The sequence below is a fragment of the Oncorhynchus gorbuscha genome, linkage group LG17 (assembly GCF_021184085.1).
Source record: "Oncorhynchus gorbuscha isolate QuinsamMale2020 ecotype Even-year linkage group LG17, OgorEven_v1.0, whole genome shotgun sequence".
Classification (NCBI taxonomy): Eukaryota; Metazoa; Chordata; class Actinopteri; order Salmoniformes; family Salmonidae; genus Oncorhynchus; species Oncorhynchus gorbuscha.
In genome coordinates, this window is record NC_060189.1 from 14,782,575 (window position 1) to 14,843,522 (window position 60,948).

At 43.5% G+C, this 60,948-nt stretch overlaps 2 protein-coding genes across 3 annotated transcripts in view; both read left to right on the forward strand.

Moving 5' to 3' along the window:
* Positions 1-4,920, forward strand: part of LOC124001843 (saccharopine dehydrogenase-like oxidoreductase) — a 9,407-nt gene extending 4,487 nt beyond the window's left edge. The window contains exons 3-12 of the mRNA XM_046308964.1: positions 705-785; positions 1,165-1,294; positions 1,378-1,427; positions 1,566-1,696; positions 1,778-1,895; positions 2,923-3,042; positions 3,140-3,196; positions 3,367-3,478; positions 3,684-3,765; positions 3,860-4,920. Coding sequence (XP_046164920.1) covers positions 705-785; positions 1,165-1,294; positions 1,378-1,427; positions 1,566-1,696; positions 1,778-1,895; positions 2,923-3,042; positions 3,140-3,196; positions 3,367-3,478; positions 3,684-3,765; positions 3,860-3,950 — 972 coding nt within the window. The 3' untranslated portion in view covers positions 3,951-4,920. The remainder of the gene's footprint in view (positions 1-704; positions 786-1,164; positions 1,295-1,377; positions 1,428-1,565; positions 1,697-1,777; positions 1,896-2,922; positions 3,043-3,139; positions 3,197-3,366; positions 3,479-3,683; positions 3,766-3,859) is intronic.
* An 8,013-nt stretch (positions 4,921-12,933) lies between these two features.
* On the forward strand, positions 12,934-57,744 carry LOC124001205 (protein ELYS-like). 2 transcript variants are annotated; one of them, XM_046307828.1, is made up of 36 exons: positions 12,934-12,988; positions 24,865-24,990; positions 25,295-25,548; positions 25,645-25,825; positions 25,961-26,168; positions 26,258-26,374; positions 28,461-28,545; positions 28,936-29,086; positions 32,052-32,184; positions 32,409-32,590; positions 32,726-32,787; positions 34,243-34,371; positions 34,514-34,604; positions 34,840-34,929; positions 35,194-35,334; positions 40,216-40,320; positions 40,523-40,619; positions 43,169-43,292; positions 43,472-43,528; positions 43,925-44,071; positions 45,212-45,402; positions 45,523-45,667; positions 45,806-45,937; positions 46,115-46,262; positions 46,375-46,525; positions 46,663-46,755; positions 46,969-47,125; positions 47,371-47,586; positions 47,711-48,518; positions 48,975-49,080; positions 49,172-49,293; positions 50,860-51,134; positions 51,315-53,415; positions 53,530-53,630; positions 53,965-54,044; positions 57,008-57,744. In XM_046307828.1, the coding sequence occupies exons 1-36, from the start codon at positions 12,979-12,981 to the stop codon at positions 57,201-57,203; spliced, it is 7,512 nt and encodes a 2,503-aa protein (XP_046163784.1). In that variant the 5' UTR covers positions 12,934-12,978; the 3' UTR covers positions 57,204-57,744. The 2 variants fall into 2 exon arrangements, with proteins under 2 accessions (XP_046163784.1, XP_046163785.1); XM_046307829.1 differs by lacking the exon at positions 12,934-12,988 and adding an exon at positions 22,467-22,733.
* The last annotated feature ends 3,204 nt before the right edge of the window (positions 57,745-60,948 follow it).

The following is a 60,948-nucleotide window of genomic DNA, read 5'->3' on the forward strand; positions in this document are numbered from 1 at the left end:
TGAGGGGAGGATGGATGGGGCCATGTATCACGAGATCTTGGCCAACAACCTCCTTCCCTCGGTAAGAACATTGAAGATGGGTTGTGGCTGGGTCTTCCAGCATGACAACGACCCAAAACACACAGCCAGGGCAACTAAGGAGTGGCTCCGTAAGAAGCATCACAAGGTCCTGGAGTGGCCTAGCCAGTCTCCAGACCTGAACCCAATAGAATATCTTTGGAGGGAACTGAAAGTCTGTATTGCCCCGCGACAGCCCCGAAACCTGAATTATTTGGAGAAGGTCTGTATGGAGGAGTGGGCCAAAATCCCTGCTGCAGTGTGTGCAAACCTGGTCAAGAACTACAGGAAACATATGATCTCTGTAATTGCAAACAAAGGTTTCTGTACCAAATATTAAGTTCTGCTTTTCTAATGTATCAAATACTTATGTAATGCAATAAAATGCTAATTAATTACTTAAAAATCATACAATGTGATTTTCTGGATTTTTGTATTAGATTCCATCTATGATTAAAAAAATTAGACCTCTACATGCTTTGTAAGTAGGAAAACCTGCAAAATCGGGAGTTTATCAAATACTTGTTCTCCCACTGTATATGTGTGTGTGTGTGTGTGTGTATATATATAATGATGGAGTTTTTGCTGTAGTAACATAAGCACCTTAGTGAGGTGTCATATTTTAGATGATAATGCTGTTTGTGTAGTACAGGTTCTGGGGTGAGCCTGTGGTGAAGGCATGCGTGGAGAACAGCGCACACTGTATTGACATCTGTGGAGAACCCCAGGTAAGACGATGCAACAACAAAGTCACCAGGCCTCAACCCCCTAATCAACCCTCTACACCCTATCACTCCCATAGACCGGACAGGACTTGATAGGTAGAATCAATATCTCACACACACCACTAAGTTAAATGGGAAGGCTGCTGGACACCATGCTGTCCTCTTAAATATTTCAGCTTACCCTGCCTGTTTTCTCCCCAACATCAATAAAATCACATGCTCTACCACCACAACAGTCCAATGCGTGTGTACGTGTGTACGTGTGTACGTGTGTACGTGTGTACGTGTGTACGTGTGTACGTGTGTGCGTGTGTACGTGTGTGCGTGTGTGCGTGTGTGCGTGTGTGCGTGTGTACGTGTGTACGTGTGTGTGCGTGTGTAGTTCCTAGAGAGTATGCAGTTGAATTACAACAGCCAGGCAGCTGATAAGGGAGTGTACATCGTGGGGGCTTGTGGCTTTGACTCCATACCTGCAGACATGGGAGTCCTCTACACCAGGGAACAATTCAAAGGTGTGTTTGTGTCCCTGAGGTTAGTTTACTTTATCTGTTTGTTTATGTGTAGTTGTGTCACATTTGTGTGTCTCTTGCTACAGGGACACTTACAGCTGTGGAGAGCTTCCTGACAGCCAGCACAGGACCTGAGGTTAGACTCCATTACCCATAAACCCTCACACTGCCCCGGCCTCATCCTTGTCATCCCTGCTTCATCCTTGTGTAACATTGTACCTAATAATCTTGATTAAAGAATGTTTGTTGATATTCGGTTGTCTCTCTGTCTCAGGGTGGATCTATCAATGACGGGACATGGAAGTCGGCCATCTATGGTTTTGCTGACAGCGGGAAGCTGCGGAGCCTCAGGAAGAAGTTTGGACACAAACCTCTCCCTGTGGTGGGCTCAAAGATCAAACGCAGGTACAGGGGTGTTTGTGTGTTTGCACGTGTGTGTGTGTATGTTTGATAACGTTACTTTCTCTCGTTTGTTTGTGTGAATAGGAGTGCCCTGTTCTATAGTAATGAGGTTCAGCAGTATGCAGTCCCGTTCATGGGAGCCGACCCCTCGGTGGTGAAGAGATCTCAACGCTTTCTACTGGAGGAACACCAGGAAACACCTGTAGGTCACAAATACAGTACATCCACGCAGACACCGATCAATGTGTATTCTCCTTGTCATGGGCCCAGTGCCATTTTGTGTTGTGGTTCTAATGTTCAAACTTAGTTTTGAAATGGAATGTATCCTAATAAATGCTCGTGTGGATAGGATATCAGAGTAATGACCTGAATACTGTGTGCTACAAACTTTGTTACAAGGGATAATTGAGAACATTTTGTTTATGTAAGCCTTATTTATTTGTAAGATTTGTAAGGCTAAGACATGGGGCCTGTTGAGGAAAAGTCCATGTTTAAGAACCTCACCTAAATACCAAATCACCCCCTTCCCCTCACCCATCCATTTGCACGTTCCCGCGAGCCTCCGTACTGTGCATAACCATGCCAAAGCTTAAGGAGTAAAATTTGAGGGTGTAGAGCACGTGTCAAACTCATTCCACAGAGGGCCGGGTGTCTGCGTGTTTTCTCCTCCCATGTACTTCATTGATGAATTAAGGTCACTAATTAGTAAGGAACTCCCCTCACCTGGTTGTCTAGGTCTTAATTGAAAGGAAAAACTAAAACACACACACACTCAACCCTCCGTGAAATGAGTTTGACACACATGGTGTGTAGGAGCTCATTTAAGCTTCCGATAGTCACTTCAGCCAGCCATCAAGGTTGTGGAAAGTGCACCATGATATGTTTGGAGTTTGTGCAATTTAATACAAAAGAATGGAGAGGTGTGCCTAATTATTTCACGTTTGTTTGTCTGATTTCAAGGGTTGACACAAGTAACAAATCAAATATCTCCCAAATTAAATGTTTAACTGTTTTATATCTTGTAAAACAACAGGGAATTTCATGCTGTTTTATCTTTTAAATAAAGGATTGTGTCCAGTCGTTGGTTTATTGATCCCCTCGCCACTCTGGATGTCACCCTCTGAGTATCCTTAGCAACATGTGACAATGGAGGGCCCTTCCGGGCGAGTTGGTAGGGGCAAGTGGTTGGTTTGGGAGAGACTTCTGTTTGACCCTTTGTCTGACCCCAGGTCCAGTATGGTGCATATGCAGGAGTAGGAGGTGTGGCCAACATCGCCAAGATGCTATTTGCCGGGATGATGTTCTGGTTCCTGGTCAAATTCGACTTTGGACGAAACCTGCTGATTAAGGTGAACTAGGACACACTGACAGACACATTGTTATAGACACACATGAAAGGAAAACCTAAAACCTTCCATTCTCTCTGTCTTTCTCTTGTGTATTTAGTTTCCAGAGTTTTTCTCCTTTGGTTTCTTCTCCAAGGATGGACCAACCAGAAAGCAGGTACAGTTTTATCCATCTCTTGAGATATGTTACTCATACATTTTAACAATATACATCTACTGGTATGTTGAACTTTAATTTGTTTGTGAAATTGACATTGATTGGTGTGTTTGTCACTCAACTGGAGGCTGGTGCTCCTAGTCAGTGATTGGTGTGTTTGTGTCTCTCAGATGGAGGGTTCATCCTTCCAGTTTGCGTTCTATGGAGAGGGCTACACTGAGGGACAGGACCCCAGCCAGGGACGACCCAACGCTAAGATCCGCACACTAGTCCAAGGACCAGGTACTTAAATACACAAACACGCTAGTCCAAGGACAAGGTACTTAAATACACAAACACGTTAGTCCAAGGACCAGGTACTTAAATACACAAACACGCTAGTCCAAGGACCAGGTACTTAAATACACAAACACGCTAGTCCAAGGACCACTTATTAACCCCTACTCCACCTAACCTGCGGCCGCTGCTGGGTCTCTCCCTGTTTCAGAGGCAGGCTACGTGGCCACGCCCATCGCCATGGTACAGGCTGCCATCACCATCCTGAACGAACCCACAGCCCTCCCCAAGAAGTGAGTTACACACACACACACAACCAGGGTACTGTATTACATCTGATGCATTTTCTTTCCCTCTCTCCTGTTCTGTCTCTCTGTCTCTCTTTAGGGGTGGTGTTTACACCCCAGGAGCAGCTTTTTCCAGAACCACGCTGGTGGAGCGCCTCAACAAACATGGCATCCAGTTCTCTGTTATATAATGTGTGACCTCCTCTGACCCGACCCCTTACCCCAGGTCATCAGTATTGGCACTCCACTGGTGTTCTCACTAATGGTCATGCTGCAAAGAGAAAATTGGCTATGTCAGCAACATCTTAATTAGGCTGAAGGTTAGATTTGTCCTACCTTCTACCTTTGCAGCATGGCCCGATAAGGACCACCCTCTGTCTGACTGGGACTGTAGAGTCTTTTAAGAGACCGTTACTTTATTGTCAAATAATGTCGCCTCGGCTTTAATAAACTCGCCAGCGATTGTGCAGTTTGTGTAGAGTAGGACACAAATGCCTCTTCTCCCCTGTGTGTGGTGGGTGTTCCATGCCTGTGTGTGGGTGTTCCATGCCTGTGTGTTGGGTGTTCCATGCCTGTGTGTTGGGTGTTCCATGCCTGTGTGTGGTGGGTGTTCCATGCCTGTGTGTGTGTGGTGGGTGTTCCATGCCTGTGTGTGTGTGCGTTCCATGCCCGTGCGTTGTGTGTTCCATGCCCGTATGCGTGCTGGTGTGTACCTGTGTTTTTCTTTCTCAATAAAAAGCCTGACTGCATTGTTATGGATGTTCCGGTAAGTTCTGTGTCCTTTCTCTGTTTAGTTTTCAAGCACATCATCAGAAACCTTGTTTCAAGAGAATCAGCACTTATGAACGGTTTCAGAAATTCTTCATTTGTGAACCATAATGTGCAGTATTCCAGTATTCCAGTAATCCAGTATTCCAGTAATCCAACCGTTTTGCTGGATCTGTTTTTAAGGAATGTGCAGCAACATTACTTACCTGAGATTGACAAAGCAGTGCTTGTTTGAGTTCAAAACACACAAAGATGGAGTGACGTGGCTTCTCTGTGTTTCACTGATTTATGCGTGTGTGTTGGGGCAGGTTTTGTCCTTGTTGTGTTTGCCTGCTGGGGCTATAGTTCTTCTCTACCTGACCGAATAAAACCAAGACTACTGAAGTCAACCAACCTTGTGTCTGAGTCCTCACTTTACCAGCAAGGCTTTATTTACACATAAAATATCAAAAGGCCTGGTCTGACAATGACTCTTGTCCAGGAGGAGGGGCAGTATACCTACCTATTCTGTCTACAATTGTTTCAAGTCTACTGTGCATGTAGTACCTTGGCACTAAGGGCAAAACGTTGTTTTCAGACCTGTGTCCAGTTGTAACCTTCTCCCATGTATTATTCATTTAGCTGGTTTTCTGATGAGTCAGCCAAATAAACATGTGCTTCCTGTGCAAACTTAGACGGCTGAATGATCATCTGTTCTCCAGATGTTTTATTGAGCCTGTCTTAACATTAATAGAAGTTGCCTGGTTTGGCTCCCTCGTGGGCAAGTCAGAATACCCTAGCCTACAGAGTTGTGTAGGTCAGTGGTATGATTGTGGGGAAGGCCCCAAAGGCTTTCGGAGACATTTTACAAAGACCGCACACGGTAGAGAGTAAAAACAATCATTTTTGATCAAACACACTGGACAATGAATATGCGGTACTGCCATCAGGGTGCAGACTCTAAACACTGGAGTGTTTACGTCTTAACCAAGAGAGCCACTAACAGTATGGCTTTTATATGAAAATGTACTTGTGACTTATATGTATGTTGTCTATACTATGCAGTAAAAATACTTTGAAGTAGTTTGAGGGTTGTAGGTCAGATGACCAGGGAACTATTGAAATTAAACATTAAACTAATGTGAAATAACATGAGATAAATGAACAAGCAAAAGTTTGTAACATACTCAGTGGATATACTGAAAGTAGTTTGAGTGTAAGGACAGATGCTGGGAGACGAGAAGCAAGTACAGGGATAAACATTTAATAAATAACAGACATGAAACAAAACACCGACAGCGTTTGGACGGGAAACAAAACAACGTTAATGCTGACATCGGGATCAAACTGAAGAACAGACAGATATATATATATAGGGGGAAATCAACAAAGTGAAGGTGTCCAATTTTTTTTAACCTTTATTTAACTAGGCAAGACAGTTATGAACAAATTCTTATTTACAATGACCGCCTACACCAGCCAAACTTGGACGACACTGGGCCAATTGTGCACCACCCTATGGGACTCCCAATCACGGCCGGTTGTGATAGTCTTGATTTGAACCAGGTTGTCTGTAGTGACACCTCTAGTGCTGAGATGCAGTGTCTTAGACCACTGCACCACTTGGGAGTCCAAGAAGTGCTGCTGCATTTATTGATGGGCAGCTTGGTGACCTCGAGTGCCAGAGGGGGAGAGGGAGAAAGTGTGACATTGAGGGTTGTAGGTCATATGACTAAGGAGCTATTGAAATTTTAAACTTAAAAATGATTGTAAAATCTCATGACATACAAATTGACAAACAAAAGGGTGTGCAATGTGTAGACCCACTGAGTGTACTTTATGAACCAAGGCACTATTGAATTTTTAAAAATTACAATAAATAATCAAAAACAGTGCAAGATGTAAATCGACAAAAAGTGTGTGTAATGTGTGTCTCTGCCATCGGGTTAACTAGAACCCGTTTTGAAAGTTTTAGGTGTAATGGTTAAAAAATTAGATTTGTCACTATGTTGACAGTCCCGTAAGGAAAACTACAGGCAAATATCCAACCTGAAACTGTTTTTACCTCTTGTCAGGCAGAAATGAGCGATCAGGAAGGTTTCCTCTCACGACCTCTACAAGCCAGAATGCTGAATAAAATGATACTTTACCGGTTGTCCGTCTGGTTGGTCCTGGTGCAGGTAAGAATATGACATATCCACAGGAAAGTATAATCAAACTATTCAAAGTGCTAGAAGAGCATTAAGATTCATATCACTGAGGTAAAATGTGTTTTATATTTGTCTTGTCAGAAGCTATTGAACCAAGCATGCTATGTAGTTGATATATTCTGAATCAGAGATGAGTTGGAGAAAAATTCACATTTATTTTATAGTAATATTTCCAATTATTACATCTCTTACACAAAGCGTGCCATGACTATGAAAATGCCATGTTCAGAATCACGGGAGGGTGGCCAACAATCCACAGCTTTTTATTTTTCAATATCTCTAACAAAGCGTGCCATGGTCCAGAGAATTATTACACCATCTCAACCACTGACTTGTCTAATTCAATAAAAGGTCAATTAAAATATATATATTTTTTAATGTACAGCTTTTTAAAACTAGTGTACAAAACCAAAAGAAGCAAAAAACAAAACCTTAAGTTGTAATATGCCGAAATCGGTCTGAAATCTCCTGGTTGCAATGAATAGTTCCCCTAACTTCAGTTAGACAAAACAAGCGATGCATTGTGTAGAGCAGTGGTTCCAAACTTTTTATAGTCCCGTACCCCTTCAAACATTCAACCTCCAGCTGCATACCCCCTCTAGCACCAGGGTCAGCGCACTCTCAAATATTGTTTTTTTGCCATCATTTTAAGCCTGCCACACACACACAATACGATACATTTATTAAACGTAAGAATGAGTGTGAGTTTTTGTCACAACCCGACATGTGGGAAGTGACAAAGAGCTCTTGTAGAACTAGGGCACAAATAATAATATAATAATAATCAATAATTTTGCTCTTTATTTAACCATCTTTCATATAAAACCTTATTTGTTTAATAGAAAATTGTGAATACCTCGCCACAGTTAATGAGAAGGGTGTGCTTGAAAGGATGCACATAACTCTGCAATGTTGGGTTGTATTGGAGAGTCTCAGTCTTAAATCATTTCACACACACAGTCTGTGCCTGTATTTAGTTTTCATGGTAGTGAGGGCCGAGAATCCACTCTCACATAGGTACTGGTTGCAAAGGGCATCAGTGTCTTAGCGCGATTTGCCAAAGCAGGATACTCTGAGCGCAGCCCAATCTGGAAATCTGGCAGTGGCTTCTGATTAAATTCAATTTTCACAGAACCGCTTGTTGCAATTTCGATGAGGCTCTCTTGTTCAGATATCAGTAAGTGGACAGGAGGCAGGGTAAGAAAGGCATAGCGAATCCAGTTGTTTATGTCATCCATTTTTGGAAAGTACCTGCGTAATTGCACACCCAACTCACTCAGGTGCTTCGCTATATCACATTTGACATTGTCCGTAAGTTCATTTGCACACAAAAAAATCATACAATGATGGAAAGACCTGTGTGTTGTCTTTGTTAATGCTGACAGAGAAGAGCTCCAACTTCTTAATCATAGCCTCAATTTTGTCCCGCACATTGATTATAGTTGCGGAGAGTCCCTGTAATCCTAGATTCAGATCATTCAGGTGAGAAAAAAACATCACCCAGATATGCCAGTCGTGTGAGAAATGCATGCAAGCGGTCAGACAAGTGAAAATTATGGTCAGTAAAGAAAACTTTAAGCTCATCTCTCAATTGAAAATAACTTGTCAATACTTTGCCCCTTGATAACCAGCGCACTTCTGTATGTTGTAAAAGCTTTACAAGGTCGCTACCCAGATCATTGAATAGTGAGGAAAATCCTTGAGAGTTCAGGGGCTTTGCTCTAACAAAGTTAACCATTTTCACTGTAGTGTCCAAAATGTCTTTCAAGCTGTCAGGCATTCCCTTGGCAGCAAGAGCCTCTCAGAGGATGCTGCAGTGTACCCAAGTGGCGTCGGGAGCAACTGCTTGCACTCGCATTACCACTCCACTATGTCTCCCTGTCATGGCGTTTCCACCATCAGAACAGATATCAACATGAGCAGCAGCTACGTTTGGCTACATACCGTTAGAGACTAACGGTCAATGTGATTGGATGTTAGTTGTTTGACTCGGCTACCGGTATTTGACATTGTGTTGTTATTTCACTGAACACTAGATGGTTTCATTTTATTTTTGGCAGTGAAACGGGGCTACTCAGGCGAGAGAAAAACCTCAACCAAATGTATAGCCCCATTGGAAAATATAAATTGACTGTTTGAAAATGTGAATCACATTTTTATTTGCCGTACCCCCGATGGCATTGCGTGTTCCCCAGTTTGGGAATACCTGGTGTAGAGAATCATTGTACCATCTAAACTGCTAGGAAATCTCTTTTCAATAACAACAAATATTCTACTTTCAACTTGTTTGAAGTTGGTTTACAAAACCTAGAGTTAAGACGCAAAAACAAACTTAAGCATAGGGAAGCATAGAAATGTACATAGAACAGATCTACCGTATCTTATACTTGCTTTCAATGAGAAAGATAGACCTTTAACAACCATTTCTACGTGAATTTGGTCAGCTGCACCTGAAAAAAATAACGCACATAGAACAGATTAATGTAGTCAGGTCACCCAAAAAGTTACATCATTTTAAATCAAAATTCTGGCTTGTAGAGCTTGTGACGTGAAATGTGCCAAACAAATGTATGGCATTAATCTTAGATGGTGAACCAGAGGTGTCATAGTCTGATTGCCTGACAATCAGCTTGGGGTGTAGTCAGTAGGTCTTGCAACGGAAACGGTTTACCAGAAAGAACAGGGAGGGATTATCTCACATTAACTCAGCACTAGGATTAAAAACTATCATTTAATACCTACAGAGGGATCTGTTAAAAAAAACGGTAAACACATTTGTTTGCTTTACAGAACACCTTTTTTTGGCTACAGTTTTACAACTATTTTCTTTCACTTCTACACATTTTGCCATGACTTATGCCATGTTAATATGATATCTGAGTGAGAGTGACTAACAAAATGGTCCCCTTGGAGGTCAGTGCCTCTGGACATGTGCCCTGCATGCCTGGTCAGTAATTCGGCCATGATTACTACACATTTAGATAGCTGGTGTCGTAGAAATATTAGTTCAATAATATCTCTCAGATACCGGAGCTTGTGAATTCAGTATAGACTTTATTACAAAGTAACAAGCCGAGCTGGTCCATGGAGCAACTGCCTTCCCAAGTCTTGGCACACTCCTTTTATACAGTTTCATCCTTACATCATATACATAGTCTCTCCTCTTTATGTAAATGATCCACACACTTTGGTATTCAGCCACCATTACCTCTTTGTCTTGCTTCTAACTTGTTTATACCCATCTTTACTTGGTTTCTTATTGGCACAGACTTCAGGGCATAGATTCTGTTGGTGGTGTAACCATAGCAACGATTAAAAAAAATATATAGACATACACTCCTAATGCAGGGCATGTTCAAGGGTACTTACAGGATCATGTAATGGCTTTCCTTAAGCCTATAATGACACGTACATACATGTATAATGCAAATGAAAATGCATGTCTTATTAATGTGCTTCTTCTTGAGCCACTCCTTTGTTGCCTTGGTTGTGTGTTTTGGGTCATTGTCATGCTGGAATACCCATCCACGACCCATTTTCAATGCCCTGGCTGAGGTGAAGGAGGTTCTCACCCAAGATTTGACGGTACATGGCCCTGTCCATCGTCCCTTTGATGCGGTGAAGTTGTCCTGTCCCCTTAGCAGAAAAACACCCCTAAAACATAATGTTTCCACCTCCATGTTTGACGGTGGGGATGGTGTTCTTGGGGTCATAGGCAGCATTCCTCCTCCTCCAAACACGGCGAGTTGAGTTGATGCCAAAGAGCTCCATTTTGGTCTCATCTGACCACAACACTTTCACCCAGTTTGCCAATGAACATCTGAATGATTCAAAGGACAACTTCAGACGGGCATGTATATGTGCTTTCTTGAGCAGGGGACCTTGCGGGCGCTGCAGGATTTCAGTCCTTCACGGCGTAGTGTGTTACCAATTGTTTTCTTGGTGACTATGGTTCCAGCTGCCTTGAGATCATTGACAAGATCCTCCCGTGTAGTTCTGGGCTGATTCCTCACCATTCTCATGATCATTGCAACTCCACGAGGTGAGATCTTGCATGGAGCCCCAGGCCGAGGGAGATAGACAGTTCTTTTGTGTTTCTTCCATTTGCGAATAATTGCACCAACTGTTGTCACCTTCTCACCAAGCTGCTTGGCAATGGTCTTGTAGCCCATTCCAGCCTTGTGTAGGTCTACAATCTTGTCCCTGACATCCTTGGAGAGCTCTTTGGTCTTGCCCATGGTAGAGAGTTTGGAATCTGATTGATTGTTCTGTGGACAGGTGTCTTTCATACAGGTAACAAACTGAGATTAGGAGCACTCCCTTTAAGAGTGTGCTCCTAAGCTCAGCTCGTTACCTATATAAAAGTCACCTGGGAGCCAGAAATCTTTCTGATTGAGAGATAGTCAAATACTTATTTCCCTCATTAAAGTGCAAATCAATTCATAACATTTTTGACATGCGTTTTTCTGGATTGAATAAGGTGAGGACTAAGGTGCAGCGTGGTAAGTGTTCATGATTTTTAATATAATCAAACCTGAACACTAAACAAAATAACAACTAGGAAGAACGAACAAACGAAACAGTCCTGTCTAGTGATAACACATAAAACAGAAAATAAACACCCACGAAACACAGGTGGATGGGTGACTGTTGGTCCGAAAGCAAATCCCGATATAGCCCTTGATCAAAATTATAGCCCACTGCGGCAGTGGCGTGTATTCATGGACGCCAAGGGAGGCCAGGCTTCCCCGAAGAATTGACCAAGACAAAAACATAAAATAATGTATCTTTCGTCTCTCTGAGTTTTTATAATTTTCTCTTCAATTTGCAAGAGGCTGAATGTCTATGGGATTATAATGCTGACAGAACTAAGTGAGTTTATTTTTTATTTCGTGGTCGCACATTGAGATTCGTGGTTGCAAGTACGTTTCGCAAATGCGTAATTTAATTTTGCGAGCTTGTATCATGATGTGTGAAAGATTTAACAACAGTCGCAAACTTGTGACATATGAATACATTCAATAAGATTTGCAAACATCATTTATTTTCAGAATTATTGCAAGTCCATATATGGCTATCAATATTCTGGTTTGAATCAAAAATACACTTGCAGATTTTGAATCTGCACACGCTCCATCACTGTCACATGCTGTAACAAGAGCCTGGATGGTGACACATCTGCTTCAAGTTGCCTGACTGAATACGTGGGCTGTCGTAGAAATGTTCGTCCAATAATATTTCTCAGATACCGGAACTTCAAGGTAGACTTCATTACAAAGTAACAAGCCGAGCTGGTCCAACGGTCTTCCCAGCCTCGGCACACTCCTTGTATACAGTTTTCATCCTTACATCACATACATAGTTACTCCTCTTTATGTTAATGATCAACTATTTTTGGCTTCGCGCCACTGTTGTTTGAGGTGGGCATTTTCCCGCCTCTACAAATAATTTAACACTCTACAAATCATTGAACTGATTATATTGGTGGCGCAACTGTGACAGTTTGGTAAAAAAAATTATAATAGGGGCCTTTACCAGGCTACAGTCACAAGTACATTCATTATATAGATTATATCAGCACCCACCAGGCTACAGTCACAAGTACATTCATTATATAGATTATATCAGCACCCACCAGGCTACAGTCACAAGTACATTCATTATATAGATTATATCAGCACCCACCAGGCTATAGTCATATTAAGTACATTCATTATATAGATTATATCAGCACCCACCAGGCTATAGTCATATTAAGTACATTCATTATGTAGATTATATCAGCACCCACCAGGCTATAGTCATATTAAGTACATTCATTATATTGATTCTGACACTTCTTATCCAGGCATGCATCTGGATTACAATGTGTGTCTATTTATTTTGTATATTGGCTTTTCTTATGCTATACAGGTGTGGTTTCCTTTAAAGCTTTTAATGATTCTGTTTTATTTTGTTAATATTTCACAATATGCTACTGAAAAGAAAAAAAAACATTTCGCCATAGGCCTTCAGTGGTAGCTTCCCCTTTGTTGACAGCAAGAGTATCCTTATCTCTGTCTAAATACCAACTCGTGAAAAAAATATCAGAATTGGGCTGTCAGTCTAAACGCAGCCTATTTGTCCTATTCTTTAGTCTTGTTTGGGATATATATTTCACTTGGCATACCTGTGTGATGTCTTATATACATGAATACAAATATATTCACCCTAGGTATGAGACTGTAACGGTTGACTTCGGTGGAAGGAGAGGAGGACCAAAATGCAGCGTGGTACGTATCCATAATGTCTTTTAATGAGAAATTAATACAAGAGCAAGAGAATCAAAATGAAAACCAAAACAGTCCCGAATGGTGAAAACACTGAAGTGGAAAATAACCACCCATAAAAACACAGGTGGGAAAAGGCTACCTAAGTATGATTCTCAATCAGCGACAACGAACGACACCTGCCTCTGATTGAGAACCATACCAGGCCAAACACATAACCACAACATAGAAAAAAGAACATAGACTACCCACCCCAACTCACGCCCTGACCATACTAAAACAAAGACAAAACAAATATATTTTATATCAACAGCAGTCAATCATTAATTATTCTTTACCTTCTATCAGTCTCATCTGAATGTTGTAAAATTCTTGGTTATCTACACGAACTCTAGCATAAATTATGAATCAGCAATATACAAATTGCCTTAATTTTGTATTTACTAACTAACTAAATAATCACAGAAATACATCAAAACAAACAGTAGATATTGGTTACTAACGATGATGAAAAAGTCCCTAGTATGACGGCTTGGTAGACAAAGGGAAGGGGGTGTGGACTGAGAAAGAGAGGGAAAGGAAACATGGATTCACTACAAAGTTTAGAATTATATTAATTGAAATGCTAATCCTTTGCACATGAACGGGCGCTCATTCGAGAATAATTGCAATGTATATATATTTACGCCTGTATGTCATTGTTGTCTTCACTGTTGGAATCCTCGATCATCCTGTAGGGTTCATCAGAGTCTCTGGTTAACTTTCATTCAAGTCACAAAGTCTTTCTGGTTTTACATGGCTAGAATGTATACTTCAGAGTACCATTCAGAAATGTTCTCATAGATAGGTGCTTTGGCGGTTGTCTGTATTCTCATCCTAGTTTTACATAATTTCCAGCTGCAAACTAGTAATTATACCTCTAAGATTGCACTTACTCTGTAGGGATCAATAGTCTCAAGAGTTTAACCATTTCCAGCCATGTAGCCAATGTGGTGGGAGCCACAATCTACACCCTGAAAGGGCCACATCATGACACAGGTTACCAACGTAATTAGAGCAGTAAAAATGTTTTGTCATACCCCTGGTATACGGTCTGATATACCACGGCTAATCAGTATTCTGGGCTCGAACTGCTGTAGAAAAATCAGCTCTTGTAGTCGACAACTGTTAAGCATTCACCCAGAGTTTATTCAATAGTGACCTGCACAGAGGAGACATTTTCTGGACCCCCGCCAGCATTGGACACTCTGTTAGACATTTTAGCTTATGTAGGCAAGGGACATCTGTTTCAGATCAGCACTCTCCTCTGAGTTTTCTTGGCAAGCTTATCCATAATAAAAGACATACATATTGGCATCCAAGTGATAGCCCCCATTCAATGTATAGGACATGTGGGATTGCCACGTTTCATACTGCCCTTCAACTGGGATAATAGCTTTAAAGCACACAGTACAGTTGTCTAACACAATTGTCATTAAGCTTAATTGTTCCTTCACAGAACCACCCGGTTTATAATATGCTATATGTCGCCTCCTGAGTAGCACAGTTGTCTAAGGCATCACTACAGACCTGGGTTCAATCCCGGGCTGTTTTACAACCGGCCGTGATTGGGAGTCCCATAGGGCGGCGCACAATTGGCCCAGCATCATCTGGGTTAGGGGAGGGTTTGGCCTGGGAGGCTTTAGAAGTAGGCTGTCATTGTAAATAAGAATTTGTTCTTAATGTTGCGATGAGCAATCCCGTATCCGGGATCCTATTTATATCCTCAAGCTCATTATCATAACGCAACGTTAACTATTCATGAAAATCGCAAATGAAATGAAAAAAATATATTTGCTCTCAAGCTTAGCCTTTTGTTAACAACACTGTCATCTCAGATTTCCAAAATATGCTTTTGAACCATAGCTAAACAAGCATTTGTGTAAGAGTATTGATAGCCTAGCATAGCATTAAGCCTAGCATTCAGCATGCAACATTTTCACAAAAACATTCAAATAAAATAATTTACCTTTGAAGAACTTCAGATGTTTTCAACGAGGAGACTCTCAGTTAGATAGCAAATGTTCAGTTTTTCCAAAAATATTATTTGTGTAGGACAAATCGCTCCGTTTTGTTCATCACGTTTGGCTACGAAAAAAACTGTATCCAGGAGTGTAATTATCTCCGAAAGCACATTAGCATAACGCAACGTTAACTATTCATGAAAATCGCAAATGAAATGAAATAAATATATTAGCTCTCAAGCTTAGCCTTTTGTTAACAACATTGTCATCTCAGATTTTCAAAATATGCTTTTGAACCATAGCTAAACAAGCATTTGTGTAAGAGTATTGATAGCCTAGCATAGCATTAAGCCTGGAATTCAGCGCGCAAAACATTTTCACAAAAACAAGAAAAGCATTCAAATAAAATCATTTACCTTTGAAGAACTTCAGATGTTTTCAATGAGGAGACTCTCAGTTAGATAGCAAATGTTCAGTTTTTCCAAAAATATTATTTGTGTAGGACAAATCACTCCGTTTTGTTCATCACGTTTGGGTAAGAAAAAACCCGAAAATTAAGTCATTACAACGCAAACTTTTTTCCAAATTAACTCCATAATATCGACATAAACATGGCAAACATTGTTTAGAATCAATCCTCAAGGTTTTTTTCACATTTTGATAAATAATTTGTCGCACTTTGGTTTCTCCTCTGAAGAAATGGAACGCGCATGGACCTGGAGATTACGCAATAATTTTGATGCAGGACACCGGGCGGACACCTGGTAAATGTAGTCTCTTATGGTCAATCTTCCAATGATATGCCTACAAATACGTCACAATGCTGCAGACACCTTGGGGGAAACGACAGAAAGTGCAGGCTCATTCCTGGCGCATTCACAGCCATATAAGGAGACATTGGAACACAGCGCCTTCAGAATCTGGGGCATTTCCTGTATGAAATTTCATCTTGGTTTCGCCTGTAGCATTAGTTCTGGGGCACTCACAGATAATATCTTTGCAGTTTTGGAAACGTCAGAGTTTTGTCTTTCCAAAGCTGTCAATTTACATGCATAGTCGAGCATCTTTTCGTGACAAAATATCTTGTTTAAAACGGGAACGTTTTTTATCCAAAAATGAAAAGAGCGCCCCCTATCTCGAAGAAGTTAACTGACTTGACTAGTTAAATAAAAATGTAATCAGACAGACCGCCATAGTGAAAGTATATCAGCAGCAGTTCTTACTTTTCTGTGTTCTGGAGAAATTGCAGTTAGTTGCTCTGAAGGCTCTGGAGGTCCTTGGAATATTCTGTCTCCGTAGCACCTGTAGAGAGATGGATAAAGGTACTGAATGCTCTTGAAAGAGAAAGCAAGAGTTAACATTTACATTGTTGATTGACTAATATAAGGGTCCAATCAGACAAATGGATGCATAAAAGACGCAACAACTCAATGGTTTTCAATGGGGGGTGGGGGCTTGTGTTGTGCTGTCTATCAAAAAAGTTTCAAAGACTATCCATCAACCAATTAAAAAACGTAAAACAGCATTTTTCCTCACCAAACAGCCTCGTTGGACATGTGTGGTTTGAAGGTAGTCTTACTCTGTGGTTCAAGTTGTAATGTATCTTCATGTCTGTAACTCCGCTCTCACGCCTTATGACCCCTAAACCCTGACCTCCCATTGGCACAGGGCCTCCTGCAAAAGCTTCTAATCCAGGGTTGTCAACTAGGTTTGGCCTCGGGACAATTTTTTTCGGAGCTAATAGTCAGCGGACCATAAATTAATTAGTATATAATATTAACACAATTAATTGTCCTACACTGTAAATTGAACATCATTTTGAACACATCTGATGAGTACATAATACATTCAGTGACAATAACATAATACTTTCGATCTTATTACGCTCATAAAATCACCATGTCTCCTTTCAATTATTATTTTGTCTATTTTTCTATGTGTTGATTGGTGGGGAAAAAGGTCTACGTAGGCTACTGTAGGCTACACTAGTTGTTTAATGTCAACGTTCGTTCAGAACAGTTAGCTTGATAGAAAGAGTACATGTCGATCTCAAAAAGCATCAAAAGAAAGGTGGATAATGAAAACGTTTCCGGGAAGGATGTACAGAGAGATATGTGTTCGTCTTACCATCTTTTCCCAAAGCCAGTGTCTTATTTGCAATGAACATGTCGCTGTTTGAAAATAATTAAATCTCAGACATCATTATGAATCTAAGCATGGAACTTTCAAAGTGGCCTTCCCGCCCCAGACATAGGCCACGCAGAAACATTGACACGTTAACTGCAAGCTACATACTGCTTTTTTGGCTGACATATTCTGTTACTTAAATGGGTTAAATCTCCAGTTACAATGATGAGGGAAAACAGTGGTGGACATGGTGGGAAAAACGTGAAGCTTTTACTAGGAAGCTTGATTTGTTTGATTTGGACTTGTCATCTGGAAGGCTCCTGCTTCAGCACACCGAAGAAACGACAGGCAGAGGGATGAGGCTGCAGCGTTGTCACAGAGATGATGGAAGACTTCAGCACACCGAAGAAACGACAGGCAGAGGGATGAGGCTGCAGCGTTGTCACAGAGATGATGGAAGACTTCAGCACACCGAAGAAACGACAGGCAGAGGGATGAGGCTGCAGCGTTGTCACAGAGGTGATGGAAGACTTCAGCACACCGAAGAAACGACAGGCAGACGAGGCTGCAGCGTTGTCACAGAGGTGATGGAAGACTTCAGCACACCGAAGAAACGACAGGCAGATGAGGCTGCAGCGTTGTCACAGAGGTGATGGAAGACTTCAGCACACCGAAGAAACGACAGGCAGATGAGGCTGCAGCGTTGTCACAGAGGTGATGGAAGAATTCAGCACACTGAAGAAACGACAGGCAGATGAGGCTGCAGCGTTGTCACAGAGGTGATGGAAGACTTCAGCACACTGAAGAAACGACAGGCAGACGAGGCTGCAGCGTTGTCACAGAGGTGATGGAAGAATTCAGCACACTGAAGAAACGACAGGCAGAGGGACAAGGCTGCAGCGTTGTGACAGAGGTGATGGAAGATTTCATTAAGCAGCTGAGGGACAACTTCTCCACCAGATTTGAAAACTACAGCATGCCTAATGATATCATTGCGTTTGTACGTGATCCTCTCACAAATCCGCCCAGATTGAGAATTATCCTCCCTTGCTAAGAAAACGATACCCTCGATGCATGAGACCGCAATTCAAACTGTGCTGATTGAATTCCAAACATTGAGCCAAATCAAGGATGGGCTCAGGAGTGCGGAATCCTTGTGTGTGTTTTGGGTGGCATGCACAATATACAGCACAATAAAGAAACTTGCATTTTATGTGCTAACAATGTTCTAATTTTCCTCTATGAACGCAATATGGACTCACGACAGGAACAGGAGTTGTGCCAAAAATCTCCCACCAGTGTTGCCAACTCCTCAGTAAGATAGTAGCTATTGGCTGTTCTAAAAGTCGCTAAATGACTTCTTCGCCTAATTTGCATAATTGGCCTTGTGCATGGAATTATGATGGACGCTAACTTCGTGGGAGAGACAAAAAAAGTGAGTAAAAAAAACAAAATATGTTTATAACTACAAATTAACTTTCTTCTGTCTATTCTTGTTTTTTTATGTCACAATTCCAACCCTCCGCCTTTATCCGGGCTTGGGACCGGCAAAAGTGACCCCAAAGAGACACTCTGGCGGAGTTATTTCGTTTTTATTTTTTTTTATTTTGTTTTTTAGTTTAGTTTTCTTAATTTGGTTTGGTTTTTAACCTTTTGGTCCACTTAGGAGCCTACAACAAGTCACAGTAAAACATGAACATTTTTAACCATAACATGTTTTATGTATACAATCTATGTTAACAATCTAAATGGACAAAAAAGAGGCAATAGAAAAAATTGTCAAAGGCAATGTGAGAAAATTATGGTAACTGGTCTGGCTCTATTTGAGGTTAATTGTTTTTTTAATCACGTATCAGCCAGCAGCGGCTTCCCCGCATGCGCGGTTCATTTGCGAGGACAGGGCCGCCTGTGAGTGCTTTGGGACGGGGTGGGGCCCGCCTGTGAGTGCTTTGGGACAGGGTTGGGGCCCGCCTGTGAGTGCTTTGGAATGGGGGTGGGGCCCCCCTGTGAGTGCTTTGGGACTGGGGTGGGGCTCACCTGTGAGTGCTTTGGGACTGGGGTGGGGCCTTCCTGTGAGTGCTCTGGGACGGGGGTGGGGCCCACCTGTGAGTGGTTTGGAATGGGGGTGGGGCCACGGCAGCACCCGCTGCTCGATGAGAAGAGTAAGAACAATACGTGCTTTCACGTCAGTCTCCAAAGGTCTCAAATAACACCAGAAAAAGTCGCTAAATTTGTCACTTGTCGCTTTTTTGAAAATGTGTTGCTAGAGGGGTCTGAATACTTGCTAAATATAGCGACAAAATCGCTAAATTGTCAACACTGGCTCCCACCTGCAAGAAGTATCTCCTCCCCTTCGGGTGAACGCACACGCACTCAATTCTTAATTGATGTGACTTGCTTGCTAGTTGAGATTTCTTCTCTCCGTTGTCAGTTTAGCCTACATTTCACTGATCTCAGTAGCAGAAAGCATTTTCTGTTTGTGTCCTTCAATGCAGCTGTTGATGAATCACTTTAGGTTGCATTTCATTTTTATTTATTTTTTATGGCAGTTTGATTATGGGGGAGGCACTAGTAATGTCTGCAGTTTTAGGTTTGGCTATTTGTTCCAAGTGTATTAGTCTATAAATAAATATCTTTGCCAAAATTTGTCATCTCTCCCATGTCTTATTCGACTAGTAGTTGTTCTGAAATGTTTATTGCTTGCCTATATTTTACTCCCTCCTCTGTTTAATATAACACACATACATTAATTATTCATTTTGGTCAAATCAGTCACACTACGAACTTTGTACAGTACTAATTGCATTACTACTGTACAAAGTTAGAGGTGCACTATTTGATAGATTCCCCTGCTCCCCATACCTTGGGCTTCCAGTGCGGAGACCTGAGGTCAAGCTACCCCAATCCCCCTCCCCATCTCATACTTCTGAGTGGGAGACCTTCCCAGGCTGCCTAGCTCACAAACTAGAATCAGGGCGCCAACTCCGAGGGTAATTGACTCACAGTCACACACAGTGACATTATATACTATATGTGAGGTGCAAATGAGGATAGAAAACGGATTGCTCAAATGTCACCATTCCGATTCTTTTTGTGCTGGCGCCCTGTGCCGCCCCCGGCTGCCCATGTCACCTATACCTAAATCTGCCACTGCCTATATGACTGTATATAGTAAATAATAACATTATTGTGAGTGCTTATCCAAGGATATTTAGGTCTCAAGCTGACAAGAGCAGGCTATCCCGATACAGACATTCAGACACAGACATGACCTTTTTTTGTTTAAATTAGTATTTTTTGAAGAATGCTACATTTTTGGCCAGTTGCAATTGTATGTCCATGTAATGGCCATTTAAAAGAAATCCCACTTCTATTTGTCAAGCCCTGATCTGTTTCACCTGTCCTTATGATTGTCTCCACCCCCTCCAAGTGTTGCTTATTTCCCTTGGTGTATTTATCCCTGTGTTTCCTGTCTTTCTGTGCCAGTTCGTCTTGTCTGTTTCAAATCAACCAGCGTGTTTTTCCCAGTCTCCTGCTTTTGCTATTCTCTCTTTAAATTTTTTTTACAAATATTTTATTTTTGCATTTTCCAATTAAGAACATTCAAAACAAAAGTGAAAAGATATCAGACAACGATAGGACAAAGTGACAGTAACAGACGAACGTAACAAAAATAAATTATAATTATAGTTATATAAACAAACATACAATAATAAAAAATAAAATATATATATATATTTTTTTTAAATAAATAAATAACGAGACATTGGATCACCTGCCGTAGGCTACATAATATACATTACGTGTGAAACATTATGTGAGAATTATATATAGATTCAATCAATGAGGTGTGGGGGGAGATTCTCCATATAGTCAATAAAAGGTTGCCAAATTCTGTAAAATGTCTTTAACTTATTCCTCAAGCAGTAAGTGATTTTCTCCAAAGGGATACAACTATTAACTTCCGAACTGGCAGGGAGGAATCCAATTTCCATTTCAAGGCAATACATTTCTTGGCAATCGCTAGCAATATTTATGTTAGCTTTATAGTATGGCTTTGCTTAAGATTGGTGTTAGTAAAGTTACCCAGTAGACAGACCTCCGGGTCTAAAGGGAATGCAACTCCGTGAATTGAGGATCTGGTATCGCATACCCCCTGCCAGAAACCGGGCTATTCTCTCTTTTGCTAGTCCTCACAGTTTTGACCCTTGCCTGTTTTCTGGACTCTGTACCCGCCTGCCTGACCATTCTGCCTGCCCTGACCTCAAGCCTGCCTGCCACACTGTACCTTCTGAACTCTGAACTGGCTTTGACCTTTTGCCTGTTCACGACCCTTCTCTTGCCTACCCTTTTTGAATGTAATACATGTCAAACACTCAAACCATCTGCGTCCCGTGTCTGCATCTGGGTCTGGCCCTGAGCCCTTATGCTATTAGGCCATACATTTTTGTTATTTTGAAAGATGCTGTTAAGTCTCATCGCCTACATCAGCCAGTTAAATTATAGAAATATACTACAACTACAAGAAATATACTACAACTAAGCCCTCTTGTAAAGTCAAATTAAAATGATTGTTTAAATGAATTACTCGACTGGTGTAGGTGTTCATCTGTTGCTGTGCAACACTTGCATAACAAGTTAGCTATATTTTCAGCACTTCCTATTGATTGCATTGCAGTGTTACGTTTCAGCACCACAAAATGGTCCGCTGCCTGCTTTATTAGTTGTTTTTGTTGTTTTTGACGTTTTGCTTTATCTTGGCCAGGTCGCAGTTGTAAGTGAAAACTGGTTCTCAACTGGCCTACCTGGTTAAATAAAGGTTAAATAAAAAATAACAATAGTCCTGCATTCTCTCCTCATGACGTTAAATGTAACTTTTGCATTATTATTATTAGGTAGGGTAACTTCCTTCTTGGGACATTGCATTTGGGAGATTTTGCATCTCGGGTCATAATTTTGGGGCTTTGGGGGCCAAATACTATTGCTGGTGGGATTTGGCCCACGGGGCATCAGTTGGGGAACCGTATTTCTGACAGGGAGTTACTCCAGTGGCTTCCAAATCACTAAATCCACCCATGCATTTACTGCACTACATACAGAAACTACAGTATGTAACCTAATCCTATGAGGATGATATGTCAAATCCACAAACAAACAAAAAATCCACATAGAGATAAATTCAAAATGATTGAATACATCCAATACAACATAACAAAGAAAGAGAAAATAATTCATATATATTCGAAAGAGTGTAAACTGCCTCACGCAGAAGAAAGAAAAAAAAACAGTTTACTTTCTCGCGATGTTTATTTCTGGCCCTTTGACGTTTGCGTGATTTTGTGAAGCGAGTGATGCGCAGTAGCTAGATCTACATGGAAATGGCGCCTGCGTTGAACTCCAGCAAGCGGGCAGATAACTCGTAGCTAGTGCAACTAATTCAGTAGACACGGTTCTTCATACTGAAACATTTGTGGGTTTTCGACAGTTGTCCTAAAAAAAACAAAAGTGTTTATAAGAAAATCGGATTATTATGACAGGGCCGAGGAAGAGTCCCAACGGAAAATATATCACATTTTATTAGTTACTAACGTCGTTGGTAGTACGACGGTCAACATCAGGTAACGTATAGTAAGCTAAGGTTATAACGTTTGTTGCCTTTAGGTAGTTACTCTAACAATGCTACCAGTTGGAAGAATGGGCGGATTAGCTTCCGTTAAGCACACCGGAGCAGTTGTACCCGAAGTTGGCTAACTATTTAGATACGTTAGCTTGCTAGCGAGGCGGTTAATTGTAGCACAATGCTACCTCATGCGAGGTTTTGATTCACCCGCCTCACACGTTGCTATGATTTAACTATGTCTAACGACAGGATGGTAACGTAAGCATAACACCGGTTATTTACCAATATGTAGCAAGACTTGTAACTAGCGCACAGCATATAGGAGTTAGCTAGCTAACGTACCTAGTTTACTGCAGCAGCTGGTTGCTGCAGTCTAGCTAGCTAGCAAGGCCGATTATATATTAGGTAACTCACGTTAGCTAGCTAGTTAAGTCAACGGATGCAGTTACTTGTAATTACTGTTCGCTACAATCCCCAAAGTCACTGTCAACGAACTATACTAGTTAGTTAACTAAGATGTCAAGTTAGCTGGCTAGTAAGAAAACTGACATCGTGGTGTCAGAATGAACTATATGTCCGAGAGACCGCTAGCTAGTTAACGTTAAGCTAGTAAAGTTCGTTAGCTCAAATCAGAAGTCAAGGGTGTCATTTCCCCTTGCCTTGGTTTAGCTAGCTAGCTTAACGTTACATTGTTACATCACAAATGTTTAGATCGACAGCCATGTATAACGTTACTTCTAAAATGAAGTAATTTACATGGTTCTGCATTTCGGCGTTTAGCCTAGCTAGTTACTGTTAGTAGGACATTGTTTTGAACACGTTAGTGTAGGCAAGGTGTGATAGTGATACCGACACACAGGTAACCAGTTACGTTTTACATTAGCTAGCTAACTATATTTTAAAATCTCGGAGTTGCTCGTTAATCTAGGTAAGAGCATGTTAGTAGATTCCATTTTATATCTACTTTGTTTTGGGGGTATTTAGATGTCAGACGGTACTCGACTAGCTACCCCAATACTCTGCATCTAACCGTACCACGCCTAGTCAATCTGCGCGGGAGTAGTCTCTGTTTCTTTTAAATTAGCTAGGCTAGGCTACTTGCTTGTGAAAGGGGTGGTATTTTGCATGATTCATTGCGGTATGCATGACACTATGGCATGTTAGGTGAAATTCTGAGGCTAGTCAATGTAATCAATTGGTGAAAGAAGTTATGACACTAACTCTATATGGTGTTTTGCTCATACTGGACCAAACTCATACAGTGGCACAGAAAGCTGTAGTCGTGATGTCTGCCTGACAAGTGTTCAATACTTAACGTTACCCTTTAATGTACATCTATACAAGGCTCTCTAAGATGGTGTTATCTTGTGGACCATGCACTCTTCATTGGGAATCAAGTGGGTAAACAGTAACACAGTTTTAACATGGTAAACACACAGAGCAACATGCAACATATGGGCTTTCTGATAATTATATAACTTCTCACGATACTGTTTATTTATGTTATTGTGTCAGTTGTTTAGGCTGCTACTGGTAATATGGTAATGGCCTACTAGATAATCATCTGTCAATGCTTTACACAGCAACAAGAGAAGGACATGCACACAAACACGCCTGCAGCTTTTATTTCAGCAGGCCCAGAGCCCAAACTGCTGACAACTGGGATCCATAACACAGCATAAATACCTCTTTTGTCTCCTTTGAGTCCCCTCATAGCCCCAAAGGCAAAACCTGGTGGAGGCTTAGAGAGGTACTGTTTTCTTATGGTCTGATTTGAGCTCGGTTGCTGTGCGTGGTGCTGTCATTCTGTTACCAAACTTTGCTTCTGCACTGTTGAAGTAAATGTGTTTTTGTAACATTTTTAGTGGAAGTTTAAAGTAGTCATTGTGCATAATTGTATGGATTGTTTAACTTTAGAATCATTTGTTTTTGTTTGCCATTTTTAAAGTGAAAATCTGAGTCTCAGCAATGTTCTGTGACTATGGAATTGCGAAGCAACAAGGTAACAGTGTAGGTTTTCGCATGCATATGTGCCTCAAACCTGAAGTTTGGAAGAATCACAAGTAATGTAATGTCCGTTTTTGTCTGTTTTGTACATAATGCAGTGCAATGTCATGTTTTGTGTGTAGTGAACATGCGTGACCTGGCTGCCCAGGTCACCAGCAGCCTGCTGCGTTTCCCAGGGGTGACTGTAGATGCTCTGGGGGAGGATGAGATCACCCTGGACTCTGTGCTTCATGGGAAGTTCACTGTTGGTAAGTCAGTGTGTATGCACGGCGGCCATCACTCACAAACAACCCAATGCACTTAGGTTTTTCTTTATTTTCTCATTTCAACTGATACGGGGGGGGGGCAGCTTATGTCTGCCAACTGCCCATACCGTCCCAGCATATGTTGTTTGCAGGAGGGAAGCTTTGCATTCTTCAGTCTTAAAACAACTAAATACATCTCAAACAATCCCTTCTCACAGGAGAGGTTTTACAATAAACCACCATGAACTAGTAGGCCTAACTGCTCCCTTTTCCCTACCTCTTGATGTGCCTCCCTCCCTGGACGAAGGTCGTAGCGGGCTAGCTTGGCTCGCCTGTGGGCCCCAGCTGGAGGTGGTCCATGCGGTGACGGGTGAGCGCCTGTCCGCCTACTGCTTCTGTGGCGACGGAGAGCACCCCCCCAGCGTGCTGGCAGCCAGGGACTTCTGCTGGCTGAAAAGGACCGGGCTGCTGGTGGGCCTTGAGGAGGCCCAGGGCAGCATGCTCTGTCTCTATGACCTGGGTATCTCTCGAGTGGTCAAAGCTGTAGTCATACCGGGCAGGGTGAGTGCGCTCTCACCATCTACTACTGTCGCTTGCATCAACTGGTTGATTTGATTGATTGTGATATGGACTGACTGACAAACTGATGATTGGCAGATCAGGGCCATCGAGCCCCTGGTGAGCTATGGCGGGGCCAGTGCCAGCACACAGCACCTCCACCAGAGCCTGCGCTGGTTCTTTGGTGTGGCAGCGGTGGTCACGGACCTGGGACATGTCCTCCTAATGGACCTGTGTCTGGATGACCTCTCCTGCAGCCAGAGCGAGCTGGAGCCCTCAGGTCAGCGTGTGTGTGTTTTAACCTAACACAGACAACTTTTCTGGCCCACAGTTCCTCTCAAGATTGAGAGTTTGATGTGTGTGTGTGTGTTCCCCCCCCCCCTCTCTAACCCACACCCTCCTCTGTCCTCTCCAGATCTGGAGGTTGTGAGTAAGTCCCTAGCTGAAATCCCCCGGCTACGTGAGCAGGAGACGCGTCAGGGGAGACATCTCTGTCTGCAGCTGAGCAGCCCCACGGGCACAGGGGCCACGGCTCTGCAGTACATCCCCCGCACCAACCAGCTGGCCGTGGGCTTCTCCGACGGATACCTGCAACTCTGGAACATGAAGACGCTCAAGAAGGAGTGAGTTAACGGCCCAGGGATGACATGGTGGCTATGGTAAACCTTCAGTTATAGCTTTTTCTCACTGTCTCTGCTGTGTTCTGCCACAGGTATCACTCCCAGCTGGAGGGTGGCAGGGTGCCAGTGTATGCCTTCACATTCCAGGAGCCAGAGAACGACCCCCGCAACTGCTGTTACCTGTGGGCCATCCAGTCTGCCCAAGACCAGTGAGTTCTCCCTCCCCACCTGTCTGCCTGCTTGAGGCACAAAGTTCAATAACTCTTGGAAGAGGTCACAGTGTGCACACCAGACCAGGATGTGATGTATTTGAAATACTTGAGGTTGTTTTGGTTTGTCCTGGACAATGGAACCAATGGAATAATTGCAGCTCCATGTGGGCTGGGATCTCTCAGCCCCAAAACCCTCTGGTATTCACATACTGTACCTGTCAAACACACCTACTTATTTAAGGGGTGGCAGCGTAACCTAGTGGTTAGAGTGTTGGACTAGTAACCGAAAGGTTGCAAGATCGAATCCCCGAGCTGACAAGGTACAAATCTGTCGTTCTGCCCCCGAACAAGGCAGTTAACCCACTGTTCCTAGGCCCCCATTGAAAATAAGAATTTGTTCTTAACTGACTTGCCTAGTTAAATAAAACATTCCAGGGTTTTTCTTTTGCTATTTTCTACATTGTAGAATAATAGTGAAGACATGAAATAACACATTCAATCAAAAAGTGTTAAACATATCAAAATGTATTTTATATTTGAGTTTCTTCAAAGTAGTCACCCTTTGCTTTGATGACAGCTTTGTACACTCTTGGCATTCTCTCAATCAGCTTCATGAGGTAGTCACCTGGAATGCATTTAAATTAACAGGTGATGCCTTGTTAAATGTTCATTTGTGGAATTTCTTTCCCTCTTAATGTGTTTCTGTTGTGTTGTGATAAGGTAGGGTTGGTACAGAGAAGATATCCCTATTTGGTAAAAGACCAAGTCCATATTATGGCAAGAACAGCTCAAATAAGCAAAGAGAAATGACAGTCCATTACTTTAAGACATGAAGGTCAGTCAATCGGAAAATGTCAAGAACTTTGAAAGTTTCTTAAAGTGCAGTCGCAAAAACCCTTAAGCGCCATGATGAAACTGGCGCTCATGAGGACCGCCACAGGAAAGGAAGACCCAGAGTTAACTCTGCTGCAGAGGATAAGTTCATTAGATTTAACTGTTCATTGGATTGCAGACCAAATAAAAGCCTCACAGTTAAAGTAACAGACACATCTCAACATCAACTGTTCAGAGGAGACTGCTTGAATCAGGCCTTCATGGTCAAATTGCTGTAAAGAAACAACTACTGAAGGACACTTATAAGAAGAGACTAGCTTGGGCTAAGAAACACAAGCAATGGACATTACACCGGTGGAAATCTGTCCTTTGATGAGAGTCCCAATTGGAGATTTTTGTTTCCATCCGCCATGTATTTGTGAGACACAGAGAAGGTGATGGTGTGGGGGTTGCTTTGCTGTTGCCACTGTCGATTTATTTATAATTCAAGGCACACTTAACCAGCATGGCTGCCACAGCATTCTGCAGAGATACGCCATCCCATCTGGTTTGCGATTAGTGGGACTATCATTTGTTTTTCAACAGGACATTGACCCAAAACACACCTCCAGGCTGTGTAAGGGATATTTGACTAAGGACAGTGATGGAGTGTTGCATCAGATGACCTGGCCTCCACGATCACCTGACCTCAACCCAATTGAGGTGGTTTGGGGTGAGTTGGACTGCAGAGTGAAGGAAAAGCAGCCAACAAGTGATCAGCATATGTGAGAACTCCTTCAAGATTGTTGGGAAAGCATTTCTCATGAAGCTAGTTGAGAGAATTCTAAGAATGTGCAACGCTGTCAAGGCAAAGGGTGGTTACTTTGAAGTATCTCAAATATTTTTTTTACTACATGATTCCATATGTCGTTTCATAGTTTTGATTTCTTCACTATTATTATACAATTGAGAAAATAGTGAAAATAAAGAAAACCCCTTTAATGAGTAGGTGTCCAAACTTTTGACTGATACAGTGGACTGGATCAGTGAAAACAGTATGGCGGAAGCTCCACACTTTACAGCTTGTATGCAAATGTAGCATTGGTCCAGTGAATGCAGCTATGGTGCTCAGTGGTCATAGCAGGTTGTTGGCCTTTATTTAGCATAAATACTCATGCAGCATTAACCACCTCATGTCGATACACATTACTTGGTGTATTTGCTGCCCTTTAACACATCTCCCTCTCTCCCTCTTCTTTCTCTCTCTCAGTGAGGGAGACGTGGTCAGTCTGCACCTGCTCCAGCTGGCCTTCAGTGAGAGGAAGTGTTTGGCCTCAGGAAAGATCCTCTATGAGGTAACTGTAATTTCAACCCATGTTTTTACCTCAAAGATTTTGTTCTGTCTAACTGAAATAAGTAGCTATTCCCGCTTCCAGCATGGATTGAGACAGGTCCCATTTCTGTTCAATGGCCCTTTTGTTTGGTCAAGACTGTACTGACCGTCAACTGGATGTTCGGGGTCAAGTGTTTGGACCGCGATTGTGGTGTTAAAGCCCAAAAGCTTGCTGGTTTCCAACAGTTCTTCTCAATGTTTCAGTCCTGAAGATGTCATTTAGTAATCTATTATGCCCAACCATATTTATTTCTTACTTAAACGTGGTGCTTTCACTGCTTTGAGACCTTTAAATCTTTCCATTGGTGCTGTATTAACATTAATCCTTTCTCGCCCTCCGTCTCTCTCCTAGGGTCTGGAGTACTGTGAGGAACGGTACAGTCAGGAGCTGAGCAGCACAGCCTTCCCCTTGAGGGCTCAGGCCACCAACACCCGCCTGCTCAGCTGCCAGACCATCGAGAAGTTCCGACACCACCCTGACAGAGACGACAGCATGAACGAAGGTACCTTTTCCTTCATCTCAAGTCATCTCAAAACTTTACAGGATTATATTGGTGTCTACATGACCAGAAAACCACCACCAACAACAACAACAACAAAACTCTTTATTACCTACGTGGGTGGTATTCACTTACTAGACACCAAACAGACTGAAAAGGAGTGGGGCTACCTGAACTTGTCCAACCGGAAATGCACATTTTCCTTTGCAAAATGATTTGCCACAGTGTGCTCTAATGAATGCGATCCTGGAGCGAAAAGGATGTACAGTTGAAGTCGGAAGTTTACATGCACCTTAGCCAACTACATTGAAACTCAGTTTTTCACAATTCCTGACATTTAATCCTAGTACAAATTCCCTGTCTTGGGGTAGTTAGGATCACCACTTTATTTTAAGAATGTGAAATGTCAGAAAAATAGTAGTGATTTATTTCAGCATTTCTTTCTTTCTTTCATCACATTCCCAATGGGTCAGAAGTTTACAAACACTCAATTAGTTTTTGGAGCATTGCCTTTAAATTGTTTAACTTGGGTTAAACATTTTGGGTAGCCTTCCACAAGCTTCCCACAACAATTTGGGTGAATTTTGGCCCATTCCTCCTGACAGAGCTGGTGTAACTGAGTCAGGTTTGTCGACCTTGCTCGCACACGCTTTTCAGTTCTGCCCACAAATTTTCAATAGGATTGAGGTCAGGGCTTTGTGATGGCCACTCCAATACCTTTACTTTGTTGTCCTTAAGCCATTTTGCCACAACTTTGGAACTATGCCTGGGGTCATTGTCCATTTGGAAGACCCATTTGCAACCAAGCTTTAACTTCCTGACTGATGTCTTGAGATGTTGCTTCAATATATCCACACAATTTTCCTCCTTCATGATGCCTTCTATTTTGTGAAGTTCACCAGTCCCTCCTGCAGCTAAGCACCCCCACAACATGAGGCTGCCACCCCATGCTTCACAGTTGGGGTGGTGTTCTTCTGCAAGCCTCCCCCTTTTTCCTCCAAACATAACGATGGTCATTATGGCCAAACCGTTCTATTTTTGATTCATCAGACCAGAGGACATTTCTCCAAAAAGTACGATCTTTGTTTCCATGTGCAGTTGCAAACCATAGTCTGTTTTTTTATGTTGTTTTTAGAGCAGTGGCTTCTTCCTTGCTGAGCGGCCTTTCAGCTTTTGTTGATACAGGACTCATTTTTACTGTGGATATAGATAATTTTGTACATGTTTCCTCCAGCATCTTTACAGGGTCCTTTGCTCTTGTTCTGGGATTGATTTGCACTTTTTGCACCAAAGTACGTTTATCTCTAGGAGACAGAATGTGTTTCTCTCCTGAGCGGTATGACAGCTGCGTGGTCCCATGGTGTTTATACTTGCATACTATTATTTGTACAGATGAACGTGGTACCTTCAGGCATTTGGAAATAGCTCCCAAGATGAACCTGACTTGTGGAGGTCTACTTTGTTTTTTCTGAGCTATTGGCTGATTTCTTTAGATTTTACCATGATGTCAAGCAAAGAGGCACTGAGTTCGAAGGTAGGCCTTAATGCATCCACAGGTACACCTCCAATTGACTCAAATGATGTCAATTAAATCAAATCAAATGTATTTGTCACATACACATGGTTAGCAGATGTTAATGCGAGTGTAGCGAAATGCTTGTGCTTCTAGTTCCGACAATGCAGTAATAACCAACGAGTAATCTCACCTAACCTAACAATTCCAAAACTACTACCTTATACACATAAGTGTAAAGGGATAAAGAATATGTACAAAAACATATGAATGAGTGATGGTACAGAACGGCATAGGCAAGATGCAGTAGATGGTATCGAGTACAGTATATACATATGAGATGAGTAATGTAGGGTATGTAAACATTATATTAAGTAGCATTGTTTAAAGTGACTAGTGATATATTTTACATCAATTCCCATTATTAAAGTGGCTGGAGTTGAGTCAGTATGTTGGCAGCAGCCACTCAATGTTAGTGGTGGCTGTTTAACAGTCTGATGGCCTTGAGATAGAAGCTGTTTTTCAGTCTCTCGGTCCCAGCTTTGATGCACCTGTACTGACCTCGCCTTCTGGATGATAGCGGGGTGAACAGGCAGTGGCTCGGGTGGTTGTTGTCCTTGATGATCTTTATGGCCTTCTTGTGACATCGGGTGGTGTAGGTGTCCTGGAGGGCAGGTAGTTTGCCCCCTGTGATGCGTAGTGCAGACCTCACTACTCTCTGGAGAGCCTTACGGTTGTGGGCGGAGCAGTTGCCGTACCAGGCGGTGATACAGCCTGACAGGATGCTCTCGATTGTGCATCTGTAGAAGTTTGTGAGTGCTTTTGGTGACAAGCCAAATTTCTTCAGCCTCCTGAGGTTGAAGAGGCGCTGCTGCGCCTTCTTCACGATGGTGCCTGTGTGGGTTGACCAATTCAGTTTGTCTGTGATGTGTACGCCGAGGATAGGGGGGTGCTCCCTCTGCTGTTTCCTGAAGTCCACAATCATCTCCTTTGTTTTGTTGACGTTCAGTGTGAGGTTATTTTCCTGACACCACACTCAGAGGGCCCTCACCTCCTCCCTGTCGGCCGTCTCGTCGTTGTTGGTTGAGTTGGATTAGCCGGATTAGCCTATCAGAAGCTTCTAAAAGCCATGACATCATTTTCTGGAATTTTCCAAGCTGTTTAAAGCCACAGTCAATTTAGTGAATGTAAACTTCTGACCCACTGGAATTGTGATATTTTGAAATAATCTGTATGTAAACAATTATTTGTGTCATGCACAAAGTAGATGTCCTAACTGACTTGCAAAAACTATAGTTTGTTAACAAGAAATTTGTGGAGTGGTTGTTAAACGAGTTTTAATGACTCCAATCTAAGTGTATGTAAGCTTCTGACTTCAACTGTATGAGGTGCTTGCGCTTTCATTGTTGTGGTCACAGGTTGTACTAAGGCCTTCTCTCCTTTCTCCCCCGTCAGTTGCGTCTCCAGACACCAGCGTGTCCATTTTCAGCTGGCAGGTGAAGGCCTACGGACAGGGCAACCCTTCCACTTACATCGGCGTCTTTGACATCAACAGATGGTACCATGCACAGATGCCTGACTCTCTGAGGTAACATTCTGACATAAATATCCCATCACCAGCCGCCTAAATCGCATGGTGTGTCCAATTTCCCCGAATACCAGGCGTTTATCAATTAGGTTATTTATTCATTTATGAATGTAGTTTAAAAAAAGACTTTTTTTGGGGGGGGGGGTGTTGATGGAGAATAATTTCTGGGGTTGATAGTAAGCTTTTACATGAATATGAAACCAACGTGTGTGTGTGTGTGTCAGAACGGGGGAGTCTCTGCGCAGCTGTCCCTACCTGGCCGTGTGGTCTCTGGATTCGGTGGTGGAGATGACGTCACCCTGCCCCCTGTTGGACGTCCTGGTGCACGAGCGCAGCCTGAGCCGCGGCCTGCCCTACACCTGCCCCCCGCCAGAACAGTTCTTCAAACCCACCACATACAACTTCGGCAAGTTGGACACACAGCGCAAGCCTTTTCACACAACACCCTGAGCAAATAGAAATACATTTAGCTCTTTAAAGCCATTCTTTTAAGTTTTGTAAATGTTGTCATGACTTGGTCATTTGTTTTTCCTTGGAACAGATGCAACCTGTTTGCTCAACACTGGTATTGTGCACTTAACTTGCTCTGGGTATCAGAAAGAGGTGAGTTTATCCCTACATTTTTGGTGTATTTTCTCCATCTGTATCTTTGCAAAGATAGTTATAGTGCATGCGGAAAGTATTCAAACCCCTTGACTTTATCCACATTTTGTTATAGTACAGCCTTATTCTGAAATGTATTAAATTAAAGATTTTCTTCATCAATCAACACACAATACCTCAATGACAAAGCAAAAACGGGTATTTTGACATTTGTCAATTTATATTTAAAAAATAACTGTATTTACATAAGTATTCAAACACTTTGCTATGAGACTTGAAATCAGGTGCATCCTGTTTCCATTTACCACCTGTGGTAAATTCTATTGATTGGACATGATTTTCAAAGGCGCACACCTGTTTATATAAGGTCCCACAGTTGACAGTCCATGTCAGAGCAAAAACCAAGCCATGAGCTCGATGGAATTGTCCGTAGAGCTCTGAGACAGGATTGTGTTGGCATTAATCTGGGGAAAGGTACCAAAAATGTCTGCTGCATTGAAGGTCCCCAAGAACACAGTGGCCTCATTCTTAAATGGAAGAAGTTTGAAACCAAAAAGACTCTTCCTAGAGCGGGCTGCCCGGACAAACTGAGCAATCAGGAGACGAGGGCCTTGGTCAGGGATGTGAGCAAGAACCCGATGGTCACTCTGACATAGCTCCGGAGTCCCTCTGGAGATGGTTTTCCTTCTTGAAGGTTCTCCCATCTCTGCAGCACTCCACTAATCAGTCCTTTATGCTAGAGTGGCCAGAGAGAAGCCACTCTTCAGTAAAAGGCACATGACAGGCTGCTTGGAGTTTGTCAGGCGTCACGTCTGGAGGAAACCTGGCACCATCCCTACGGTGAAGCATGGTGGTGACAGCATCATGCGGTGGGGATAGTTTTCAGTGGCAGGGAGACTAGTCAGGATGGAGGGAAAGATGAACAGAGCCAAGTACAGAGAGATCCTTGATGAAAACCTGCTCCAGAGCGCTCAGGACCTCAGACTGGGTTGAATGTTCAATTTCCAACAGGACAGCGACCCAAAGCACACGACCAAGTCAACGTAGGTGTGGCTTCAGTACAAGTCTCTGAATGTGCTTGAGTGGCCCAGCCAGAGGCCGGACTTGAACTCGATAGAACATCTCTGGAGAGACCTGAAAATAGCTGTGCAGCAACACTCCCCATCCAACTTGACAGAATCTGCAGAGAAGAATGGGAGAAACTCTCCAAATACAGGTGTGCCAAGCTTGCAGCTTGTTTTTTTCTTTGTCATTATGGGGTATTGTGTGTAGATTGAGAGGGAAAAAACTATTTAATCAATTTTTGAACAAGGCTGTATTGTATCTTTCTGAATGCACTGTACATGTGGCTAACATGAAGACTTTCAATTAGTTGACTTAAGCCTTTAGTCATCCATTGTCCATACAGCAGGATGTTATCTTATGAATCACATGAACTATCTCTTGCTGTCTCAGACTCTGAGCTTCTTGAAGAAGGCTGCTCCCTGCTCCAGTGATGTCATCTCAAATGGCTACTCCCGCTGCCTGATGTCCGGCCTGCTCTCCTCTCGCCTGGCTGACGTGCAGCCCTCCAGCCTCTCTCAGGTACACACACAACTTCTGAGAGGTTGACGGTTATTCCTTTTTGCTGTACAAACTTTCCAGTGTCTAAAGGTTTTTAAGGACAATTTTATATATGTGAATGCATTAGCTCAATGTGCCGGACTCTCTTCCTCTCTCTGGTCAGGAAGAGCAGTTGGACGCCATCTTGTCTACAGCCATAGAGACCAGCTCCTTGGGCCTGATCACCAGCTGTATCAAGCAGTGGACCGCTGAGGGTGAGACACTGCATAACAACACTGGCACCCTGTTATTTAGATCAACCCTGGCTTCATCTCCTGTACTGCATGTACACTGATCCGAAAACACACACAACAGGTGAATCACTTTCAGATATTCACATCCTCGCAGATAGAGGAAAGGAGACTGGGTGACACTGACAGTTTGGGTTATTGAGATGCACCCCTAGATTGGATTTCTCTCTAATGTAAAATGGTGGTGTTTGCTTCACAGAGCAACCAGGCTCTGCGGTGAACCTGCGCTACATTCTGGAGTGGGCCTGGGACAAGGTGGTTCACACCAAGGAGCAGCTGGATGGCATATGTGAGTGTTTCCTACCACAGTGATCAGCATGACACTCTGTCAACACCTTATTGATCTTCTGGTTTACATTAAAAATAATACTCATGGCTGTGTATTTGGTTGGTAACTATAGCAACTTGCAGCTGTGTTGTCATGTGATTTCCTCAAGCATTTTTGGATTTGATATGTTTTCCTAGGGCAATAGATTTTCTTATATGTGAGGAGGTCCAGCAATCTGGAATGTTTTCTGATTTCCGTCTGCCCATATTCTTTGTCTCCCCCCAGGTGCTCCCCTGTTTGACAGCTCATCTAACTTCACGGACTCCCCGACCCTTCAGCTGCTGCAGCACAGCCAGAGGCTACTGGGGAACCTCAGCACCATCTTCCACTGTCTGCTCAGAGAGGCACAGGAACTCACTCAGCGAGGTAAAGCCTAATTCAGACAAGGGGCACCGTTGCCAGGAGACTTATTTATTTTAACGTTGAAGCACTGGCCGTTGACCGAGCAGAGCGGCTTGCGGTGCTCATGCAACTGAATACCACTTTGCTTCTGTAGAGAAAATGTACAAAATAGCAATATTTTGAGAGGCAGAGACGGGGTTCACACAAGTGTCTTGGTTGGTGGCTTTCACTCCCTGTGGTTAGAGCCATTAACACACCCTTTACTAAAATGGCCCTAGAGAAGAAGGCAGACATTCTACGTGTCCCCAACCAATTGTTTATTTGCGTTTGTAACATTTTAAAACTTAATTTGTACATAATGTTGCCGCTACCGTCTCTTATGACTGAAATTATCTTCTGGACATCAGGACTGCGATTACTCACCACGGACTGGCAGAATCCTTTTTTTAATTTTTTACCTTTAGCAAGTCTGACGAGCCCGAAGTGAACAATATACTGCTTTCTCGGGAACCGGCCCAGATCCCCATGATTTGTGTGAAGAGGAGGCGGAGAAAAAGGGGCCAGAGGGCAGGTTGCCTTCTGAGAATTTGTAGGCGATCGAATAAACCCCCCACTTCCTTCCGTTCTGCTAGCAAACATGCCATCGTTGGAGAATATAATTGATGATTTACGAGGAAGTTTAAACTACTAATGGGACATTCAAAACTGTAATATCTTATGCTTCACGGAGTCGTGGCTGAACGACGACACTCAACATACAGCTGGCTGGTTATATGATGTACTGGCAGGATAGAACAGCGGCGTTTGGTAAGGAAAGGGGCAGCGGTCTATGTATTTTGTAAACAACAGCTGGTGCACGACACCGAAGGAAATCTCAAGCTATTGCTCGCCTGAGGTAGAGTTTCTCATGATAGGCTGTAGACCACACTACCTACAGGTACGGCAATTATTTAGGCTAAAAACATGAGGATTGAATATAAACATCGTTTGACATGTTTATATGAACTAGAGGTCGACCGATTAATCGGAATGGCCTATTATTTAGGGCCGATTTCAAGGTTCCCTAACAATCGGAAATCGGTATATCTGCGCGCCGATCTGCTGATTAAACTTTTTTTTTTTTACACCTATATTAAATCTTTATTTAACTAGGCAAGTCAGTTAAGAACACATTCTTATTTTCAATGACGACCTAGGAACAGTTGGTTAATAACTGCCTCGTTCAGGGGCAGAAAAACAGATTTTCACCTTGTCCGCTCGGGGATCCAATCTTGCAACCTTAGTTAACTAGTCCAACACAATAACAACCTGCCTCTCTCTCATTGCACTCCACAAGGAGACTGCCTGTTACGCAAATGCAGTAAGCCAAGGTAAGTTGCTAGCTAGCATTAAACTTATCTTGTAAAAAACAATCAATCATTATCACTAGTTAACTACACATGGTTGATATTACTAAATATTATCTAGCGTGTCCTGTGTTGCATATAATCTGACTGAGCATACAAGTATCTAAGTGTCTGACTGAGAGGTGGTAGGCAGAAGCAGGCGTGTAAACATTCATTCAAACAGCACTTTAGTGCATTTTGCCAGCAGCTCTTCGTTATGTGTCAAGCACTGCGCTGTTTATGACTTCAAGCATATCAACTCCTGAGATGAGGCTGGTGTGACCGAAGTGAAATGGGTGGCTAGTTAGCGTGCGCTAATAGCGTTTCAAACTTCACTCGCTCTGAGCCTTGGGGTGGTTGTTTCCCTTGCTCTGCATGGGTAACGCTGCTTCAATGTGGTGGCTGTTGTCGTAGTGTTGCTGGTTCGAGCCCAGGGAGGAGCGAGGAGAGGGACGGAAGCTATACTTGTTACACTGGCAATACTAAAGTGCCTATTAGAACATCCAACAGTCAAATGTTAATGTAATACAAATGGTATAGAGGGAAATAGTCCTATAATAACTACAACCTAAAACTTCTTACCTGGGAATATTGAAGACTCATGTTAAAAGGAACCACCAGCTTTCATATGTTCTCATGTTCTGAGCAAGGAACTGAAACTTTAGCTTTCTTACATAGCACATATTGCACTTTTACTTTCTTCTCCGACACTTTGTTTTTGCAGTATTTAAACCAAATTGAACATGTTTCAGTATCTACTTATGGCTAAATTGATTTTATTGATATATTATATCAAGTTAAAATAAGTATTAATTCAGTATTGTTGTAATTGTCATTATTACAAATAAAATAAAAAAATATTTTAAATTGGCCGATTTAATCGGCACCGGCTTTTTTGGTCCTCCAATAATCGGTATCGGTGTTGAAAATAATCATTATCGGTTGACCTCTCATATGAACCTTACGGATACAATTTGGATTTTTTGTCTGCCTCTTGTTACTGTGTTTGAGCCTGTGGATTACTGAAGAAAAGGTTTTTGGTTATAAAGAGAGACTTTATGAACAAAAGGAACATTTATTGAATAAATGAATGTGTTCTGAGTGCAACCATATGAAGATCATCAAATGTAAGTCATTCATTTTCTCTATTTCTGACTTGTGTAACTCTTCTACTTGGTTGGTTACTGTTTGTAATGATTGTCTGCTGGGTTATTTTCTCAAATAATCGTACGGTATGCTTTCGCCATAAAGCATTTTTTTAAACCTGACACCGTGGTTGGATTCACAATAATTTAATCTTTAAACCTATGCGATAAATCTACTATAATTGAATTTCAACAAGCATTTTACTACAGCTGGCCATGCTTTCCACCTGGCTGCCCCCCCCTTCTCCCTCACCAAAATCCAGACAGCTGATGTCCTGAAAGAGCTGCAAAATCTGGATCCCTACAAATCAGCTGGGCTAGACAATCTGGACCCTCTCTTTCTAAAATTATCTGCAGAAATTGTTGCAACCCCTATTGCTAGCCTGTTCAACCTCTCTCGTATCGTCTGAGATACCCAAAGATCGGAAAGCTTCCGCAGTCATCCCCCTCTTCAAAAGACAATACTGTGCAGTTGTCTTCCTCGACCTGGCCAAGGCTCGTCAATCACTGCATTCTTATCGGCAGACTCAATAGCCTTGGATTCTCAAATGACTCCCTCGCCTGGTTCACCAACTACCAACTACTAGACAGAGTTCAGTGTGTCAAATCGGAGGGCCTGTTATCTGGACCTCTGGCAGTCTCTAAGGGGGTGCCACAGGGTTCAATTCTAAGGCCGACTCTTTTCTCTAAATACATCAATGATGTTGCTCTTGCTGCTGGTGAATCTCTGATCCACCTCTACGCAGACGACACCATTCTGTATACATCTGGCCCTTCTTTGGACACTGTTAACTAAACTCCAAATGAGCTTTAATGCCATACAATACTCTTTCTGTGGCCTCCAACTGCTTTTAAATGCTAGTAAAACGAAATGCATGCTCTTCAACCGATTGCTGCCTGCACCTGCCCGACCGACAAGCATCACTACTCTGGACAGTTCTGACTTAGAATATGTGGACAACTAAAAATACCTAGGTGTCTGGTTAGACTGTAAACTCTCCTTCCAGACCCACATCAAACATCTCCAATCCAAAGTTAAATCTAGAATTGGCTTCCTATTTCGCAAAAAAGCATCCTTCACTCATGCTGCCAAACATACCCTCATAAAACTGACCATGCTACCGATCCTCAACTTCGGCGATGTCATTTACAAAATAGCCTCCAATACTCTACTCAATAAATTGGATGCAGTCTATCACAGTGCAATCCGTTTTGTCACCAAAGCCCCATATACTACCCACCACTGCGACCTGTATGCTCCCGTCTGCTGGACCTCACTACATATTCATCGCTAAACCCACTGGCTCCAGGTCATCTATAAGTCCTTGCTAAGTAAAGCCCTGCCTTAACTCAGCTCACTGGTCACCATAGCAGCACCCACCCGTAGCACACGCTCCAGGAGGTATTTTTCATTGGTCATACCCAAAGCCAACACCTACTTTAGCTGCTTTTCCTTCCAGTTCTCTGCTGCCAATGACTGGAATGAAATGCAAAAATCACTGAAGCTGGAGACTAATCTCCCTCTCTAACTTTAGGCATCAGCTGTCAGAGCATCTTACTGATCACTGTACCTGTACAAAGCCAATCTTTAAATAGAACACCCAACATCCTCATCTCCATATTGCTATTTTTGTAAAAAAAAAAAAAAAAGAAGCTATTTTTCCCCACAGTATCTCTACTTGCACATCATCATCTGCACATCTATCACTCCAGTGTTAATGCTAAATTGTAATTATTTTGCCTCTATGGCCTATTTATTGCCTTACCTCCCTAATCTTACTTTATTTGCATAGACCGTACGTTTGTTTATCCAATGTAACTCTGCTGTTTTTGTCGCACTGCTTTGCTTTATCTTGGCCAAGTCGCAGTTGTAAATGAGAACATGTTTTCAACTGGCCTACCTGGTGAAATAAAGGTGAAATAATAGAAGTAATAAATAGTCTGTTCTCTCTGCTACTGCATGGCAAGCAGTACCTGACCACCAAGTCTAGGTCCAAGAGGCTTCTAAACAGCTTCTACCCCCAAACCATAAGACTCCTGAACACTTAATCAAATGGTCACCCAGACTGTTATCTTTGCATAGTCACTTTAATAACTCTACCTACATATTACCTCAACTAACCGGTACCCCCGCACAAGCTCTGTTCCCGGTCTCGCTATTGTTATTTTACTGCTGTTACTTTTATTTCTTATTCTTGTATGTATTTTTTAAATCTGCATTGTTGGTTAAGGGCCTGTAAGTAAGCATTTCTCTGAAGTCTACACCTGTTGTATTCTGTGCATGTGACAAATAAAATGTCATTTGATTTATGTGCCTCTACATACCATGTAATGATATGTCAGAATTGGGTGTTCTAATGCAGTTATTTGTGCAGGTCTGCTGGGTCTCATCAATAAGAATCTGGTGTCCAGCCTTATCTCTCAGTACGCCCAGGTGGTCCTCTGGTTCTGTCGGACTGGACTCCTGCCCGAGGGCTCCGGTAAGACCACGTACTGTGGTAGCAGTTCAAACATTCAAGTTCAGTCCATATTCCATGTCACCTTTTGGAACATAGACCACTTTCACCATGTACACCAAAAGTAGTGTACGTCATAGTAATAAGTAGGGTGCCATTTCAGATGCAGTGCTAGAGATGTCCACTATTATAGGTTTGCAATAGTTTTAATTCCCCTGTCAACCAGATGAGGATGCTGTGCAGATCCCCCGGCCCTTCTACAGCTACTCTGTGAACCAGAACTACTACACCATCCGCAGAGAGGAGCTGCAGCAGCTCTCCAAGTGAGTGCTCTTCATATCATCCACGAGCTGGTACAGGACTGATAGTAAAACACATCAACAAGAAGAGACAGGAAAAGTTTAAGTCCCCTCGGTGTCATTCATCTGAAGATCTGTTTTTGTGATGTTGTATACGGTATGGGTGTTTCTCAAAATGCATACCACTGTGCTCCGAGCACGGCGCGTTGGGAGTTTGAGTCCAAGTTTAAGTATCAAAATGGAGCACGAAGGGTCTTATCGAATGCATACTCTGTTTTAAAGCTTCATCGGAAATGTATGCAAGGAAATATGACGCAACCAATTTAAAAATGATGCAACGTGTCTTCCTATTCACATCTCATATGTTGCCTGACTACAGTATTGTATCTTAATACGTTAATAAATATACGCTGTGTTCATTTTGGCATGTTGGCATGGCAAGCCCATAATAAGTTGTTGTGACGTTGTATTAGTTAATGTGACGACTGTTGTTCATCGAATGGTTAAAATTTTCTAATTGCATCATTAACTGAATCAAGCAATTATTAACTCATTAACCTGGGGCACCATGGGAGAACTAGTTTTTATTGAGTTTCTATTTCCCAAATTAACTCGAGTATCAGAATATCGATTTCACAACAGCCGCTAATGAACCAGTTGCCTCTACCAATCTTGTTCTGAACGTTGTATAGCCCGTGAATCTGCACGGACCCAGGTCTCACCAATGAGTTCGTACCACACCAATCTAAGTTGAATATTTATTTACTAAAAAGCTAAAATGATGATAAACGATACACATAGACAAAACACATTATAGGCTATTGATTAGAACTTAGTATAACGGGCCAACACACTATGGCGCGTGTTACCCAAAATGGGGATTTCAAAGAGGGAGAGGAAAAAGAAAGTTCACAAGAAATATACATTTGGGTGAATTTGTCAGCTATGCTATTCTAACCCTAGCCTTGCCCCAAACTGCTGCTCTTATGGGTCAGAATATAATGATGTAATTACGTGGGGTAGACCTCCAAGGATTCTCTGTGTGGACCGTTCAGGGGAACATTTAGCTGCTCGATGACGCACTTCTCCTGCACACCTCTCTGATCGTCCTCCCGATGTCAGTGTCCTTTTGGCTTAGGAGTCTGTTCCCTCACCCTTGCTATGGAAGGGGTCTTCTGAGGACAGACAGCTCTGTAGCTCACAGCTCACAGCATAGGAATGAAACCCTTTAGATACCACGATTCGCTGGGATTGGATGCTATGGGGGTCCGTCTTGAATTCACCTGCTTAGACACAGCTACTCATCCGTAGCTTGGGTAGAAAAGGATTTCTTTGTCTTCAAACTTGTTGCTTTCTGAGTTCGTTGACTTTTTAGACCTTGTCTGTAGCTTGGGTCATGTAGTCTCCTCTGTAAATTCTTTACTCACAGGTTTTATACCCTTGTCAGAAGTGGGCGTAACCCTCTTTAGGGAAATTCTCTGGGCGAACCAAGTTAATGAGGCACGGTCTAGATTTGACTCAAATCCAATTTTAGACAACTAACTTAACATTTCATCTTTACCAAAACATTCCCTTTGATTTGTACATTTTCCACACAACGTACAATGTATAAACATCAAACATATACTAGGAAAACTCTTCACGTTACAATGTTTTCGTAATACCGTCATCTATTAACCTTTAATAACAAAACAAAATGACATACATTTTCATATTCCATCTATCGTCATGACCACCATTGTGGCTGACGGAAACCATTGTTCCAAAGTCCCTTTATTTCATGTTTAATGTTCTGAGGCTGGTTCTCCATAGTAACAGGTCAAAGGAATTCTGTGTCTGTGGCCTGAGATTTACCAGGGGCGTGAGGGGTCATAAAAACCCCACATCTTCAGACCCCTAGATCTCTCCTCCTCTGTTGGTGTTGAGAGAGAATCTGTAGGGTTGTGGTCTCCTGTAACTTGACCTGGTCAGGACAGTCATGACAAAGTCAATAGGCCTAACTGGCAAGCTACTACTGTTGGCTTGATAGCCACGAAGAATTAGTAGCTAGCTACCTACAAGTGTTTAATCTACCTTGTATAACATTCATTTTTGGTCACTTTTGCCTGTTTAACTATCTGGCTAGCTCGATTATTACGATTCGCACACATCTAGCTAATAATTATGAAGTAAAACATTTACTTTTTGTATGTCTTGTTTTGTCTTGTTGCCATTGTCCTGGCTGGTTAAAGGTTCAGTGAATGGGGAGGTGCAGCGTAAGGTAATACATTTGGAGTGTGGGTGCTTGTCAAAAGGAATGTTTTATGTGTTCTCCACACTTGTCCTCACAAGAACGTACTCAAGAGAACGTCCTCTGAGAATGTACTCTGAGCATGAGAGCGTGCAGTGAGGTAGTATGCATATTGAGAAACACCCTATATTTGGTATGTGTGTCTCATATTAGTGTCCATTTTACTTCATGTTCCTACTGTGGAGTCCTACTGTGAAAGACTGTTTTGGGAAACTTAATGCATTTCACGTAAGACCATCTCAACCACCATCAATATTTAGAATAAACCATCTGTTCTTTTCAGGGGGAAGTGGTGTGCAGACTGCCTGATGATTGATGGCTTAGTCGCCCAATGCGGTGATCGCTTGGTTGACCTGTGGAAACGGGACGAGGGCGGGACGGGACAGTATCCGCCACCTACGCTACACGTAAGCATTTTGTACCTGTGCATTCACGCACACACAAACACACAGAGCCAAACAAGGATCTAACTTCCTACCTTGAGCACATACTCCGAATGATTTCCATGGAATTCCATCTAGATGTAGACCTAGTATAACAGAAGCTAAAACACACCTAGAGTTGATCTTCTCTCCGCTGTCCACAGGGCCTGCTGGATATTTACCTCCTGGAGAACATAGATGAATCTGCTAAGCACGCCATCGTATCCTTGCTCTGTACTTGGTTCCCTCGCAAATCAAGTGTTCATATCAGGGAATTGGTTTGATTTTAAATGCTGTGTCCTGTCCTTACTCTCCTAACCCACACAAGTGCCTAGACTTGTGAAATCCACCTAACACATACAGACCCACACACACACACACACACACACACACACACACACACACACACACACACACACACACACACACACACACACACACACACACACACACACACACACACACACACACACACACACACACACACACACACACACACACACACACACACACACACACACACGAACAGAACAGAACAGAACAGAACACACACAGAACAGAACACAGAACAGAACACACTTCTTCTCTCTGTGTGAGCCTTGACCCCTCCCCCCCAGGTGATCTACCTGTTGTTGGATGTGATGTATTCCTTCCCCAACAAGAGCGGTGGGTCTGTGGAGTCCTTCCCCACTGCATTCGCCATCCCCATCGGCCTGGTCAAACTGGTGCAGGGCTTCTGGCTGCTGGACCACCACGACCACCAGGTAGACACGTGCACATATACAGGCCAGACAATACAGGGTTATAAACCAGTCACATTTTAGAAGACTATTTCTGGAAGTTAGCATTTAGCAAGGATAGTGTTTGGTTTGTGATGGGGCCTTTTCCCCGTAACTCAAACCTTGCATGTGGAATTTCAAATGTGTACCGTGAGTTATTTCATAGAATGATTCGTTGGTAGACGGATTACCAGGATGTGTACTCAAAGCATGCGCAAACCAACTGGCAAGTGTCTTCACTGACATGTTCAACCTCTCCCTGACCGAGTCTGTAATACCTGCATGTTTCAAACAGATCACCATAGTCCCTGTGCCCAAGGAAGCGAAGGTAACCTGTCTAAATGATTACTGCCCCATAGCACTCATGTCGGTAGCCATGAAGTGCTTTGAAAGGCAGTTCATGGCTTACATCAACACCACCACTCCAGAAACCCTGGACCCACTCCAATTCAACACATCTGCCATGCTGGTCCTCAACACTGGACCCTTTGGGGTGTGTGCTTAGTCCTCTCCTGTACTCCCTGTTCACCCACTGCTCGGCATCTGACCGTGAAGCGCCACAGAGGGTAGTGCATACGGCCCAGTACATCACTGGGGCCTAGCTTCCTGCCATCCAGGACCACTATACCAGGTGGTGTCAGAGGAAGACCCTAAAAATTGTCAGACTCCAGCCACCCAAGTCATAGACTGTTCTCTCTGCTACCGCATGGCAAGCGATACCGGAGCGCCAAGTCTAAGATCGAAAGGCTCCATAAAAGCTTCTATCCCCCCAAGCCATAAGACTGCTCAACAATGAATCAAATGTCCACCCGGAATATTTACTTTGTTTTTACACTGCTGCTACTCGCTGTCTATCTATGCATAGTCAGTATATAAATAACCTTGACTTACCTGTACCCCTGCACATTGACCCGGTATCCCCTGTATATAACTTCGTTATTGTTATGTGATTTTCTTGTTACTTTATTTATATTTATACTTTTGTTTATATAGTAAATATTTTCAATTTTTTCTTGTAAGTAATCACATTAAGGTTGTATTCTGTGCATGTGACAAATTTGATTTGATAAAGGTAGTGATAAAATGGTTTCATCTAGTTGACACCTGAACTTTGACCCTCTCCAGAACTCCCTAGAGATGCTGCTGCACCCCACCACCTTCCCGTCCCTGTGGGGCTGGCAGCATGATCGCATCCTGCAAGCTCTCATGTGCCAGGGGAAACACGGGATCGCCCTGCGCTACCTCCACGTTATGAAGCCCCCCCTCTCTTCCACCTCTCAGGCCCAGCTCTGCCTGGCTGTGTTGCTACACAACAGGTGGCTGTTATAAGCGTGTGTGTGTGTTTGCTAGCATCCGTGCTAAGTGATGGCATTGTGATGTTTTTTTTTCTTCTTCCTGGTACGGTTAACATGTTTGTATAACCCCTCTCCGTGTAGGTGTCTGGTGGAGGCCTGGGCCATGCTGAGGCAGCACTCCAACAGCCTGAACACGGAGGAGTTGTTAAGTTTCCTCTACCAGACCTGTCAGGAGCTTGGCCTCATGAAGGAGCTGCTCAAACTGCCCCTGGGTCTGGCTGAACAAGTAAGATGCCTTGTTCCCCCAACTTTCCTTTCTACCAGGGCGAAATCACGACCCTGGCATGCGCATCAATAACATTTTTTTTTGTGACAATCCCATCCCTGAAGATTTACCTGTTTGTTTGTTTGTGTGTGTGTGTAGGAGTGCTTGGAGAGGTTCCTGCAGGGTACAGGGGGTCTCCAGAACAGAGAGCTACTGATGATGCACTATCTGCAGCAGGCTAACTACGTCCCCGCCCTGCAGCTCAACCACACCCTCAAGATGAACATGGTGGTATGTTCACATTTAAATAAACTCATGGTTTATTTATACACTTCACCAATACAGAACATATGCTACGAGAAATGTTGTGCAGATTTTTAGAAATAAGTCACCCTAACGTGTATGTGTTGATAAGACATGTTGCTGAATTCTGCCCTTAATGTTTCCATTCATATATCTGTTCTCCAGAACGAGAGGGATCCCAAGCTGAAGGAGAGAACCAAAACCAGGAACTCAATCCTGGACCAGTACGGGAAAGTTCTTCCTCGGGTCCAGAGGAAGCTGGCCATGGAAAGAGCTAAGCCATACCACCACCCCTCCACCATCCTCAGAGAGGGTACGTGACCTTGTCCCTCCTAGCTTCTTATTACACTGCTCTGTACACGCTTCAAGGTTAGATTTATGTTTTCAGTGTGACCCTTGACTTCGATAATGTATGTTCTTCTTAGTGTCGCGGCCACAGCCGCTGTCGACCATCGCCAAGCGGTCGGCCAATGAGAACGTGCTGACCAGAGCGGCATTCATCAACAGTGTCCTGTCGAAGATCGAGGAGGTGTGGGTGGGGAAGAACCCCACGCCCCAGTCCTCCCCACTCAAGAGGTGAGACCCCAACCGCCCTGTCCCCAACCCCCCCCCTATCTGACTAAGATGTAAGTAAGTGGTAAAGCTGGGTTATCCACCCCTGGATTTGATCTGTTCAATTGAGTTGTTTCCCTTCCCCTCTCCACACCACCCAGCCCCAGGGCAGCGGAGGTACTCTTCCCCTCCCGGGATCTGCCCGAGGCCTTCGTGGGCACGCCTATCACCATGGCCTCCAAGAGGAAGTCCAGGTACGACACACACCGAACCTCAATTTGACATAATCCCACCGAACTCAGACTGTCACGTTAATCATTCATCCATGTCAATGAGAGGTTTGGGTGGAAGTATGTAAGATGAGCTATAAATGACATGCAGCTAGTCTTTTGTGTAAGAGGTTTGACATGTTGATTTCAATACATCTGACATGCTTTCCTAACCCTTCCTCCTGTCCCAACCCCCAGGGTGTTGGACCTAGTGGTTCACCCCTCTCAGACCACTCCTCCAGATGGGGCACGACCCCTGCTGACACCCCCTAGGGCAGCTAGCTCCTGGAACCTCCCCAAAAGCATCAACAAGGCCCCTGAGCTCAGCCTGCTGCAGACCCCACAGGTGGTCAAGGTAAGACCCAGACAAAAAGGGAGGGTGTCGACTGTACCCACTGTCACACATGCTCCCACATCCTAGACTCTGATGCTCACTGGCACGATGACTGGAAATGCCCTAGTTTTATAGCTTGATTGGGAATGAACTCTAACTCCTAGAAGTCACATGGTCCTGAACACCACTGTGTCTGAGACTTTAGCCTGCTGCAGTGGGTTGTCAACTTTGTGTTTGAAACTCCAATGGTTGTTTCTTTCCCGTAGCGAGCGCGAGCCCTGGCAACGTCCGGTCCTTTGTTCTCGGCCTTCACCCCTCAGTCCATCCTGAGGAGCAGCCTGCGCCCCACCCCCGTGGCCACCCCCTCTGCCTCTCCCGGGCGCTCTGTCACCCCCCCACTGTGCCCAAAGGAGAGCAGAATCACCTTCATCGAGGAGACCGCCTCGCAGTCAGAGAAAGGCACCCTCCACTGGAGCAACGGGGTAAGACCTGGACCAATGGACCTTATTTAGCAACATAACAGTGGAATTGAGTCTTTCTATGAACAAACTTTTCAGATACTTTACCCTTGTTTACCATGTTAATGATTTATTTTGTACTCTACAGATTGCAACCGAGAATGAGATTAGCCTGCTGACCAGAGGCTCTCCACTGTCAAAGGCTGGACCTGAGGCCTGGACCTCACACTCTGCTGACTATGATGAGGAAGGGCAGGAAGAGGAGGTGAAGGTCACACATGTGAAGTTCCTGCAACCACCGGTCCGCGAGCCCTCACCAGAGAGGGGAGAGTCTGAGAGCGGCTTCTCTGTCGTGGTAACTGCATTGCCTAGCACGTTGCCAGGACGACTCAGCCTTGGTTTGGAGACGAGCCAGGCCTCTGTCCTTTCAATGGACACCACACTGGAGTTCCATGATGCACCTCTGCCTGAAGACCTGGAGATGGAGGCGCTTCAACATCCAGCCAATGAGGTCACAGATGAGGATGATGATGAAGTGGTGGTTAACCTCAAAACTCAAGCAGTACTGGAAGCCCCACTCTCAAAGGAGGAAGTGCAGCCTGCAGCAGCCAATGAGCTGACTCTCCTCCTGTCACTGGAGGAAGGGCAGAACAAGGACCTGGAAGTAAAGGAAGAGGTCAGCAGAGAAGTGGAGCTGGACCAGGATGTAGGGGAGATGGAGGTCAGCCCTGAACAAGAGTCTAAGGCTGAAAAGGAAGTTGTAGTCCAACCAAGGGTCACACGGGCAGTAGAACCAACTCCTAACACAGTGGTGGTTGAGGAATCTGATCTTCACCAGGAAGTTATTGATATGCCCAACCATGAGCTTGAGGTGGAGACTGAGGAGGAGACTCCCAAAGAGGATGAATCTCAACCCACTGAACCAATGAAACCTGTGGATGCCACAGAACACACTGGTGAGGGTTCCACCCACCTGTGAAGACATCACTCAGCCAGGATCTTACAGATGCTCCAGTAGACAAATTAAATACATTACATTCATGTCCTGCTTGGTTTCAGCTCTGTGTAGATGGTGTCAAATTATTCAAACCTGTGTAGTCTCTGAGGCAAAGTGAACACCAAAAATGTGTGTTCAATCAAAAACGTTAATGTTTTTGAGGAATGGTTTAGATTATCCTCACTGTGCAAAGGCACGACCGTTTGAGGTGTTTTAGACTTTGATAATGTACTGAGGGCCTGTGAGGGGGAGCTCAGTGCAGGTAACTCCAACCACAGTGAAATGAAGTGACCGAGCTAAACCTAACCACATCGAAATACTAAACTTGGAAGAGTTTTACCCAGACGGGACTCATCTTGATGCAGTTGATTTTAAACCTACGATGACCTGGTTGATTCCTCTCTTGCTCTTGTAGATCTGGATGAGTTTGTGGAGCGCCATCTGTTTGGCAACGACCTGTCTCCTCCCCTGACCCGCTCGGGCATCCACAAGGCTTCTGACAACTGGACATCCTTCAACAGGTACGTCCTGAAACGCATCCCAACAATATTGGTTGTGTATGTGCTTACAACCATTTATTGATATAAAACCTCCTCTCTCTCCCCTGGGCAGTGAGCCTGTGTGTGACGTGGTAAAGGAGGAGTCTACTCCTACAGCCGTCCCCCTGGCCCTCACCACCCAGAAGTCTCTGGTGTCCATAGCCACCTCCGACCCCACGGGCACCGACTCCCAATGTGAGTGAACTCTCACCTCTTGCTCATGACTGTTTTATTTGTCACATACATTGACTTCTAGGTCATGCGATCAGAGATCTAACACGGGCTCACTGTACGAGCTACAACCACAAATTATTTTGTGTTTTTATTGGCTGGCAGCAGAATTGACACCTCTCTGGGCTAATACCGACCAATAATGGTCTGGAATGCTCATAATTAGAGATGCAGGATATATCGGTGAACATATCGGAATCTGACGGTATTAGTTAACAATACCAACATTGGTATCATCCGGTGTCTAGTTTAACGCCGATGTTAAAACCGATGTTAAAGTTACCGTGCATACATGACGTAATAACGGCACGTAACATTTTGCTCTACACGTGCAACACAGCATTCCTAACCTAGCCCACAATGTCTGCTGTGTGGATCGAAGAGTAAGAACATTTCAGCGAGACAACTCAAAGGTGAAATCCATTAAAGGCAAGATAATGGGATTCATTGCCCTTGACAATCAACCAGAGTTACACAGTAATAGCGTCACTGCTATTAGCTTCACGACAATCATACTATGGAACGACGTTTGGGTCAAAAAATATATAGTAGCACTGTCAAAGCTGTAAAGTCTGCAAACAAGCAAACACCGGCCACGAACAATGTTTACAATACCGCGTTGGTAATGAAGCATCATTTGTTCAACTATAACTGGGGTAGCTAGCTTTAGCTTGGTACCTAGCTAGCACCAATACAACCAGCCTGAAAACAATAACCAGTAGAAACTGTGGTCTTTTTCATTATTCTTAGCAACGATTTTGGATCCTTGTAAGTATTAGCTAGGTTGCCACTTGTTCTCCTTTTGAAATTGAACTTCAGTTCATGAACATAAATAGCTAACCAGCTACTTAACTCAGTTGCCCAATGCTAACGTTGTATGCAGCCAGCTAGCTTCATCTGGCTAATGAGGCTCGACCTGACTGGGTAATGTGTTGTGAAGCTCGCCACAATAAGGATTAGGCACAATAGTGGAGTTTGCAGTTTGCCTTAAATAAAAGTATTTCATTGACAGTGATGTAAATTAATACAATAGTAGAATTGTGTGTGTGTGACTTATTTATCTAGGAAAGTCAGGTAAGAACAAATTCTTATTAACAATGAGGGCCCGGACAACGCTGGGCCAATTGTGCGCCGCCCTATGGGACTCCCAATCCCGGCCGGATGTGATACAGCCTGGATTCGAACCAGGAACTGTAGTGACACCTCTTGCACAGATTCACTGCCCTAGACTGGTGTGTGTGTGTGTGTGTGTGTGTGTGTGTGTGTGTGTGTGTGTGTGTGTGTGTGTGTGTGTGTGTGTGTGTGTGTGTGTGTGTGTGTGTGTGTGTGTGTGTGTGTGAACTATTTAACTGTACTAGAATGCTTAAAAGGCAGCTAAAAATGTAAATTTCTTTTCAGTATTGTTTTTTTTTTTGGCAAGGAAATATTGGATATCGGTATCGAGCAAAAATGTCATCGGTGCATCGCTACTCATAATACCTAATGTTACCTTTAGTGAGTGTGTTTGGTGGGGCTCTTCCTTCCCTGTAGCTGTGGTGAGCCTGAATGACAGTGAGGAACTGTCTAGTTCTGTGTTGGAGGATGATGATGATGAAGATGAGTCAGATGGTCCAGCTGAGCAGGACTCTGGCAGCGAGGTGGAGGTCATCGAGGAGGTGCAGGGGAACGGGAGGCAGCAAGCCCCCTTGCCGCCCCCCTCTCTCTTCCTGGACCATCTCCCGCAGCCACACCCCCAGTTCCTGCCTGCACTATCGGAGCAGGATGCAGCTGTGCTCTCATTGGTCACCACAGAGGCAGACCTAAAGGTAAAACAGTGACTGTCTTAGGATTTCATAACTCAGTCTTGTAAGCAGTGTGGACCTAAATGCTATGGGTGACTGATGTTAAAAGTTGCACTTTTTGAAAAGGGGGTGAAAGTATCTCGTTTTGTGATCGTAGGTTGTGCTCTATAAATGTTCTCATGCTTCTGTGTGTTTCCCCTACAGATGGTGGAGGATGACCTAGAGGGGGAGGTGATGATGGTGAGGCTGGGGGTAGGAGGAGACGAGGCAGAGGGGGTTTGCTACACAGAGCTGAAGCCCTCCACCACCCTGCTGGTTCCTCTGGAGCTGGTGGAGGGTCATGCCCTGGCCGACGGCGCCCACCTGGGGCTCATTGAGGTGGGGGAAGGTAGCCAACCAGAGGTAGCCACCTCTGGAGCCCACAGCAGCTTCTCTCTGATTCTGGAGGATGGGGATGACGATGCAGACACTGTACCACTAGAACCCAGTAAGCATCTGACCACAGAGGAGGCAGGTGGCACGTCTGAGACGCCTGTGACCGACCCGGAGGTCATCTGCCTGAGTACGGACAACCAGGACACCCCCCTGGCTGCAGCTGAGCCCCTGCAGGAGCAGAAGGCTGAGATGGACACCCTGGAGGGGATGGACACCCTGGAGGGGATCATGGATAGCTGGATGGAGGCAGAGACTGGTGGAACTGAGGCCATGTCAATGGAGAATGTTCCTCTCGTCACGGACGTCCTGCCTGAATCCTTTGAGGTTAAACCAGCCAGATCAGCTGAAGATGTTGACACAGACCATGTAGAAGAGCCAGATGAGATCCCTGCTGACTCTGAACCAACCAAAGCAGAAGAGGCGTCACCAGTCCTGGATGAGAATGAGCAGCCGAACGGAGCGTTGGAGGAAACGGAAGAGATGACCATGGAAGAGGAGACTCTCTCGTGTGCTCGTCGAAAGGAGGAGATGAAGGCAGACGTTGTTGAGCTAGAAGAAGAGCGAGAGGAGCCTGTCACTGTCCCTGCAGACCAGCCTCTGTCTCAGGTAGAAAGCAATGACTCCATCCAGTCAGATAACCATGAACCTGTCCAGGGAGAAGCCATAAGTGAGTTGGCAGCCATACTTGAAGAAGAAGCAGCTCAAACCGGAAAGCTCTCTATAGCCAGTTTGGAGGAGAGGAATCCGGACAAGACCTCCAACAGCCAGTCTAAGTCTGTGGAGGAAATCTCAGTGGGGGTCAGGAAAGCCCCGTCCACTCCGACACGCAGGATAACCAACCAGAGGAAGATGGTGAAGTTTACCTCAGTGGAGGCGGAGAGGCCTGGGTCAGAGGACGAGAGGCCGGCGGGACAGACGGAGATGGAGACAGACGCTCAGGTCCCAATCACACCCAGACGGAGAACCAGGAGCTGCCGGCACGGCCAGGACTTCGGAGTTCCCGTCACACCTCGCCGAAGCGCTCGGAAAACTGAATCCCAGCCAGAACCGGAGCCTTGGAGAGAGCAGGAGGAGAGGAAAAGGGAGGAAGAGGTCCCGGCGGCAACTGTGGTCCTCTCAAAGGACACCCCGACCAAGCGGCGCACTCCACAGAAGGCCACTCCGAGGACGGGAACCCGCCATACCAGGAACACCCAGGTTGGGAGCAACAGAGAGCGAACAGCCATGGATGAAACAGCCAACCAGGTGTCAGTTCAGTCTGTTACACGCAGCGCTAGGAAGAGCACAACTGAAACCAAGACCCCAGCCGCCCATACTCAGTCGGTGGTCCCTGAGGAGGAAGAGAAGGGGAATGATGAAAGGGCCAAACAGCCCAGCAGTCCAGGCAGGGTGACCCGCAAATCGACCCGTGCGGGCGTGACCCTCTCCCTTTTCACAGAGGAAGTGGTTGCCCTGACCCCTCCCCGCAGCCGGAGGAAGACGAGGGTTGAAGGCACCGCTGAGAAGACGCCCTCCGCACTCGCCCTGGATGACCCGCCCCTCAGCGTCTACCGTCGACCAACCAGGAGCCGCCTGTGGAACCACCAGGAGGAGGACCTTCCCCTGTTGGAGACGCCGCTGGAGGTGGTCTCCGGAACGCCGGTGGCCGACGCCCTCATCCAGAGACTCCGTGACGAGGAGGTCAAGAGGGAAGTGGTTGAGGCCCCGGTCATCACAGAGATGGTGAGAGTCAAGAGGAGAGTCACCAAGTCGTTGGGTCAGCGGTCGCCCTCTCCACTCCCGATGGGAGACATCATGGTGCCCGAGGCCGACCAGGGAAGCCCCGTCAGGGACTCGTTCATCTACTCACCACCTCGAAGGAGAACCAGAGGTAACTTGCTCCTAATTTTTTAGCACATTTGCCTGTTAGACTTTGGTTAGAAGAGGAAGGTTATTCTGTGGTTGTTCTGGCTTTCTTTCACACCTTTCATCTTCTGTCTGATAGGTAGGAGAGTAGAGTCTGCCGGTCAGAATGACTTGTCTGCGCCTCCTGTTACTCGTACCAGGCGACCGGCGGACACCACTGCAGCACAGCCTGATAACGAGGTCCGTTGATCACCTCCTTTAGACTGATGTTAGACAAGACAGGACTGGCCGATTCCATTTGCCTCCATAGCTCTCCTCCCTCAGCCACTACTTTAGTGTTCACAGGTTTAAATGGACTGTCTAGGTTTACACAATATGGTGGAGATGATTTCTCCACCTAGCCCTCAAATACAATAACTGGTTCCTTTGGCATATTGCACTCACCTATCCCATCCTCTCAGATCGGTGAACACAGAGGCTGTGTTCACAGATACATGGTAATTTGCTACATGTCAGGTTGCTGTTAGCTAAAACCATCAAGCTTAGTCTCTGACTAGATCTTTCTATTGCTCAGGAAAAGAACTCCTCAGAAGACGATGTGGAGAAAGAGACGGCTGCTGCTAAAACCAAAGCACCCAAGAGGCGAACAACCAAGTAAGTTCTGTTGACATACTGCCATCGGCGTTCCTCCAGTCAAATCTTCCCCTAACACTCCATCTGCAATGTGAGTGCTCCAACCCGCCAGGACATTAGCTGTTGTCCGGGACAAGTAAATAAATTGGCGGACAAAAGAATATACCATTAAAATAAAAAATAAAAAAATGTTTTTATCACACCATATCAAACAATTACACAGATCAGAATTGCATCAGAGGGGCCAACAGTGGAATAATATTACCATCTATTTTTCATGTACATAAAGAAAGCCTACAGGTCAGTGTAGGTGATATGCATATTGGCTACAGCCTTATGTCTAAACAGATGTTGACATGAGTGAGGCGCCAGAAAATGTCGCTAAACTTTAATGAGACTGCAGTCATTTTTAACAAATATAATGAAGGATAATTAACATTAACGTCTAAGATTCTGTCGACATACTCGAGGCATGGTTCGTTCAGATCAAATGGTCACAAAACCGGAGAGTGAAGGACAGGGCCTGTTGCACACCGCACATCACCCAACTTGAATCAGAGCGGGGGTGGTCAGCATTTCCAAACTATTTCACCATAAACTTAATTGTTTAAAATATGGACGATTTGTCATGCAGCATATTGTTTCAAAGTAGCCTAGCCAAAATACAACAACATAACCATAACCTAACCCTACAACAACATAAATGTTCAGGGAATTATTTAATAAACGCATAATATGCCATTTAAACCAGCATTTTACTCTGTTTTATTGGTTTTCAAAAACGTTATTTTATTGTCCAGCAGCAAAAGGCACAATCCTAGTCATTAGTAAACCGTGCTAGTTGATGATGATCCTAGTCATTAGTAAACCGTGCTAGTTGATGATAATCCTAGTCATTAGTAAACCGTGCTAGTTGATGATGATCCTAGTCATTAGTAAACCGTGCTAGTTGATGATAATCCTAGTCATTAGTAAACCGTGCTAGTTGATGATAATCCTAGTCATTAGTAAACCGTGCTAGTTGATGATAATCTTAGTCATTAGTAAACCGTGCTAGTTGATGAAAATCCTAGTCATTAGTAAACCGTGCTAGTTGATGATAATCCTAGTCATTAGTAAACCGTGCTAGTTGATGATGATCCTAGTCATTAGTAAACCGTGCTAGTTGATGATAATCCTAGTCATTAGTAAACCGTGCTAGTTGATGATAATCCTAGTCATTAGTAAACCGTGCTAGTTGATGATGATCCTAGTCATTAGTAAACCGTGCTAGTTGATGATGATCCTAGTCATTAGTAAACCGTGCTAGTTGATGATAATCCTAGTCATTAGTAAACCGTGCTAGTTGATGATAATCCTAGTCATTAGTAAACCGTGCTAGTTGATGATAATCCTAGTCATTAGTAAACCGTGCTAGTTGATGATAATCCTAGTCATTAGTAAACCGTGCTAGTTGATGATAATCCTAGTCATTAGTAAACCGTGCTAGTTGATGATAATCTTAGTCATTAGTAAACCGTGCTAGTTGATGATAATCTTAGTCATTAGTAAACCGTGCTAGTTGATGATAATCCTAGTCATTAGTAAACCGTGCTAGTTGATGATAATCCTAGTCATTAGTAAACCGTGCTAGTTGATGATAATCCTAGTCGTTAGTAAACCGTGCTAGTTGATGATAATCCTAGTCGTTAGTAAACCGTGCTAGTTGATGATAATCCTAGTCGTTAGTAAACCGTGCTAGTTGATGATGATCCTAGTCATTAGTAAACCGTGCTAGTTGATGATGATCCTAGTCATTAGTAAACCGTGCTAGTTGATGATGATCCTAGTCATTAGTAAACCGTGCTAGTTGATGATGATCCTAGTCATTAGTAAACCGTGCTAGTTGATGATGATCCTAGTCATTAGTAAACCGTGCTAGTTGATGATGATCCTAGTCATTAGTAAACCGTGCTAGTTGATGATGATCCTAGTCATTAGTAAACCGTGCTAGTTGATGATGATCCTAGTCATTAGTAAACCGTGCTAGTTGATGATGATCCTAGTCATTAGTAAACCGTGCTAGTTGATGATGATCCTAGTCATTAGTAAACCGTGCTAGTTGATGATGATCCTAGTCATTAGTAAACCGTGCTAGTTGATGATGATCCTAGTCATTAGTAAACCGTGCTAGTTGATGATGATCCTAGTCATTAGTAAACCGTGCTAGTTGATGATGATCCTAGTCATTAGTAAACCGTGCTAGTTGATGATGATCCTAGTCATTAGTAAACCGTGCTAGTTGATGCATCTTTAGGTTTCTCCTCTTGTCTAAAAAATATTTTAATGTCAGATGAAGCCACTAGTCTGTGTGGTGCGTTTTTGAAAACTTTTTTCTGCTAATTGTATTTTAGAACATTCATACTTAATCAACAGCCATGTGCTCATTGTTGAGCTGCTTATATGAAGAAAATGCAACAGTTTAAGCCAAACGGTCTGATCGGTTTCTCTCTAGTCTTTTACATTTTTCATATGTGCAGTGGTTATATCAATTTGGGATCTGTCGTCCCACAACCGTCCCAGAGTCTGTTTTCAATTGTAGACATATTTTTTATGGGACATTCTTTATTTATTTAATTAAGATGTAAAGTATGTGGTTGTAGTGTTGCACTATTTTATAGCCTACCAAGGGTGGCCAACCATACTACAGGAGAGTCTTGTAAATGGGTAGTGTTGTGTTTCTAGACAGGCTTGAATATGCAAAGAATCCAATGGGCATTGTAGTCTACATTTTTGTTTGATTCTCTACCATATAAAAACTATAGTACGCAATTTTATTTTGTAAAGTGTAAAGTTACAGACCTTTTAGAATTTTGGGGGGTGACAAGTGACTGGAGATTCTGTGCCATTTGTCCAAAGCACAGATGTCAAAAGTTTGTCGCTCACTCTCTATCAGTTTGTTCCAGACGTCACAAGATGACCTTCTCTCTCTTACTCTCCCCCAGGCGCAATGCAGCGCCCCCTCCCCCAGCCAAGGTGGATTTAATCTCTCCTATGCCCAGTCCGGCCAAGCCCACCCCGCGCACCACGAGGAGGCTGGTGGAGGAGAACGATGCCCCAGCCTCCCGGATGAACCTCCGACGCAAACGAGTGCTGGAGGCAATCTTCCCCAAACCAGTCACCCGCAGGAAGAAACTATGATCGGATGCCAATTTAGCCCTGAACAAACTACAGCATCAACTTGGAATCTTACAGACTGTCAGAACTCATAGGGTGAATCTCCTCGTCTCCTTTCCTTCAACTGCCCTGAATAATAGGATGGGGGGGGAAAGTAGTAAGGTGCCTGCTGGGTATTTGCTTTTCAATACACTATAACACAGATGAAGAAAAGGAGACAGAGGAATCCATTCTAGAGATGCAACTGTGGACTGAACTCCTAACTTTACTCTGAGGAAACTATTTTATCCAGATTTTCTTTTAACGGTTACAGCCTGGTTTTTTTTGTATTTATGACAGACAACCAGTGGAGAACATTTTTAAAAAATGAATTAAGCAAATTTAATTGGATATTGATCAAATAATTTTCTATAAATTATTGTTATGTTTACAGGGCGGAAGACTGGGGGACTTGAACACCAAGAAAGTGTTTTTTATTTCTGGAGAATTCTTAAATTTCTATAAATTGATGCGTATGTAAATAGTCTCTTTTGCCATGTTATGAATAAAGTTGAATACTTGTGAATGATCTGTGCTAAATTTTAGTGTTTTGAGAATGTTTGGCTCATAATCATGATGCCAATATCAGCCTTAAGACAATTATTTAACAGTTAATTGCTGTTTTTCGAGTGATTTAATTTGCAATGATTTTGATTATTTAGGCTTTTTTTCCTGTACAGTATCACTAACATGTATATAACCTACACAGTAAATCCACTGGGGCTGATGAGGCTTGTTTTAAGGTCATTTATTTGACCAGCATAACATGCCGATGAATGTAGAATGTCTTATTTTCCATGACTGCTCTTTGACAATACGGTAAAGCTGAAGTATTTCATTGAGACTGTGTGGAGTTCTTGTCTCTGTCCAATGTTCTGCTCTTACCAGTAAGCAATAAGAAACAAGTACTAACACTTGATCCTGATTGGCTAGAAACCTTGATTGTGTACATTTAGTAGTGGGACACGAGTATTTGAATTGTCCCATTTTGACGTATGACCAATTTAAGGTCAGGGTCAGATTGAGCAAGATAAGACATTTGAAATAGGACAATCATGGGCCCAAAATGGCAGTATAAGACTGATGGGGACTGAGGGTTCAGGGAGTTATTAATTAGTATTGGCTCGTATGACAAAAGTCAACTGTGTGTATCAGTAATCTAACTTTTATAAAGTTTTGTGTGTTTAGTGTTAGGTTCTAATTCTCTGAGTAAAACACGCAATGGACACTATAAACACTAACCAAGTTTAATTCTTCCCAGTGTGTCAATACAGCTGCATTAGACAAAGACATTTTCACACTGCTGGTATTTAACCCTTCCTCATTGGATGAGTCTCCCACACATCTGTACAAACATCATTCTTTACTGCTTGGCAGGACACTAGTAATATGGGCCATCAACTTTAATTTCTCCCATAAGGTGACCTCAACCCCTCCCCCCATCACTAATCCATGGCTCCCTCCCCTTATCAATTCCTGCCACGTAATCGCTTCCCTGCACTCAACACATTCCAAGCTTTGTTCCACACACTATATACCTTCCTCCTATAACCGTTAACTTCTAAACCTCAGCACTCCATCAGTGACATGAAGGGGTATATTTCATATTCTCCGAACCCAAAACTAGCCTTTCTCTGTAAATGACTGTGCCTGTCTTTGATTAAAAGGTGTGTGTGTCTATAATTCATACAGGGAGATGCAGATTGAAAGTGATCAGGTTACTTAGCTACTCCCCTCGGTTGCATCTCAATAGTCTAGAATGGTCTTCACATGTTTTCTCCATCTGCACTATCTGGAAATAAATGCTTGGTGAAAGCAACATGGATGATGACTGTGTGCACAGGAGCAACAGATCAATGGACACCCTGACCAGGACCCACGCTGAGAAGACCTACAGCCACTTACACCTCCCCCAAGTCAACCATGCCTTCACCCCATTTAGGCCCCCTCAGATCAGACCGTTGCACCTCCTGCCCACCCCATGTACCCTACCCACGCAAAGAGGGCCTCAACATGGCAGTCAGATATACGCCCAGGTCATGAGTGCAAACAGACCCAACCCCCCCTCTTACACTAGCCCAAGCCAATGGCATGTACCAGATGCTCAGTAGGCTCTGCTCACACTTACTGGTTTGAGGCCAAACCACATGACCAACAACATTGGACACTTTATGGAACACAAAAGCCTTCACTATCTCATCCTGGAATATCCAAGGCCTGAGGTCATCTACCTTTGGCCTAAAGAGCAGAAACATGGACTTCATCAAAGAAATCGGAAATACAGACTTTGTCATCCTACAAGAAACCTGGTATAGAGGAGACAGACCCACTGGTTGCCCTCTAGGTTACAGAGAGATGGTAGTCCCATCCACCAAACTACCAGGTGTGAAACGGAAGGGACCCAGGGGGTATGCTAATTTGGTATAGAGCACACCTTACTCCATTAAATTAATCAAAACAGGTACATGTAGCATTTGGCTAGAAATTCAAAAGAAAATGATCTAAACAGAAAAATGTCATCCTGTGTGCTACCTATATCCCCCTACTAGAATCTCCATACTAATGAAGACAGCTTCTCCATCCTGGAGGGGGGGAAATCAATCATTTCCAGGCCCAGGGACATGTACTAGTCTGTGGCGACTTAAATGTCAGAACCGGACAAGAACCTGACACCCTCAGCACACGGGGATAAACACCTGCCTGGAGGTGACAGCATTCCCTCCCCCATATGCACAACTACGACAATATAACCAATAAAAACTCCTACAGCTCTGTCGCACGCTGAGTATGTACATAGTCAATGGCAGGCTTCGAGGGGACTCCCATGGTAGGTACACCTGTAGCTCATCTCTAGGCAGTAGTATTATGGACTACTTTATCACTGACCTCAACCCAGAGTCTCTCAGAGCGTTCACAGTCAGCCCACTAACACCCCTATCAGACCACAGCAAAATCACAGTCTACTTGAACAGAGCAACACTCAATCATGAGGAATCAAAGCCAAAGGAACTGAGTAATATTAAGAAATGCTATAGATGGAAAGTAGTGTGGAAGACCTACGAAAAAACAATTTGGCAACAACAGATTCAATCCCTTTTAGACAACTTCCTGGATAAAACGTTCCACTGTAATAGTGAGGGTGTAAACTTGGCTGTAGAAAATCTTAACAGTATATTTGACCTCTCAGCTTCCCTATCAAATCTAAAAATCTCAAATAGAAAACTGAAGAAAATGAACAACAATATCAAATGGTTTGATGAAGAATGCAAAAATCTAAGAAATAAATTGAGAAACATGTCCAACCAAAAACATAGAGACCCGGAAAACCTGAGTCTACACCTTCACCGCGGTGAATCACTAAAACAATACAGAAATACACTACGGAAAAAGAAGGAACAGCACTGTCAGAAATCAGCTCAATGTAATTGAAGAATCCATAGACTAACCACTTCTGGGAAAATTGGAAAACACTAAACAAAGAACAACACAAAGAATGATCTATCCAAAATGGAGATGTATGGGTAAACCACTTCTCCAATCTTTTTGGCTCTATAACAAAGAACTAACAGCAAAAACATATACATGATCAAATATATATATATATAAAATATATGCCATTTAGCAGATGCTTTTATCCAAAGCGACTTACAGTCATGTGTGCATACATTCTACGTATGGGTGGTCCCGGGGATCGAACCCACTACCCTGGCGTTACAAGCGCCATGCTCTA

Coding starts and splice junctions, on each gene's coding strand:
- LOC124001205 (XM_046307828.1), top strand. Junction 28,546..28,935: donor CAGGAAAGATCCTCTATGAG/GTAACTGTAATT, acceptor TCTCTCTCCTAG/GGTCTGGAGTACTGTGAGGA. Junction 34,605..34,839: donor CAAGCAGTGGACCGCTGAGG/GTGAGACACTGC, acceptor TTTGCTTCACAG/AGCAACCAGGCTCTGCGGTG.